A 72089-nucleotide genomic window follows, 5' to 3' on the forward strand; every position below is an offset into this window, starting at 1 on the left:
TTTTGGGGGGTTTCGTGGCTAGAGAGAGGTTCTAAAGAGCGAGTAAAGAGAAGAAAGAATGGAAAGGTGTGAAGAAAATGAGGGTGTGAGAGGTTCTATTTATAGGGTGAAATATGGATGAACTTGGTGCCACATGTCACCATCTGGTGGCTAGACTTGAGGAGAAAGCAATGGCCAAAATTGTGTCACGTCACCCATTTTTGCACAACACACTTCCGACTACTAAAATTCGTAACTTTCACATACGAGCTCCGTTTTTGACGTTCTTTATATCCATGCGTAGGTAAAAATAAGATCCACAACTTTCATTTTGACTCTGTCGGCTAATTTGTGACAACCCGATATTTTCCAAACCAATGTAACATTCAAAAAGTCAAATATATTGAACTATTTAGAATCAAAGAAATCAGCGTCAAAAATGAAGTGTTCTAAAATCTAAATCGGGACGCATAAAGTGTTAGATATCATGCCAAGGTTTCCAAAAATATAAAGAACACTCAAATCCGAGTTATAACGAAGAAGTTATGACCAATCGAAAATCCACGACACACCTAATAAAACACTGATAAACGTAAAAAGTGAAACTTCAATAAAATACCTTTTAGCCCTAGACACCTAAACGGAAGTCGTAGATTACGTTAAACCGTGAGCATGCATAAAAAGAACGCCCAAATCTGACTTCGTATGAAGAAGTTACGATCTTTCTAAGTTTCGGAACAGCGGTAGACAGCTAAAAACTCGGGATAAAGATCGAGCGATTTTTAGCCGATGCAACCTAAACGAGAGTTGAAGGTCTCTACAATAGTAGTACATTTGTAAAAAGACAGACGAAAACGGACATAAGATAAAGAAGTTATGGATTTTTAACGAAATTATCCTGTCCCGGCCTATTTAAAATAAAATATTAAAAATTAAAGTCAAAATTATCCGACGAAGTCTAAATGAAAGTTGTAGAGTATATTCTCACCTACGTGTGGATATAAAGAACGTTAAAAACGTAGCTCGTATGCGAAAGTTACGCATTTTTAAAGTTTTTAGCACACACTTCGAGGCTTATCCGAAGGAGTACGCCCAACGTACGTGGTGCACGGACTCGGATCGACCACGTCTCCCCTACCACTCTATGGCCATCCCATCTGAAGACCGGGGACTTTGACGTCATCGTTGACGTACGCCCCACGTACGAGGATACGCCTAGTGTACAAGGTACGCCCCACGTATTTCGGTGTACGCCCAGCGTACGACGACAGTTTTCCCCACCTATAAATACCTTGCGAGACCTCTGACTTTCCTTGCTCATTTTTCTCTTCTCTCTCACTTTTACTCCCCGTTTAGCATCCCGAGATGACCCCGACACCCCGGTTTCATACCTCAGCCACGACGAAGGTCCGAAGCCCCGAGATTCCCGAGAATCTCGCCACTTTCAGGTCGAAGTGCCGCCCGAGAAAAAGCTCGCTTTCTTTGAATCGCCACACTTTCCAGGTGAGTTCATACCCCTACTTTCTTTTCACGTGTTTTCATATTTTAGGGGGGGGGGGGGGGGGAAATACAAGTGCAATACGAGAAAAACTTATCGTTTTATACAGATCCAAATACACCACCTACATTTTTATAAATGTTAAATAACTTCAATATCAACATATAATCGATATACAAAGTTAGTATTACATCGAGTTTTTATCACCAAATGGTACACACTTTAACTATAATAGGTATAGTTTACAAGTTATTCATTACATCTTTATGTAAACATTATGAAAATGAAATACTTTCATCTACACGAAACATAGACTTTTCTTGTGAGACATTCAGCTTCAACGTACTCTCAAGCACGCATTTCAAGCCCTGTATTATAAACTATAATCTCTTGGAGGGAGAGCGTGATACTTGTGTATAGATCTATACGGGACTGAATCACGCACCTAAACAATTAGCTACAGTTAGACCGACAGGTCTAGGGTGACAAACGTCATAACACTACAACGCCTGAAGAACGTTGTTACATGCAGTATGGGTCAATAGCATGGTTATAAAACTCACACGGAAGTATTAAATAAGTTTGAGTTATGAGACTCTTGAATGCATTCAGTAAATACATTATTTTGAGTATAAATTCACTTTCATCATTTGAGCATGAAAGACACTATTGCACTCCAGCCTTTGGAACTTTTTCAAACTATGGGAAGAAAATATTAGATTTTCTGGAAAAACACGTTCAGTTATTTTTACTAAAAGACATACAAATTTCAGTACAAAAACGCTTATGAACTCACCAACTTAATTGTTGACACTTTTTCAAAACTACTTGCATTTCTCAAGGAATCAGTAATATAGGTAACCATCAGCTTTTGGAGAAGGAACGCTAAGGCGTCTATTATCGAAACATTTTAAATCATCATATTTGTAATATTCTTTTGAAACATGTATTACACGCAACAATGTAAGTTTTTGTTATATATATGATGGTTGTGTTTACTTTCTTTACAATATTCAACTGTTATGATACTACGTGAAGTCACCCACCCCCGAATGTTTCCGCCATTCTGGTTTGGGGGTGTGACATAATTCTCGATCGATCTTAAATTTAACAGTACGAGGAGATTATATTGTTAAATATCCGTGTAAAATTCATAACTTCTACATACGGACTTTGTTTTCGTCTGTCTTTTTACCGTTGAGTGCGTATTAATGAGATATTCAATTCTCATTTAGGTCGCGTAGGCCAAAAACAGCTCGATCTAAAATTCGAGTTTCGGGTTGTGCACTACTAAGTCAAATCTTAAAAAATTCATAACTTCCTCATACGAAGCCAGATTTGGGCGTTCTTTTTTTGTATGTTCTCGGTTTAACGTATACTACAACTTTTATTTAGATTTATAAGGCTAAAAAAGTCCTCCATCGTAAATTCACTATTTACGTCTCCTGGTGTCGTGTCGGTTTTGCCATAAAACTTCGACGGACCATAACTTCTTCGTTATAACTCGGATTTCGGTGTTCTTTATATGTACAAAACTCTTGAGACGTAGTCTACAACTTGGTTAAGATTATTTATTCTAAATATATTTTGTCGAAAAGTCGAGATCCCTATTATCTCTAAATTGACTAGCCTGGATCTATAGGCGTTACACAAGTGAGGGAAGCTACACAAGTAACCTCCCACATGCCTACACACTTTTAGCCATGAGGCCAAATAGAAGACAAAAATGTATTCTAGTTTCTTTAATCAAATAAACCTAACCAATTATTTAAGTCATGGTTAACCAAAGTGTCAAAAACATTTGAACATGACTTGTTAATTATACCATATGATATAATAACTAGTTTTTTTTCTTTTATTATTATTTTCATAAAACGATAATTTTCTCTAACTAAATACAATAGTTGAATTTATTTATTAATAGTAAAATACATAGTAAATATTCAATAGGTACCAACTTGATTAAGATGTGACCCTATAGGATCATATGTTATTAGTAATGTCACTCAATAATGATTCTTAAGCATATATATCCAACACAAGAATCCTAAGATTATGAATCATGACTTTATAGTGAAATCATCCCTTATACATAACTCATACTCAGAACGAAGATAGTCGAGTGTGGATCTTAGAAGGTACACCACATACATAACTTCATCTATGTCGTTAAAGATGGTATAAATAACAGTGTTTTCAATCTACAAGGTATGACTTGTATATGTCGGAAATCACAATGTTCTGGTATATCATGTGGTCATGCGATAGCAGTTGTGAAATCAACTGGGTTTATAGACTTTCATAATTTCGTTAAACTTTGTTTACATCAGCAGTTTATCGATCTACGTATCGGTTAGGTAAAATGCACCACTTTTTCATATTTATTTAATCTCTATTTATTGTATTTTAGGCTTAGTTCTAGCATATAACTCATTTTTAGGACATTTAGTGGACGCTTTTACTCGCACATTTTTGGTGGTTTTTAGAGACACATGAAGGTTGGATCTGGGTTGGAATGACATTAAAAGGCTCTGGGTCAAATTTCAGAATTTTTGGACAAGAAACGAAGGAGTTATGAAGTCGATGAGATTTGCATATAGAAGACTACACTGCCATGTAAATTAACATAGGGATTTTACATGACCGAGTAAAAGTTGGAGGTTGGCATGGAGTAAGTTGTTTACACGACCTTGCTTATTAAATACAAAATTACATGGTTGTGTAATCAAAGAAAATGCATATTTTAGCAACGTACTTTAAAGGCTTTTCTCTATTTCGAAGACCTACTTTAAAGGCTTACACGACCATGTAAATTACAATGTGAATTTACATAGTCATGTACATACATAATGAAGTTTTGGACAACTTCTCTCACTCTGTAAAAGGCAAAACCAACTTCATTTTTGAGACACCATGATTAAATAGAAGAAAAGACGATTTTGTGGAGGAGTTCTTTATTATTTTAAGACTTGGAAACATCGTGATTTTCATTTTTTAAGTTGAATTCGTAATTATCTTTACACTTAGACTTTGATTCCAATTTAGTCACGTGTAGCTAAACTCTTTCACTTACGGTTCTATAGTTGCTTTTGAATTATGTTTCCAATCATATGATATGATGTTGAATTCAACTTCTATCTAGAAAATTTTAGTTTTGCTTTAATTAAATGTGTGGTTTTTTTACTCGATTTGATGTTTAATTCAAATTCTATCTAGCAAATTTTAGTTTTTTACTCGGTTTAGTTTTTCCACTTGAATTAGGGTTAGATCATTCATGTTATTCAATTTATGAAATTCATAAATGTTTTCTGAATTGATAATAAGTAACAAACATTGAACTGATTTTGTAATGGGATCAATGTCAATGTATCTGTATGTTTTAACGCTTCCGAGGTTGTGAGAAGTATTGGGCATTATTAGGAATATTTGCATAACACTTGCTGCTATATGGCAATCTAAAATCTCAAAGCTTGTTTAGGGTGGGTTAGTAAGATTAAATTTATTTCAAAGATCTTCGTTTGGTAAAACATTTTGGCGAATCAAAGATATTAGAGCTTGTTAGTATCTTTAATACCAATTTAGATATAATTGAATTTAATGTCACTTTAAGGTTGATTGCATAATTCGGTAAGTAAAACTTGCACCGAGATCTTTCTTAATTATGATTTTCATTTCGATTTACTTGCATGCTATTTATTTTTCAAGTTCTTTTAGACAAACAACTCCCCCCCCCCCCCCCCTTTCCCATTATGTTATTACAATGTTTTATGCAAAAGGCATAACATTTAAAGTTGCGTCTCTATTATATTGTACTTGAAACATCCCAAAAATACAAGTCAAAAATTTCGTTTTTAAAATCATTTAACAAACATAATATTATCACCATAAAATAAAATCATCAAACATGTATCTCAAAATTTCATAAAATCTGTCAACATATAACAGTCTCATATAAAATATCAGAGTAAGCTCCAAGACTAATAAGAACTATGGTGTGTGCCATGTCATCAACTCGAGCCCTTCCCTTTACTAGCTGAAGTACCCGAAACCAAAATTGAAACTGTAAGCATGAAGCTTAGTGAGCTCCCCCAAACTACCACATACCATACACATATAATATGCAACTAGGAGATACGGGCCCCGCCCACACTCCGCTAACTCTGAGATACGGGCCCCGCCCACACTCAGCTACTTCGAGATATGGGCCCCACCCACACTCAGCTACTTCGAGATATGGGCCCCGCCCACACTCAGCTACTAGGCAGACATACAAGTATCACACAGACAACAAGTATAACTAGATCTATCATCCATTCTTATATCATAATCAAACTCAGCTGTCATGAAATACAAGGCCCGCCCACACTCAGCTACTGATCATAACACGCTGCGGGCCGGCCTTGGTGCCTTAGACCCGTTCTTACTGAAGGGAAACTCACCTCGTGTGACTGGCTTCTAAAACTTTGAGTGAGAAATCCATGTATGTTGCTCTGGCGACTCTCCAGCTATAAATTTCCATAAAGATACTTAGTCAAAAGCTGATAACTACTTTTAGGGTAAAATGACTATTTTACCCTTGGCTAAAGTCAACATCCTGGTCAAAGTCAACATCTAGTTGACTTGACTCGCAGAGTTGGTCCACCAACTCGCCGAGTCCCTATTCTTTCATCTATCCCCAATCCCGACTCTACTCGTCGAGTCTAGCAAGAACTCGACGAGTTCCCCTTCAACCATAACATCGGGACAATATTTAACTGACTCGCCGAGTTCGTCCTTGTACTCGTCGAGTTCATCTTCATCATATGAGTGTGTCTAGTATGTGACTCGCCGAGTTATATGAACAACTCGTCGAGTCCGTCTTCATGGGTTGGGAGATTGCCTTGGACTCGTCAAGTTTGTTCATACACTCGCCGAGTCCCATGGTTTCCAGTTCCATTACTACGTCTATTTTGCCGAGTCCCCCTTCAGTACTCAACTAGATCCCTTCTAGTCAGAAAAGGTTGGGGAAACAAACCCCCGACTCACCGAGTCCCATGAACGACTCGTCGAGTCAACTAATGTCCATGTCCATAACTCGATTTATGTTGTGCTAATCTCATGCAACGGGTAGATCTGGGCTCCTAAGGTCGATATAACACGTAAAGTCATGAACTTTACGTTCATGCATGGGACTTTTAAGCTCAAAAGACCAAAAATAAGGTCTACTACATGCATGGGGCTCTCATGGCCATAGAGTTGGCGTCTTTATGCCATGAGAACCCTCCAAGGTTCCAGATCTGAAGCTTTTACCCTATATTACACTCTACAATCCGAAAAGGTTTGGAAATGCCCCCAAAGATGTCAAGATTCAAGCCCCAAAGTAGATCTAACAAATAAGAAGTCAAGGGAGGAGCTCTTTACCTCAAATAACTGGAAATGCAATCAAAACTCTAGATCCACTGACTTGATTCTTGATTCACCAAGCTTTCCCTTCCTCCTTCTAACTTCTTATCACAAGGAAAGGAAATAGCTCAAGGACACTCACAGCTTGGTTAGGGTTTCGAGAACAGAGCTTGAAGGTGATGGAGGTTGGGGTGGAAGCCCCATAAGGCGTTTAAATAGGGTGCAAATCCTCCAATTTAGGGTTTCACTCAGACAGCTCCTACTCGCCGAGTCGGTCTTCCAACTCGTCGAGTAGGTCACTTAGTCCCCCGACCCGGAGTCGATCCTACTCGACGAGTTGGGCCACCAACTCGCTGAGTCCAAAGGTAAAATATGAAGTTTGCTTGAGTTAAATGCGTACCTGAGACCGGGTGTTACAATACTATTGTGTTATGTTTTGGTGCAAAATAACAAAAAATTAAGAGATCTTATTTGTACCCGTTTTATTTATTGGGCTTGACACCCTAATATATACATAATGAAAATAATGCATCATATTTGTTGAAATGCCCTATGAAGATATGGTCCTTAAACTCCCCTAATGCTTAATGGACTAACATTAAGTCAAGAATTTGCAATTTTGGTTTATGTAATAAAAATAATTAGTTATTCGTCAAGACTACAATGCTATTTACTTATTATGTGGTCAACTTTTATTTTTATAACTGATATTCTTCGTTTAAAAAGATATAATATAACAAAAATAAGTATGGAAAACAAACTAATTTCAATTACATATATATATATATATATATAATGAAATACAATACACTCTAACACAATACACTTTCAAACATAAATGTAAACCCCGACCCTGACGAAATAGAATACACTCTAAAACGTAAACATAAACCCCATAAATCTTGAACCCAAACAAAATAGAATACACTCTAAAACATATACATAAACCCCGTAAAGCCTAATAATTAAGTGATTGATCGTAAGTATGTTATATGTGCCTTTATAGTACACATTTACGTTATTCCGTAGTAGCTCCCATACGTCTAAAGTACAAGGAATTGAAAAAAGTACCATTTGACATGACACATTTTTAGATTTTTTCCTGGTAAGCAACTGACTTCTTTTTTATTCTTTCTTCGACTATTACTTGTTTGTGTCCCCACAACGGAACATATATATATGATGTTAACTGAAGTACAAACGCTTAAAAGATGCATTTCTACCCTAGTTTTGTAGGTCAATTAATTCAAAGAAAGGTTTCTTTGATAAGATTTGAGATTTCAAGTCACAAAAATCCCATTGCTGAGCATGCTGTCATGCACATTCCAAACTTGCACATATGTAAATCCTCCCAATCTTAATTTGTTTCATCAAAAAAAGAAAAATAATTAAAGTTGAAACCACTAATATCTTCTTTTTTGTCTTCATCTTGAACATCAAAACCAAAAATCTAAACAAAAAGCAAGTAAAAGAATATGATAAGACAAGAAGAAGAACATTAAAACTATATAAGATTTTTCAGGAGGGTAACTAATTATCCCAAATGATTTACATCAATACCACAAATCCCGGTATAATTCCATTTAACAAAAAATAAAAACTCAAAAGGGAAAAAGATTATTATACCTACTTCTCTCTTCAGCAAAAAAAATTTAATAAATTAGAAATTAGAATATCCCTTTATCACTAAAGAACAAAATATTCAAAAACCACCTCCAATCTCCAATCCCCAACTTCCAAAACCCCTACAACTCCATCTTCACCACCGATCTCGGAGAAGAATATTCCGGCGAATACTCCGGCGAACATTCCGGCGACCCATACTTCAACCAATCCTTAGCACAAATAAGCGCCTCAACTGTCGAAGGTCTTAACGAACTTCTATATCTATCCATCTTCCTACATCTCATATCAAACACCGATTCCTTTCCAACCGTAGACACCGGAATACACAAAATATCCGATGCCATTTTCGACAATGTCGGGTACTTTTTCCGGTTCAATTTCCACCACCCCAACACATCGAATTCCTGCATCCGGGGTAACACCGATTCCTCCAAGTACTGATCCAATTCCGGTTTCATATTTCCATGACTCGTGATTCCGGAGATGTAAACTTCGAAATCCGAAAGCTCATCACTTGTCGATAAAAAAATCTCGTTTTCATCGACTTCGGTTTTCAATATCTCGCAATGAAGTCTCGTTTCTTCTTCGAATCCTTCGTTTCCATTAACAACAAAAGTTGGAGGTGGAAGCATTTGAACAACATAATCAAGGAAAAGCTCGTAGACTCCATCATTCACTGTTTTGATCCAATCAGCAGCTGCGTATTCTCCATAGATTCTTGAGAAACTGAACTCCACAAGCTTCATTTTAAATCGAGGATCCATGACAACAGCAATTGAGAACACGAGAAACGAATCTTTCCAGTATCTATTGAATCTTTCATACATTGGTGTGATTAAATTTCTTACAAATAAATCATCACTCAATGTTCCATTTTTAAGCTCGAGTTGTAGCTTCCATACTTCATGGAAGAAAGCGTTTGAAGTCGGATACGTGGGACCCGTTAAGATATTAGCAGCATCGATCAAAAGTTTCAAGAATGTACAGAGGATTTCGAGTTCTTTCCATTCGTTCATTGTGAGGGTAATTTGGTAATTTGGGTCGTAGGCGTCTAAACAAGAGAACACTTCTTTTAATTCACACGCAGCGATTAGCATATGATAAGTTGTGTTCCATTGATTTTGGTCATCAAGAACGAGAGATTTTGTGCTTGGGACTTGAAGTTTTAGTTTAAGACCATTAAATGTTTCTTGGGTACCCTCGAGTAAGACAACATACTTTACACTCTCGCGAACTTTTTTAACAGTTTCCGATAATGCCCCTAGGGAATCTTGAGCGAGTTGACACAACACACGCGCGTAACAGCTCCCAATCAAGAGTTTTCCATTAAGAATCAAAGGGTTTTTTTCGGAAAGTAAACGTTTCATATTCTTTCTCACCTCTTTATTTGCAAAAGATTCATCAAGAGTTATAGCAAATAACTTGTTTTCAAGATTCCAATCTGAAATACACGAAAGAATCGCATGGTTAAAAGCCGATTCTGATTCTGGAAATGGCAACAACACGATTCCAAGGATCCTTCGATGGAGTTTCCAATCATCATCAATGAATTGACCTGTTATGAAAGCATACCCTACACTTTGATCTGTTGACCACATATCTAACGAAAGGTTGACTCTTCCATTGACACTGTTTACAAGATTCAAAAGGGTTTCTTTTTCTCTCTTGTATAACTCTACACATTCTTTTTCGATACCATCCAGGGGTATTTTTGGGAATTGAGGTTGAAGGGCTCTTACAGAGTTTAAAAAGGCAGGGCATTCCACTATGGTAAGAGGGTATTCATGCATTATAATCATCTTGGCTATATCATGTCTGCATCGATTATGGTAAAAAGAGATGCTATTTGATGTGGTTTTATGGCGTTTTCTTGGAAGATCGTTGACTACTTGACTTTCAGTAAGGGTGAGAGGGGTCAATGACAAGAGTTGACCATCTTGCCGATTAGTGCGGCCCACAGGGCAGATTCCCAATGCAATGTGGCGTTTGAGGTGGCTTGTGCCAGCTAACTTTGAGCCTGTGATATAAGAGAATACCTTTTTGCATTGCATACAACGGGCTTTTGTACATTCAGCATTAATGGTTTCTATTGTGAAGTGTTCCCAAACTATGGATTTCTTTCTTCTTCTTTTACTATTCATTTCTGCATCCGCATTTGGGGGTTCAGCATTGTTTGTAGGGTTAGCCATGTATATATAGTAAGTTCTGCAATATACGAAAAGTATATATAATATATTATACGCATTCATGGGATTTATTAATGGGGAGACATGGAAAAGCGGAAATAATCTGAAAATAGAACAGGAAAGATAACATGATGAATGTTTAGATTGTTATGTTTTTTACTTGTGATTCTTTCTTTGTTTGCAAGATTGGTTTTTTATTGTTTATTAATTAGAATATGTGTGTGATATGGCATATGAGTTATGCATAAATAATCACTACAGTTGATCCTACTGAACAATCGTAAATGATCAGATAATCACTTAATTGACTGAATATAATCTTGAACCTAAAGCTTATCAGTTATCACTTAGAAGTAATAAGTAAATGCTTAAGTAGAGTTCAATTTGAAGTCTGGAAAAATCAACATTGACAAACCCCTAAAACATCAGAAGGATGATTTTTCATTATGTCAATAGTAAGGGCACAATGGTTAGAGATGAATTCAGAACGATAGGCAAGGGCAAATTAAACAAAACCCTGCATAGACAAGAACTGAAAAGAAAGGTTTCTTCATGAAAGCATCAATCATGGAGGCAAAACAAGACAATGGGAACAACAACAGCAGCACGATAACAAATATGCACATTCTGCAATCTGCGTAGATCAACAACCAACAAACGAATAGGGAGAAAATCACACAACAAATCCTCCAGATACATGACATGATCAATGAAAATGAAAGAAAAAAAAATCTAATTCACTTGTTATGTATGTAAAATTAAGCGCTTTATGACGACTATACAACGAAAAGAAATATAAAATCAAGGAAGGCAACCAACATGTCGATCATGATCAAAACATGTCTCGATAACAAAACAATCCGTACACAGAAGCAATCATCCAAAAGGGTTTAAGTTTTGACATTAGCATGCACGATTTTAGTCGAATAAAACTAACCGTTGAGGCGGCAGCGATCGATAAAAAGAGGTTAAACAGTCGCGCTTGAGAAATCTTCCAAAAATTTTGAAGCTAGGGTTTAAGGTCTTCGATTTATATAGTATTTTCCTGAAAGAATTAATAATAATCAGAAATAAAAAACAAAAAAACTCCGGAGGTTTTTGGAGGTTGAAGAAGATCGAAAGGATGATGGGCTTACAGTTTTTGGGGGCTGCGCTTAAACCCTAGTAGTCCAAAGGCCTTATTTCATAGGTCCATTTATATTACTTGGCGCCGATAGATCTCAGCCCACCGCCCTTGATTTCATTCAATCTCAGCCGTTCAAAAACTTTGACCTTACACCTTTGAATTATTAGTATTATTTTTTGGGTTAGGGTGTGTTTGGAATTATTTTTAAACATCAAAAGTTCTTTTTGGAGAATGACTTTTTGCAAATGAGCTCTTTAAAATGTGTTTGCATTAGTAAAAGTATTTTTGTGTTAACTTTTACATGTAAAGTCACAAAAAATCAGATTTTTGTGACTTTTTGAAACTCCTTATTTTCCTCTATACAAAAGTCATTTTCAAAAGATTTTTTCTATTATTCAAACATCTTTTGTAATTTTTTTTACTTTTTGAAAAAATTAGAAGGCAAAAATCATTCTAAAAGTAACACCAGACATCCCCTTAGACCAGAGGGAGTGGATGCGGTCTAGGCTGCACATCATCACGCACATCACCCCCTGGGTGCGGTCTAGGCCGCACTGCGCCCTTCCAGGGTGCACTCCCCTTTCTCTCTCTCCTCTTTTACTTGCTCTCTCTCTCCTCTCTCAACCAATCATTTTTTTCTCTTTTGTAACCGTTTTCCCACTCTCACCTTGTGGTTTCAAATTGATAAAATGGGAAAAAAAAAAATATGAGTTGGCATCTACGTGGCATAGGAGGGAGTGCGGTTTCAGTGACACCACTCCCTCCAGCCTTAGTATATGTCAATGACTTTATTGTTAAAAAAAAAGTGTTAGCTAAATAAGTTAGACTTGTATTTTTTTAAGTTTTAATCATTTAAAAAGAATCTTGAATTATAAAGTGAAAGAGTTCGAAGGTCTAACCATATGAAGGATTTGTTTATAAATTACTAATTAGCATACTCATAGGAATCTAATTATTGTTTTGATTCATTCACTTGAAAATAAAATGTTTTTAATTTATATATCTTTAATCTTAATTGAAAAAAGAATCATAATAAATGTATAAAAGTCAAAAGCACGTTGTTAAGTGCGTTGATCAAAAACACAAGTAAAAATATCAAATCCCATAAACAATTTGCCTCAATGAAATAACTTCTTGTATTATAAGGTTTTGTTTGTAACATAAGATCATATTTGACTTGACTAGGCATGAAGATACTATACTGGTTTGTAACGGGTTAAAGGGGCATAACTAGATCTAAATCTATTTACGATGACGAAGATAAAGAAAACATTCAATTCTTTTAAGCGGAGATCGAGAATGAATCAATGGCATGTATTACTATACATCTTTCTAATAACACAAAAAGTCAGAATATGTATCATAAATATTGATTTTTGTTTCGGTCCAATTCTTGTTAATCACAATACATGTTATTTTTTGTTTTAGTCATGTGTGACAGATCAAGCCAAGGGTTTATAGGCCTAACCATGAGAAATACTAGGTATGATGTATATGTTTATGGTTATGGATTGATGGTGATATTAATATTAGATCGTTGAGATGTAAGGTTGTTTAAGGAAAGTAAATACATTATCATGCAATTAATGTGTTACTTTATTCGACAAAAACATTATATTGTTGCTATAATGGATTGATAGCTTGCTCGTGTGTTTAGGTGCATGTTTATCTTATGTGGCATGATCAATTTATATGTGTTTTCGGATTCTCATATGTCAACAACGATGATTATATTTTTAAATTGCAATCAAATAACATTAACATATATTTGACATATTAAGTATGTATTATCGTTGCGTTGGATTTTTTTGTGAAACAATACCTAATTCTGCAATCAAGAAATTAAGGAGTCTAAATGCATTCTCTTAACCTAAGGAGAAAACTCTTTCTATTGGGGGTCGGTTGACTTTGTTGAAGTTCTTTGCTCTTTACCGATTTATTATGTGTCTTTGTTAAATGCAATGTTGCAATTGGTGTTTTGAATAAGTTAGAGTTCTTTAAAAGCAAGTTATTCTTAGGTGCTGAGATGGAAGAAAATAAAATGTATTGGGTGAGTTGGGAGAAAGTGATGACTTTTAAAAAGAAGGGTGGTCTTGGAGTTAGTAGTTTTTTTGCGCTTAATGGATCACTTGTGTTTAAATGGATCCGGGGATTTCGGGCTAATCAGGATGCTCTGTGGGTTCGGGTGGTAAAGTCGATTCTTGATGTGCATGGGTTTCTTAGTCGTGTTCCTCCGGGTTATAAAACTTCTACATGTATTCACATTATCGATGCTATTACTTATCTTCGGGAGAATGGAGTTGACCTTATGTCTTTTGTAAAAAGAAAGTCGATAACGATGTTTCTACTCTTTGAATAACAGGTATGGCTTGGTGATGAGACTTTTAGATATAAGTTCCCAAGATTGTTTCGATTTATAGTAAGCAAGTTTTCAATGTGTTGTGAGATGAGAGGGTTAGAAACAAGAAGAGACAGAAATTTTGATGTAACAATGATGTTACAAGTGGGTTGGGAGGGATTGACTCCACCAGTAGGTGTGAACGGAGTCGCATAATTTTCTCAACGAGTTAAGGGTTGCATATCCGGCTACACCGCCCTGTTGTTGGGCTGTACAACCAAATTCTTAAATGTTTATTTTTAAAAAGAAAATAGATAAATAAATTGAATGGGTTAAAAAAATATTAAAATGAGTTTCCACGTGTTGTAGTTAGGACGGATGAAAAAAGAGAGAAAAATTATTGTTACAGTTATGTGAATTGAGAATAATGAAAGAAGCATATTCACCTTAAGAGATATCCAACCATGAAGACATGAATACAAACAAACCATGAAGACATGAATACAAACACAAAAGATTACAATTACTTGAAGATACAAAAGAAACATTTGGTGTTGAAAGTACAAATTAACATAAAGGAATTATTGTTATAACTTGGTATATTTGGTCTACAAAAGACATTCACGTCTTGTCAATGTTGACAATAATGTATTATAAACATTGTATGCACCTTCCTTTTCATTTAATATTTGCATGTCTTTCCTCAAGCATATTTAGAGCATCCACAACGGCGAGTTCAATAAAGGAGTTGAATGAGGTGGCACGTCTAGTTATCATTCCATAGAGTAAACTCTATCATAGTTAGATGTCATCTTGGCATTCAATGGATTTGGAGTTCAACGGTCATCGAACTATTCAATGAGAAAAATGAAAGTTTTTTATTGTTAAAACTATACTATAAATTAGCTTTTGTAGTTTTCTAATGAATTTTGTAGAGATTGAGGGTAAGAAAGGTATCAAAGGCATAATGTCCTTTAAATATGGTCCAAACCCTAAAAATTAGGGTTTGGGACCTTCATGAGTACGTCATGTGTACCACTAGAGTACACCCAACGTACTCAAAGGAACCTCGTCATCCACTTAATGAGTTACATATGGCATACCTACTAGGGGTGCGCTTGCGTAAGGACCAAATTGCAACTTTTTTAAACTTTAAGTTAAAATGGAAAATTACCTGGAACATGGATGTTACACCTACGGATGCCCTTACAACAACAAATGATTAATTTTGTTTGTTATGGCTTCTTGGTTCCATAAATAAATGTAACACTATAAAATTTGGACATGAAATGGAGAGCAAATAAATGTAACACTATAACATTTGGACATGCAATGGTGAACGGTGACTATGATGAGTTAGTCCATGTGTGCCACTTCAAAGGTGACAACACACTCATTAAGTAATCAAACTAGTGACTATATGAAGAGTGTTGAAACATGGGAAATGAGAAAAAAAAAAACATAATTAGCCAAAACCAACTCCTATATTCTTTTGCAAAGTTTGTCGTTTTAACAAGTAAATATTTTGCACATTTAAATGTATTTTGTTGCTTTTTTAGAAAGTGTTACATATTATAAACATGTCATGCCATGTGTGAATGCATTATAAGGAGAATAAGAAAATGATTATTTGTCGCTAAACATTGATATTAAGTGTTGGTTTTAGTTTCCAAATGAATTTGTATTTGACTTGTTAGTTTTTTAGTATTAACAGTGTAGTCTCTTATGTATTAGTAACAAAGTTAAACCTTTGTTAGTATTTTAGAGTTTTAGACTATTTCCAACCTTACCAAGTTCCCATCATTGTTTGCACAAAATATATATAAAAACATGGCAAATGGTTATGTATCTTCAAAATGGTTTAAAATTATATTAGATTTCAGGTTAAAAAAAATAAATTATAGCTATACAATTAAATTAACTTGAAATACATAGATTTATAATGTTTTGGCAACAGGCTTAGATAGCTTTAACTTTTAGTTTCTAAAAAAAAAAACTCGATTTAAACAAAAATTTTGCTTGAAAATACAAACTTTTAGCTTTTTGTTTAAATTTTAAATAAATAACTTCAAATCTAAAAACTAGTTTATGTAACGTTTAAAAAGAACTATTTAGTTTTTTCATCAATTTATAGAATTGTCCTTAGTAGTTTTTTCATCAATTTACAGGAATTGTCCTTAATAAAATTAATACATTCTATTTTAATCGTCATTTTATATATTTTAAAAACTTATATAATAAATAAAAACTATACTTTTCACAACTCTTACTATTAACTTTCATTTAGTTTTGATAAAAAAAAAAAAGAAAAAAAAAATTCTTAAACTCCAAACGATCACAAATGGCACACGAAAGTAAAAACTGATAAATTATATATAAGTAGAACAATTATATAACTTGGTTTTATTACATCTACTAAACAAAATCAATATGGTGTTGCGATAGAAAATAACATCACTATCCAAACGAAGAGACAGCTGCGATTTTTTAAATTTAAATTTTTTATTTTTATTTTTAAAAAGGAGTCCAAGAACACGATGAGTGATGTATCTTTCTACGATTACGGTTCTTCTGATCCGGCGATCTCCGGTTCCCTCTATGGAGATTCACTTTCTCGGTTGGCAGCCGCAGTTGAGCATGATGATGGGCTTTATTGCATCAGGCCGCCGGAGCACCGCCATGACGGCACTTCTCCTCTTCCTCTAGGCATGGACTGGAGTTTCGCCCCTCTTATTTGGGTACTTCGATGCCTCTGTGCATTTCAACAAGTTTATCATGTTTTCGATGATTCCAATTCCAATTCTAAACCTAAAAATTTCATTCATAGAACTAGAAATAAGAAATCTCTATGCAGGAAGGCAGAAACTCTGTTTGGCCACATGATTTACACAAAGGATGGAGTTACTGTGTCACAATTCCTTCCTTGATCAGTGGCATACCGACTGCTGGCTCTTCGGACGCTGTGGTATGTCTTTTTGATTATCAGTTAATGAAATACGAATCCAAGTAATTTAACATGTAATTAGCTAGTTTCTTACTGTATCTATGTGATAATTTCATGAATTTATGACGTGATACATGTTGATTTTTTATGTTCTTCATGCAGTTTTATGGTGTTAAAGTTGGTATACAATCACCAGAAGGAATCACCACAACTCGAACAGTTCCAAGAAGATTTAACGAGTTCTTAAACCTATATTCTGAGGTTCTTCAAGAATTTATTATCTTTTTGGTTTCCAAAAATTATCATTTTTCTAATATTTCATTTCTTTTTACAGCTGAGAAAGGGATATCCTAAGAAAAATTTGCCCCGACCTCCCCCAAAGAGGTTTGTGAAAGCAAAAAGCAAGAAAGTTTTGGTAGATGTAAGCTCTTTTTTCACAAGTTTTTGCATCCTTTTTTTTATTTATATAAATAAACTCATAAGATTTGTTATATGATTCTTAATGTTTTATTAGAGAATTTGTGCTTTGGAGTGTTGGATGACAAAACTATTGTCAGATATTGATGTGTCCAGAAGTGCTCCTGTGGCAATCTTTTTGGAGTTAGAAGCAGCTGCAAGAGAAGGCATGTTTCTCTTTCTATTTCTTTTAACTATTAAATAATAAATTTAATATTTTATATAATTGTATAAACTATTCGATTGGTATTTCAGCATGCAATGAGTTGAATCAGAATGATCCTGCTGACATGGACAATAGTTCTTCCTATGAAACATCTGATCTTACTTCTTCAACTCTCGAAAAGGAAAATTCTGATGAACTTAATTCAATCAAGAAACATTTCACTGATGCTTCAAATGTAAATACAAATCATGATGATGATGATGAAAGAGATTCCAATTCGGGGTTAAAAAGTGAACAAAATGGTGTAAACATTGAAGATCTGATTAGAAGATTAAATGAAGAAACTGTTGCAAGACAATACTTCACAACAAAAGTCAAAGATTTGGAAATGGAACTTGAAACGAGAATTCAAAGCAACAAAAACATGGAAGAGCTTCGAAGAAAGTGTATGGAATTGGATTTGAGATTGACAATTGAACAGGTAAATTTACTTTTTAGACCTTTTTGTAAACATGGCAAATAATGTATTGGAAATAATATAATACATATTAGGAGGCTAGAGCATATGCAGAATCAATGAAAGAAACCATGATCCAAAAGAATGAAATGTTGATGAAAGAGATTGAGATTTTGAGGAAAGAGAAAGAAGAGATGGAATTGAAAGTTAAATCTTTTAGTAAAATTTCAGAAGATAAATTAATGGTGGATACTTGTGTATCACTATCAGATACCATTGATGTGTTGGAAACATCCGATACCCAAATTGGTCTTATACTTGCAGGAGAGGTAACTAAATTTACACTTTTGGCCTAAGTTTTAATTTTTGTTACGAATTTGGTACGCGTTTTAAATATTGTTATGGATACGGGTATTTAACAGGCAGGGGTTGTTGGTGAAGATGGTGACAACGGTAATGAAGATGATGATGATGATGAGTTGAGGAAGTTGTTAGGTGATATTTTAATTGAGAATGCAAAGTTGAGAGAACAAGTGAATTCTGTGATTAGTCATGCTCTTAGTAAACCTGTTAAATGAAATAACGATAATGTAATCTACACTTACTATTGAAAATACTTGTGGAGATATGTAAAGGAATGTAATAATATATTTAGTTGAGCAGCTTGTGGAAAATCTTAAAACGAAAATCATTTACATCTTTGGACCACTTTTGCATACACATGGTTATTGGCAAAACACAAGAATGTAGTTTATGATCTATCATTTTATCGATTTAATAACAACTTATTTTTCACGGCGTTGTTATCAATATAAAAGTTCAAGAAAAAAACGTAACATTGTTATTAATTTGTTCATTTTGCGTACGATCCTACATTTGATTGTAGGGAAAATTTAGGGTTTGTGGTGGAGATCTGGATACCAACTTGGATCGTGATATCACTTTCCGAATTGATATTTCTATCATATGCCTGGGTTACAAGAAATTCAGCCTAGGATAATCTAAGTGGACACTTACGTTTATAGGCACAGAAAACGTAAGACAATAAGCTAGAGGATTCTGTGAAAGTATGATGAAAAACGAGAGCTTAAGATCGTAACCCTCTTCTGTAGAGGAAGAGTTGTTTATATATTAAACAATATTAGAGTTTCATTAGGGTTGGGTCGTCATTAGTTGTTTTGGAAGCAAGTAATGTTATTCTGGATTTAATGAGGATTTAAGGTTACCAAAACTAACGAGTTTCATTAGTTTTACCATAATCATCGTCATTAGGGACCCCAGCCAGGGGCTCTGCCCCTTGGACTCTGCTAGGGGCGTTGCCCCTTTGGAAACCCCGGACCCGGGGCGCTGCCCTCGGACCCCCAACTAGTCGTCGAACCGGCTTCTAATTCGATCTTATACATGCGTGCACTCCGTACATATATTAAAGTACAAATTATGAAGCTCCTTAGCTCACATGTTAGTTCCAATTACTTAAAATGCCATGGTGGCACTAAAATCACCAACATTGATGACTCCGAGTTACATCAACTTGCTCCAAATGATCAACTGATCCTTAAGGGTTTACTAACTAGTCACATTGAGCAACATTCCTTTTTGTTACATTTCAACAAACATCATAGAAGTTGTATTTCGTGTTTCTTGCTTACAAAATTATTACTGCAATATTGTTCAAAATACGAATTATGAGCCAAACACTAGGTGTCCTATTTCAAGTGTTATTTCTTACTCACGTAGTTTATCACCTAAATATCAAGCTTATACTTCAGCATTATCCACACAATACGAGTGAAAATTTTATAATGAAACTTTCTAATCCTTAGAATGGAAAGAGGCTATGAATGAAGAATTAAAAGTAGCTTTAGAGTTAAATAATTAATACTTATAAAAATGGGTGTTAAGGGATTTAATCAACAAAAAACGTGTTAGAATTTTTGGATACTTTTTCACCGGTAGTTAAATTCGTCACAATTAAATTGTTTTTAGCATTATTAACACAAAATTCATGGCCTTTGTTGCATCTTGATGTGAATAATGCCTTCTAAATGTGGAGAGGGGGGAGAGGATAGTAAATCCATTTTTTTCTCCAAAGCAGTTGCCCATCGTCCTAAAGAAGTGAGACGTGGGAGAGAATATATATATATATATATATATATATATATATATATATATATATATATATATATATATATATATATAAACCATAATCATCGTGTAATTTAAATCGGCATCTTTTGATTCTCATGATTTAGGCCATGAAAATTGAGATGGAAAAATAAGAGTGAAGAAACCTAAATTCATTGGAAAGCGGTGTTGATGTCACCGATGAGACCAAAAAGGCTTTTGGTCTTTGGATAAAAAATAAGGTTGGGGTTCAATCATATTTCATTTTCACCTTTCAAAACCTAGGAAATGGTCACTCCTTACTTCACCAAACATTAAGATATTGTATTGAGAGAGAGAGAGAGAGAGAGAGAGAGAGAGAGAGAGAGAGAGAGAGAGATCTGCATGCTGAAACACTTCACTCTCACCGCACCCAGGGTGTGGTATTCCTACTTGTGGTGAAACGACCACCTCACCCCATCACACTGTACGATGGAATACACCTCGTAGCCTAAAGCAAAACGGATAAATGGTATCCAGCGGTGGGTCGTGGATGGAGGTTGTCATGCTTTCAATGAATTAGTTTAAAAAATATATTTATTCATAGATATGATTTTAGGTGTTGCTTCCCTATTTGAGGACAAGGGTTCAAATCCCTTCTAGGACATATGTGGAAATATAAGTAATTTATGAGTAAATTAAATTTTCTGTTTAAAAAAACTTACAAAACGAGAATAATGTTACCCTTTTAAAGGGATGTTTGATTTCGGTCCGGACGTTTTTGTCTGACTCTGGTCAACATGTTTGATAATTGATAGAGAAAATTCTACATTTGATTCGGTCTGAGAATGTCTGTACACTCTTCTTTTCCCTTCTTTGTCATTCTCCTCTCTTTCCAAATGCTTTCTTCCTTTAGCTCGCACCTCTTTCATGTTGTTTGGACCAAACATACACTTGAACCTCCACCATTATCACCACATACCCTTCACCGCTGCCGTTTCCATTCTCCAAAAAAAAACATATCCCTATTCATAACCTAACTCAAAGAGCCACACCTAACATCAGCATTTATACTACCACCGATCAACCTTCATCACAACTTCACAAACCCACATCTACAATTTGAAAAAAAGATAAAAAAGATTAAAAAAAAGGCCTGCAATTTGAAGGCGAGGGATAGAAAATCAAGTATATGTGATTGATTTAGAGAGAAAAGAGAGGCTACAATTTTATTTTTTCCTTGGTAGGTTGTGATCGTCGAGTTTGAAAATGAAAATAACGAGAGGCAACAAGGAAACAAATGGAGTTTTCTTCTTATTTTACTAGATGTACATTTGTTCAAGAAGTGATGCACTTTGTGGGTGGTTTTGACTTTAACCACATCGTCAATCGTCAACACCAAGGTTGTTAAAATCTCGATTTTGATCTTACGATTTTAAGATCATATAGGTGAAAAACGATCCTGATCACACTACGATTCTGATCTCACCTCTTATAGTTTTATTATATAGCCCGAGTATAAAAAAATCGACTATTTAACTTGAAATCAAACATCACAAGTGGCAAAAAGTCTTCCAGAGCATCACTGTTTTATCAATTCATCTCGAGTTAGATAGAACACACCCATAATAATCTTATGTCTTACTTGGACATGATCAAAATGATCTTATTTCTAAATAAAATGTTTTATTCTTAATGTTATAGTTTGTAGCAACCAAAAATATAGGTGATGCTTAAGAAGTTAAAGTTGATTACACTATCTTACGAACAAATTTGAATATGAGTTCATTTTGATATAATCTTTTGATACCGATCAAATCTTACGATCACGATTTTGCAAAATCTAAAACGATTTCAAATAAGATCTCGATTTTGACAACCTTAGTCAACATGTTAGGCGTGTCAAACCCAAAAAATAATAGGGGTACAATAGACTCCAAATACACTGCTTTAATGCACTAAAAAGTAGTACAAAGCAAGCAGGGTCGAACCACATAGACACGGGACAAAAGTCTATACCTTTTTGCACAAGGTACTTTGGTCACAAATGGGGGTTTGTTTGCAAAAGTAAATAACTAAATAACAATCTACTTTAAAAGCATGCACAAAATGAAATAGATTTGTAAAAAATTGATTGAATGGTTCTAGTTCTAGTTCTCAATGTTGTTGTTCAACTTGATTATGACTTGATGTAATTCAAGATTGCTATTCTATTGTTGGTACTGAAAGATATTAACACGCTCTAATAACTCTCGCTTGTCAAATTATCTAACCAAAACACGCTCTTTGATTAGACCTAGCTTTACTAATTCAATCTAAACACGCTCTTAGATTGTATTGAAAAACTGCATTAAGTTTTGTACAAGCTTCCCAACAATGTTCATTTCTTCTCATACGCTCGGAAGTGTGAAAACATGTGATATATGTTTTACAATAAGAAAACTTATTGCTTGTTACCAATTATTAACTCAATAGAACGATTAGGTGCCCTAAAAGTTAATTAACTGCACAAAAATTCAATTCATGAAAGTGGCCAATCAAACACAAATCAAATTCAAGGATTCTAGTTTAAACAAAAACATAATCACTAGAATAGAATCACAAATCAAACATCAAATCATATGCTTCAAGTCAAGCAATCAACATGTTTTGAACAAGAACTAGAAACTAGGGTTTCTTAGCCACACATGGCTAAGAACAAATCAAACAATAATAAGATGGAATTGGAATGTTTAATCCTTACAAAAGTGAAATCCAAATGTTTGCAATGATTAAGTCTTCTCAAAAGCTCCAAGAATTCTCCCAAAATTGCCCTGGATCGCCCGAAACTACTCCCAAAACCGTTTCTCCTTCAAGATGACGTCTCCTCCTCTTTTATTAAATTTCACGTGACTTGCCATAAGGCCATGCGTTTTTGGCATGGCCATGCCTTTTGCCCATGTGTTTTTGGCATGGCCATTTGTCTTGACCATGTGTTTTTGGCATGACCCATGTTTTTTGCTAAAATTCCAAAAAGTCTTCACTGTTGGCTCCATCTTCATGTTTTCTGCCATGGAATGACCGGTTCATCTTCTCTTCATGTTCCAAAGCTCTACGCTCCAAGCATCCAAGCATCCATGCATCCAAGCTCCACGTTCCATGCTCCATAATGCCTGCAAAATAAATCAAAAATAGTGAAGTACCAGGCATTCTTAATGAAATATGTAATTGCCCTAATAATCAACTAAATGCAAGAATTATGAAGTAGAATGCTATAAAAAGACGGAAATAAACATGCAAAATAGGTGCATAAAATGCACCTATCACAACACCATGTTAAATTCATTATCCAAAAAAAATTCTATTTATCAAAGTATTTTATTACTAGTTTATAACTCGTGGGAACCACGGTTATAAAATTAATTAAACTTTAATAGTTCAAATTTAAAATTATTAATAATTTATTTTAAATAAATTATTAATTAAGAGGTTTTTCTTAGCTATATAAAATTATAATCATTGATTTAAATAAATATATAAAGTTATATCACTTTGTAATTTGTAATAATTTTATTTTAATTTTTATTCTAATGTTGTTAATTTAATGTAATTAGAATAAGAAATTTAAATTTTGAAATTTGAAATGGAGAATCAATATGTTGATAAATGGTATGATTAATTATAAGACATAATAAGTTGAAACATGAAAAAAGAAAAATAAAATTTGCATTAATTATGAGGCTTAATATGATGACACATGTCAAAAAAAAATTAAAAACTACTTTTTTATTAGAATATATGGAGATGGAGATTATTATAAAAAACAAAATCACGTTAAGAAACCGTATTTCATATTTATTTATTAAATCTGAAAAACGAAATCAATGTGGTCTTTCAATCTAAACTAATCAACCCCCCCCCCCCTTCGGCGCATTCCAATAGACCAATACTATTTGACCATTCTTCAGTGAGAGAGCAGGAGGAAACAGTAAGCTTCTTACACCATTGCAGTCGGGCGTAATCGGCGAAACGAAGACGGCAGCTACGAAATTGTTAAAAAGGAGTCCAAGATCACCATGAGTATGTACGGATACGATGTATCTTTCTACGATTACGGTTTTTCTGATCCGGCGATCAACGGTTCAATCTATGGAAATTCGATTTCTCGGATGGCACCCGCAACTGATTATGATGATGATATCTATGTCAGAAGAAGGCCGCCGCCACGGCCGAGGCAGAGGTCCCCAAGCAAAACCCCTAGCAGCCCGCCGAAGCACCGCCATGACGGCACTTCTCCTCTTCCTTTAGGCATGGACTGGAGTCTACCTCCTCTGAATTGGGTATGATTATCATTTACCCCCTCTCTCAGATAGCTATGCTCATGTATTTATATGCGTCTCTGTAATTTTCTCATGCTTTGAAATCCATTGAGCTTCTGTTGAATTTTCGAAATTTCAATTCCAGTTAAAAACCTCTAAATTTCATTCATAGAACTAGAAATCTGTATGCAGGAAGGCAGAAACTCTGTTTGGCCTCATGATTTACACAAAGGATGGAGTTACTGTGTCACAATTCCTTCTTTGAGTAGCGAAGCGTCTGCTGGCTCTTCTGTGGTATGCCTTTCTGATTATTAATCAACGAAATACGAATCCAAGTGATTTAACAACATTGGAATCTTATCATAACATGTACTTAGCTAGTTTCTTAGTGTATCTATGTGATTGAATTTATGATGTGATACATGTTGATGTTTATGTTCTTCATGCAGTTTTATGGTGTTAAAGTTGGTATACAATCACCAGAAGGAATCACCACAACTCGAACAGTTCCAAGAAGATTTAACGACTTCTTGAACCTATATTCTGAGGTTCTTCAAGAATTTATTATCTTTTTGGTTTCCAAACATTATCATTTTCTAATATGTCATTTCTTTTTGCAGCTCAAAAAGGAATTTCCTAAGAAAAGTTTGCCCCCACATCCCCCAAAGAGTCTTTTGAAAACAAGAAGCAAGAAAGTTTTGGTAAATGTATGTTCTTTCTTCACAAGTTTTTCAATCCTGTTTTTTATAAATCTATGAGATTTGTTACATTATATCCTTAATTGGTTTAAATTGTTACAGCGAATGTGTGCTTTGGAGGGTTGGATGACAAAGCTATTGTCTGATATTGATGTTTCTAGAACTGCTCATGTGGCTATATTTTTGGAGTTAGAAGCAGCTGCAAGGGAAGGTATTTTTCTATTTCTTTTTAAGGGCAATTTCATTTAATAGTAATCAAGTTTTACATTTGTTCCACATAGCTACCTTAAACATTTTTTAAGAAGTATAATGACACTATAATCACTGTACCTTTCATTTTTGTTCCTTTCTTATGAAAATCTATACTCTTTTGTTTCATTTTTGTGAAAATTTCAATCGTGTTTTACCTTCCAGCAGTTATTTGTTAAATCTTTACTTAGATGTATTTATTCAATTTTCCTTAAAAATGGCAGGATAATAGTTGTCTTTAAGATTTATATCTTGTTGCTTGTAGAATATTTTATTATTATGTAAATCTAATATTATTTAGCTAGTATTGATATAAGTGTTTTTTTTTTTCATTAATACATATGATGAATTGAAAATATGTACAAGTGTAATATTCACTCTATTAAACATAATAAACATTTTAAAATGGATTAACTACAAACGATTATTGAATATTGATTATACACTTTCTCTTCTTTTAAGTATAAAATTAGCTATAAGTGCTACAAAACTCAAGTGATTTTACTTATTTGTATAATAAACTACTTTATTTGTATTTCAGCATGTTGTGAGTTGAATCAGAATGAATATGCTGACATGGACAATAATTGTGCCCATGAAACATCTGATCATAGTGCTCCTGAAGAGGAAAACTATGATGAAATTACCATAGAAAATGTATCTGAGAGAGGTATTAATAATTCAATTGGAGAAAATATCATCGATATGGAAGAGCTTCAAACAAAGTGTAGAGAATTGGAGTTGAGAGTGACAACTGAACAGGTATAAGTATTTATTTATTTTTGTCACATGAACCTTTTTTTTTCTGTAATTTTCATGGTGAATAATGTGTTGGAAATAATATACATATTAGGAGGCTAGAGCATATGCAGAATCAATGAAAGAAACCATGATCCAAAAGAATGAAATGTTGATGAAAGAGATTGAGATTTTGAGGAAAGAGAAAGATGAGGTGGAATTGAAGTCAAAATCAGATATTGAGGAAGTCAACTCTCTTATAACATCACATTCAGAACTAAAGGAGGAACTTAACAAATGTCTGGAAGAAAAAGTTGAATTAGAGGTAACTTTTAGTATATGGATTTTTTTCTTTCTTCTTTTATGCAAACAATGTTTTCATAACATAAAAGAATTGCAATTTTGTGTTTAACAAATGGTGTTTGAAGGAATTAATAATCATTATATGAATTTGTTATATAAAATTTCTTGTGCATTATATGGATGTAAACCAGAAGGAGAAGCAAAAATGGGAAGATGGAAATGCTTCTAAAGCGACATTTTTGAATGAATGTGAAATTCTTTGCAATCGGCTTCAAGAATGTAGTGCCAAATTTCTTGTTGAAGATGATAAATTGATAATGAATGCTTCTTCATCAAATGTCATTGATGTGTTGGAAATATCTGATACTCAAATCGATCTTTTACTTGAAGAGGTAAATGTTCAGGGTTCCATTAAGTCATTCTATCCAGATTAAGTAAAAAAAAAACAGCATGTATAGCTGTGTAGGTGAAGTACTTAATACATTAAGCCTGTTAAGTATTCTTGTATCTGATGATTTTAACAGGTACAAGTGGTTGGTGAAAATTGTGCAAATGAAGATGATGATTTAAGGAAGTTGTTTGGTAATATTTTAATTGAGAATGCAAAGTTGAGAAAACAAATCAACTCCATCACCCGTCATGCTATGAGTAAAAAGCATGGGAATACTCTCGAGGACAATGTTGAAGAATGACATAATGATGTAATAATGCATAAAGACTCTTGTGAGATATGTAAACGAATGTAATAATATTTACTATTTAGTTGAGCTCATGTTGATCCATGATCATTAAGGTAATGAAAAAGGTTATGTTAATACTACTACTTAATAGTATAAATAAGGCCATGAGTTATTTAAAGCATGGTTGTTAAGATCTTGATGTGGACCATTACATCTCATCCTACAAGTGAAAAATTATATCGCTGTTTATAAACATCTATCTGAAGCAAGTATACATGTACTGAGATCTTAAAATCCGGACTAGGATCTTAAGATCTTTAACTGATCAAATCCTGCCTTTTTAGTATTTGTTATATAGTCGAGTCTAAAAAATTCTCACATACAACTTGAAATCGAGCATTGTATGTTGCAAGCAACAAAAAGTTTCGTTAAGTGTCATCATTTTATCATTGAATTAGGTAGGACGTCATGATACTTATATTATTCTTTTTAGGATCTTATGTTATATTATTCTTTTTAGGATCTTATGTCTTTAGTTGTATATTTATATATGATCACACATTTTTTTTTCTCTTTTTATGTGTTTGATGTTTTTCCCCTAATTTTGTGGTTTATAGCAATAAGAATTATGATCCATGCTTAAAAAGGTAAAATTAATTCCAACAACAATATATTGATTTTTTTTCTTTGAAATGACAAATCTAATTTACTCATAAACTACTAAAATCCACCTATGTTCATAATGAAACTTCACTCTTAGCCTCAAAAAGTAAGGACATCATTGGATACCACTAGACTATCATAGAAACTTCACTCTTAGCCTCAAAAAGTAAGGACATCATTGGATACCACTAGACTATAAGTCCTTAGGTATCAAAAACCAAGACATTTATTATTATTATAGTAACTGTAATAACAAACTAAAATTTATAATAATCATAATAACTACTTTATAATCAATATTATGGTTTAACTATTTTATGAAATAAATAAATTGTTAAATAAACAAAATAGTAAAAGTGTTGTTTTCTGTATTTTATATTGATATCAAAACCAAATAATTGAAAGAAAAAAAAAACGGTTAAAAATATAACGATTTAACAACTAAAAAAACTAACTAATCTTGCTAACAAACTGCATAAATTCAAAAGGTGACAAATGATTAAAAAAAACATGTATATCATAAACACATTCATGGTACTTACAAAGGGTGAGCAACATGCTCTCTCAAAAGATTAAAAAAAAAAAAAAAAAAAAAAAAAAAAAACTCAAATTTCTTAACAATCAATTGCCTCCTATAGGACTTTAGCCTGAAATAACAATTACACTATAAAATAAAAGATTTAAGAGAATAATTAATTAATTAATTAAAAGATTTACTTATTATTTATCTCCAGCTCCTCCAAACATGCCCATCATATCCTTATTCGAACCCATTTGCTTCATCAAATTTTGCAATCCACCCATTCCTCCAATTTGCTTTAGCATTTGTGGAGGAAGAACTTTACTCATATGTTGTGCATTCATGTTTCTAGACAAAGCACTCATTTCCCCTTTTTTAGGAATCTTAAGTCCTTTCATTTTGCTCCAAATCTTTGCAAGTCTTTTATATTCTTCCAACATCTCCATCACTTCCCTCACTTGTCTACCCGATCCCCTCCCTATCCTCATCATTCTTGACTCGTTCATCAGCTTCGGATTCATGCTATCCAACTCTACAAAATCAAATCCCACAAATTAATTATTTAATTTTAATGTTTAAAAAATATTTATATTTCCACCTTCATCAGTCATTGAGTCCATCATTGTCATGTATCGTTTGATTTTTGCTTGACTTTCCTTCTCTTGACCCTTTGGCATTAACTCTGAACTAAACCCCGGAAGCATTGAGAAAACCTATGATTTTAAAAAATTATGTTTAATCAAAGGGTATTATAGTCTATTTACTAAATACAAAAGATGAACCTGGCCGATGGGACCCATTTTGAGAATATTATGAAACTGTTCATACATAATCCTTAATGTGAAATTTCCTTCTGAAAGCTTCTGTAGAAGCTCCGGTTGTTGATCCATTGGAACAATATCATGAATCTTGTCCATGAATCCAGACCAATCACCCATTCCTAATAATAAATTCAAATTTTGAAAATATAATTTAATTACATATTCACATGGAATGGAAATATAAATATAAGAAGAAAATATCAGAACCTAAAAGACGGCTGACAAATGGTTTAACATCAAAAACTTCAAATTCATCCATATGTTCTCCAGTTCCAATAAAAATTACTGGACTTTTTGTTGCTGCAACTCTGAGAAACAAGAAAAAATTTGTAAGATAATGGAATGGAATGGAATGTACGATTCCATTCCTTCCTTCAATTCCATCATATACCAAAATGACACTTACGCGCTAAGAGCTCCACCTCCCTTTGCATGTCCATCCATTTTAGTAACAATTACAGCTCCAACAGCAACACTTTGTTTAAAAGCTTGAGCTTGGTCAAATGCAGCTTGACCAATGCTACTATCCATCACAAATATAACAAGATCTGGTTTCTATAACATTTACAAATACCATTTTTTATCATTTTCTAATAGGAAATTAAATTTATAAAGTAATAATCAATTTGAGTAATAACATACTGTTGCTTCTGAAACTTGACGCATCTCTTCAAAAAGAGCCACTTCTTGTTTATGTCTACCACTGGTATCAACAATAATAAGATCACAGTTTTCTTTCTTGAATCTTTCTACACCTTCCACAGCAATTTTCACAGGGTCTGACTCCATATAGCTGTTGAAAAATGGTAATCAAGAATCTGATAGTAAGTAACTGGAAATATGTTTAGGATACTATGGATGCAAATGTACCTTCCATAGAAAGGAATTTTAGCTTTTGTTGCATTTTGCTTCAATTGATCAAAAGCACCAGCCCTGAATGTATCTGCACAAACTAAAGCTGGTTTCCAACCTTTCTTCTGGTGGTAATAAGCGTATTTTGTACAAGTTGTAGTTTTTCCAGAACCTAAAATCATTCCGAATTTGTAAGAATGTAATTTGAGAAGAATTAGTATAAGATTTACGATCATAATAATACCTTGTAGACCAACAAACATGACGACACTTGGTTTGCCTTTTTTGGGTGTGAAAGAAGGTTTTCCAGGATCCAACATCTTGCAAAGCTCATTGAATATAGCCTAAGGTAAGAAGAGAATGCTCAATTCTTCATCGGTAGACTAAAAATTCAGGCGTTACTTCTCAATTTTGAAACCAGGAAGACGAAGTCAAACACACGCTTACCTGTTGGATGATTTTGCGCTTGTTATGACCTGCCGCGAGATCATCGAGATTGACGATCTTCTTAATATTGGTTTGCATTTCACGAACGAGCTTGAACTGAACATCGGACTGAAGAAGAGCGCGAGTGATTTCATTTAAGCAATCATTAAGAACCTTCTCATCGATGATCGTGGCGTTGCTCATCTGCTGGAGAGCACGTGAAATGCTCCCCCCTAGCTCCGCCAACACCATCTTCGATTATGTTATTAACAACGAAAAATGTATGTTTTAGATTAGAGGGGATTCTGTCGGAAAACCTGACAATTATGCTACCAATTGAATGTACGAAATTTGGGGAAAGGGATAGGGTTTCAAATTTAGGGTTTGGAAGGACGTAAAGGGGGATAAGACGAAGAGAACCCGGCTTTCACCGGCGGGTTAACTGCGGCGGGAGGATGGGTAATTAGGAATCAAGATTCATGTTTTGTTTGCCACCGGAATCAAGATTTTTTATTTTTTTTTATTTATTTTTTTATTTTTATAGTCGAAGTTTTAATGTTTTAATTTAACATTATTTATATCATATTAAAATTCATGAAAACTACCGTTAAAAACAAAAACATTATTGATAATTTAGAATGATAATAAAAAATCAAATATTTATAAAAATTTATTAAATTACAAAGATAAAACTTTTGTCTATAAATTTATTATGATTAGTTAAAAATAGTATATACATTGTTTTGAATACCTAATCTATGTTTAGACATTGGATAAAATATGTTATAAACAAAGAATTTTCTAAGATATGACTAAGGACATATATAAGAAAACATTAATTATAAGAAAATTACAATAATTAAATGTGAAATACATTAATTATAAAGAATGTTTTCCATAATTAATGCATTTCATATTTCTCAATAATAATTAATGTATTTTTTTTTTTGAAACGACAAATCTAACCTACTCCTAAGGGTGCAAACGAGCCGAGCCGAGCCCGAGCCTGGTCAGGCTCGGCTCGGGCTCGTTTAAGTTATATGAGGCTCGAGCTCGAGCTCGGCTCGAATCGAGCTTTCTTTTACTGAGCTCGGCTCGAGCTCGTAAAGAGTTATACAAGCTCGGCTCGGGCTTGACTCGTTTTTATCGGGCGTGCCTAAATAAGCTTAAGCTCGGCTTGAGCTCGTTAAAAAGCTCGTTTACTAATACCCGAAATTCATAATTCCCCTGATATATTTTTATTTTAGTATATATAAATAATAATAAATAATATTATATAAAGGCTCGTTTAGGCTCGCGAGCCTAATCGAGCTTTGTGACATAGGCTTGAGTTCGAGCTCGTTTAATAAACAAGCTTAATATTAAGCTCGAGCTCCGCTCGAGCTCGTTTAAAATCAGTTTCGAGTCGAGCTTTTAACGATCCGATCTCGAGTAGCTCGCAAGTAGCTTGGCTCATTTGCACCCCTAACTACTCCTAAAGTACACCTTAATTTCATATATGTCCACGACGGGACTTGAACCCTCAACCTCAAGGAGGGAGGGCAACACCAGATACCGACATACCGCTGGGCTACAAGCCCTTTGGTATGTATTTAACATTTAAGTATGATAATATTCTTTATAATTAATACTTCTTATATACGTTTATTAGAAAATCCATTATATTATTTTTCCATAAATTTGTAAACATTTTATATATATATATATATATATATATATATATATATATATATATATATATATATATATATATATATATATATATATATATATATATAGGGTTAGGTTATTTTGTTTTCAGTAACTATTGTGTGACAGAATGCACAGATCTGGACCATCGGATGAAATATAATCAAAGGTAATGATCCGAGGGTCTATGATAGTAGAATAGGATAACATATACCATATAATCACACAAATTTCAGCATAAGGACATTTTAATCAATTAACCTATATTAAAAAAGGAAATTTTCGGATTTTTAGGGATAATTAATTCCTTTATTTTTAAAAATCTGAATATTTTAAATTAATTTAAAATTAGAAATTCGATTTTATTCTATCAGAATTGTAGAATGTTAACCATAAACTAGTAAATATATTCGTCGATTATATTCTGTCAGAATGACAGAATGTCAACCATAAACTAGAAAATACATTGTAAAAAGAATACACAAAATTAATTCTTGAACTAATAATATCCAGATAATTACAATGTATGATTATGATTCATTGAATAATAACAACATTCTGAAAGAAAAAAGAAAAAAAAAACATCACAATCTAACAAAAACACTAATCTATTCTAATAGAATATTATTTTTTAGCAACACTTTATATATTGTAGCATAACACATTCTGGTATAATACACTCTCGTTCTCTATGTTTTCTCTCTTCTCCACATCAATGTTAGCCTCTTCAAAACCTAAATCCACAAAGAAAACATAATCAAGTTTCAAAAATTAAAAAATTCAATGCATTATAAGAGAATAAAAACTATAAATTCTGACAGAATGTACTTGTTGTTGACAATTATTCTTAAACATTTTAACAGAATATATCTATATAAAATAAATTCTAATAGAATACATTACATAATTCAAGAGTTGTGATTGAATACAGAATTCAATAGCTGTGATTGAATCATCAACACGCATATGCATTCATTCCCAGTAAACACTAAAGTATGTCTTCATAATTCACAGCAAGATAAAGAAGAAGATGAAAATGAACAGAAAAGAAACGAATTTGGAATACCTGGCGAGAAGAAGGCTTGCGTTCACCATGTAAGACAACCACCCGTAAACACTCAGTAAACCCAAGATCATACACCCTCACCATTGAATCAAAAACAATCAGCCCCACCATGGCATTTTCCGGCAACTGTGCAACAATCAACAGCAACTCATTCTTAAGTGCTTGAAGTTCATCCTCACTTGAACTACCATCAACGACAAAAACAAACGTCGGCCCAATCTCCATCCCCCTCTCTGTTAACCCTCGTTGATCTAAACTTGACAAATAAGACGAAGAAAACGAGGAAGAATTCGATTTAGCCAACCCTAATCCGTTACTAGTTCCCTAACTGTGAACCGGATTGGAATTCATCTGGGTTGGATTCATCAAACCCTAGTGACCTAATTGGGTAAAGAAGGAACGAATATGACTTCTCAAACCCTGGTGACCTAATAGAAATTAGGGCTTTTTATGTCCTGTGTTTTTGTTTGATCGGGTAAAGAAGGAACGAATGAAAGTAGCGTCGACATGAAAGAATGAAGCACGAAGGCTCGTAGGCATTTTAAGAAATCCGATGTATTGTGGATCTATTGCAAGGAGAGAGAAAGCATCTCTGATTCTCGTCTTCATTTGATCGGGGACGAAAGGAACTCGATCGAAGCAGGGGAAGAACGAACGGAAGGCAGCAACAACATAACTAGGTTGATGGTGATGGTGTTGATGCCGATGATGAAGTGTTCAGCCACAAACATAACTAGGTCAAATATATTTAGTTTAATTCCTTAATTGAATGATTAGTTTATTTCCTTAATTGAATGATTTCAATTAAATAATTTCCTTAAATAAAAGTACAAAAGGTCTAAAATACCCTTTAATAATTTAGTTAATTATTTGTTATTCCTTGAATTATCATTGTTGCATTTAGGCACACAATAGTTGCTAAAAACATTTGAACCTAACTCTCTCTCTCTCTCTCTCTCTCTCTCTCTATATATATATATATATATATATATATATATATATATGTCTTCTAATGAATGAAACCTAAAAATGATATGTGTCAGTTTTTTAGAATATCTTTTTGACACATGACATTTTCCTATGTTTTTTATTATTTTTTTTTGTAACAAATGAAATTCAATTCAAATTTTGAAAAATGAATCTAAAGTAAAATGTGATTCCGCACCATCTAAATATGCATTAAGCCATGAATTCAATCAACTCGCCAATTGTAGATACTAAAGGCATATTGATTCCGCACCATCTAAATATGTCATACGGTTTTTGCGAATGTGATAATAGTAAAATGTGATCAGATTCCTCCTCTTCTGTTGCACGCTGAATGCACACCACATATCTAATATGCAGTCCTCTCCCTCTTAAGCGCACATAGCGAAGGGATACGTTTTTGAATTGTTCTCCATGTGAAGCATAGAACTTTTAAGGGTACCTCACGAATAATAATTTTATAATATAATGTTAATGTTTAGGATAAAAATAGAGAATTTTATATTATAGAAGAGAGATGTACGTCTTGTTACTAATTGCATCTTACAAGTTACAACATTTTTACTCTTCAGTTTTTCATTTTACATCCTTATAAACTCTATTATTTTGTCTTTTTTTTCAAGGAAATACCGATCCTGATTTTATGAAGGAATAAACATACCTATTTTTATAGAATAAAAAAACCTTCCAAAGGCTTGTGGCCGCCGTCAATAGGGAGACCAGGAATCTAAAGTAAAAACAACATTTTGATTTTCTTTAATATTACAACTGTTTCTAATTTAACTTTGTGCCAATTTAATGGGAAATTACAATTGTTTCTAATTTAAATTCCAAGTGTCAACAGAATTTGAAATCGTATTCGAAGTAAAAACAGAATTTTGAATTCCTTTAAATTGCTTATTTTTAGATATTTCGAATTTAATGATATATGTGGATATTAGGTTGTGTAGGAATTTAAAACAAAAGAAGGGCAACAAGTTCAAATCATTTTGAAGAATTATAGGATGTGGAGATGCTTAGTGCAAAATAATGACTCTTTATTAGAATAGAGATCACAAGTGTCGATATCAAATGTAGAATAGAGATCACAAGTGTCGATATCAAATGTAGAAAGATGGTGGTATGAGAAAAAAATATGAGGACAAGATTATTAAGATCAAAATTTTATATAGAAATATTTTCCATTTTGCATATCTTGATCATAAGATTGAATCGGATCGTAAGATCCAACCAAAAATATTTTAAAACATAAAAACTACATATTCATCCATCAGTTAACAATAAATATTTTAAAACATAAAAAATACGTTTACAATACATTACTTTACGATCTTACGATCTAAAATGGTATTTTACGTAGTTAGTCCAAAAAAAATATTATATTTAAAACATATATATATATATATATATATATATATATATATATATATATATATATATATATATATATATTATCGATATTACGCTCCTACAATCATCCCACCGAAAAATAATTCAAATAAGATCGGAATAAATTTACCTACATAGGATCACATGATTGTAATTAACTAATTTTAACAACTTTGGATCCTACCTTTTGCGAAACTCTATACTTCTACTCTAATAAATTAAAGTTTTTTTTGCTACTTGTCACAAATAAACATTCAATTTGTCAAATGTCATTTTGTGGTTATTTTGAATTAAATTTTTTTTTTCCAAATGTCATTTTATGAGTTTTTTTTTATTTTATTAAATTATATATAATATTTTAATGTAATAATTAGACAAAACTACACAAATAGTCCTTGTGGTTAGCTGAAAATTGTCACTTTGGTCCAAAAAAGTTTGGACTAGCACCAGAAGTCTAAACTTTTCATTTTGTTGCGAGTTTAGTCCAATTTTTTTGAAAATTTTTATAATGACGAAATTACCCCTTATTATTTTATTTTATTTTATTCTTTTATTACAACATTTAAAAAAACAATTAAAAATAAACACAAAAATAACTCTCTCTCTCTCTCTCTCTCTCTCTCCCCCAACAAAACCCATCTTGATCATTATGATTTTCAGAAAAATGTAACATCACCACAACCATATGATGAAGATTTGAACTAGATTCATATTCTCTATGTCTCTCTCTTCCTGATTCATACACATACAAACAAGGCTGGACAAGATGCATATTTAGGAACCAGATGAAGATGAAGAAATCAAGAGAAATATGAAGATGAAGATCTTGTGTTCATCTCATAGCTAATACACAAATGCAAGAATTTAGGGGAAAGAAATCGATTTCTTTCCTTGAAACACAAACAGACATATACATTCCAGAAATCGATATTGTGCCTTCAAATCTGGTTTCAGCTTTAGATTTCAATTGTAGAGAAGAATTTTGATTAGGGTTAGAGATAAATCCGACGACACCACCGTTTGAAACCCTAGCGTTCGTCAGAATGGAGGCGGCTGTTGATTGCTAGGGTTTTCGGAAATTGATTGCTAGGCGGTGATAATTGTTTACTAATCCAGATCTTGAACAAAAACCCTAATCGACAGCTTGAAGCAAAAAACGAAAACGGGGAAGGAAGCGACATCAGGTTTTGAATGAGGATCTAGATATCTTTTTGTCGATTATGTGTCATTTTCAGATCAGAGGATTTCTTTGTCTTGGCCTGAAAATCAAGGGTATTCAGATCAGAAGTTTCTAGGAGACTGGTGTCTAATGGTGGTGCTGGTGGTGTTCTTATATTTTGGTGGTTGTCTTTTCTGGTGAAGACAAACACACTTTCATTCCATTCCTTTCTCCCCTCTACTGAAATCGAAGACCTAAGTTTACACCCTTTTATTATGCTTAAATCGAAGTCCATTTTTGAGAAGTTCATTCAAATCATTAATTATCTTCAAAAATCAACAACCCTTTCATCCATCCACTCATACGAGAGAGAGAGAGAGAGAGAGAGATTTTCTATTATAAAAAATTATAAAGATAAAATATAAAGGAAAAATTTTGTTTTTTATTTTTCTTTTAATTAGAAAAGCATTTAAATAAATTAAAAATAATGAAAAGGAAAAAAGTAAGGGTAAAATCGTCATTATAAAAAAGTTCAAAGCAAAATGGACCAAACTCGCAACAAAATGAAAAGTTTGGACTTCTGGTGCTAGTCCAAACTTTTTTGGACCAAAGTGACAATTTTTAGCTATCCACATGGACCATTTGTGCAGTTTTGTCTAATAATTATAATAAATGTAGTAATAAATACTAGATATCAATTTCATTAATAAACTTACATTTTAATTTTAAAATTCTCAAAATTAAGGCTTATTAATTTTTTTTGTTTATTTATTTAAATTATTTGTTTAAATTTAAAAGATAAGAAACATTTTTATTATAATAATTCATTATTTTTCTTATTTTCTTATAAATTCAAAGTTCTCAAATATTTAGACCTTTATATTTAACTTTTTTTTTTAAATTAACCCATATAATATATGGGTCTCACAACTAGTTATAACAATAAAACGCATAGAAATGATGAAACCAATATTGAATTTTTAAGTAAATTACTCAAGTTTTTTATTTTTTAAAATGACCATCATTCATAACAATTGCATTTTGATTAAATCGATTTTGTTTATGATTGTTAGAAAACATATTTAAAATCAGAAATCTGATATTTCAAAATTTCCATATTGTTCTTAAAGTTTGGAATCTCTTTTTCTGACATGTATAGGACCGAGCTAATATTTAAAAGAGAAAATGACAAAAATAGCCATTTACACTAATTGTATTATAAAAATAGCCAAAAAAAATCAAAATTACAAAATTAGCCTACGATTTCGCAGATGGAGATGTCCCATCTGCGAAATGAGCATCTCATCTGCGAATGTACAAGCACCTAAAGCATAGCTGTGCTTTAGGTGTTTGTACATTCGCAGATGAGATGCTGATTTCGCAGATGGGGCATCTCCATCTGCGAAATTGTAGGCTAATTTTGTAATTTTGATTTTTTTTTGGCTATTTTTGTAATCCCATTAGTGTAAATGGTTATTTTTGTCATTTTCTCTATTTAAAATCTAAAAAAAGATAATGGAACTTACCAAACCTAAGTAGACACTAATACAAAAGAATGTTATTTAACTGAAAACGCACAGAATAATAAATAATTCAAATTTTAGGAGTGGGAGAAATTTTAACAAACAAACTAGAAATATATACATTCAAATACTAACAGATAGAAACACCAAATCATGATACAAATAAGAAGTGAAGTGAGGTCGTGTCATCTAAATTAACCTTTCAATCAATGTTTTTAAACATAATATAATCTTACAATCTACACGCCTTTACATGGCATACATATATTAATCACCTAATAACAATAACAATAACAATAACAATAACATATTTATATATCTTAATTAGATCATTTTCCTAAATATCATTATTCTAATTAGAACACATCAGGATGAAACCTTCCAGGCATACAATTGCTTTCTTGAGCTTGTTTTAGATGCATAGTCAACGCATAGTTATTCACCTACATTACATACCACAAAATTTACTATTATGATTATTATTATATGTTTTTACTTTTTTTCCCCATAAATAAAATCAAAGTCAAAGTTAGAAGTTTGACCTCAAGTGTCCTCAATTGTTCTTGATACATTGACAACAACTGTTTCAAATGTTGCACTTCTTGAGTGCTCTCTTCATAAACTTTCTGTCTTTCATGCTGAATGGATACAGCACGTTTCAGTATTGTATTTTCCCTTAAAAGAACTTCAATTTGCTCCTTCACAACCATGTTTTCCTAAGGTCAAACAGCTGGTCAACACAATTTAGAAACAAGTTGAAAACACACAAACACACACTAACCTTATGAAGGGTTTGTGCATGATCACCAGAATTTTGAGTTATAGATTTTTCCAAACTCTCGAGCATTCTCATGGCGCGACACCTGGCATCATCAACACTGGTGGCATTCTTCATTTCTGTGACAAAAAGCTCAACCCATTCTGCACCATTTCTAGGATTCTTCTCATGAGCTGATTGGTTTTCTAAAGTTATATATTCTTCATTGGTAGCTGTTATAAAAGATACAAGTTTTTTTGCATCAATCAAAAAATCATGTTTATGGGATAGTTGTAACTTACAAACTTTACACTAAGAACATCATGTTTATGTCATACCTGTATTTGATAATGATAATGCAACAGAAGATGAGTTTGCATCTACATATCCAAGATAAAGTTCATTAAGACTCTTGATGGCAGAATCTAAATCATTTCCACTATCTTCAAGCGCTTTTTCCAGAAGCTGGAAGTAAACATGAATAACGCCTTAGATTTTGATTAAGATATAGTTTATATTTTGAAATTTGATCAACATTTGATGCATCAAAGAGATGTGTGTACATTGTACGAGCAATTTTTAACATTACAAAATGCACTTTGTTATGCAATCACATAGCCTAATAATAGAGTTTTCCAGATTCTAGACAAATTGATTTGAATCATTGGATTCAAGCAACAAAATGAGTCGGTTTGAAATTTGATTGAACAACTAAACAAGCAAAAATATCTTGACAAACAAGTTTGAGACTTTTTTTTATACGTACAGATAGAAATAGTTGAATTTAATTAAAGATAGATATCAGTTTCTCCATGCCAAAAAAGAACAGAAATGATTAGCATACGCATTCCTGTCTAACAAAAAGTGAATCAGACGCAAGGCCGAAATTCACGCAATGATCAATATCACATATGAATTAAAAGTGTAAATCTAAATACAAATACAGCATTACAGCTACAGAAGAAGAATTTTCTCGGGGCTTCTAATTGACAATCAAATCTAAGAGACTAGATTAAGCAGTAATTGAACGGTTTTGAAGTTGTACGTAGACGCATATGTGAGATAACTGTAGAAATGAAACCTGCTTATCCATGTTAGGGAAAACCGCCCGGAGCTGATCGATGAGTGCGGAGGATGGCGGTGAGTTAGTAAAAGGCGACAGGCGAACGGGAGAAGTCGAAGTCGAATTCGAAGAAGAACAACGAAGCTTCTTGGCAACAGGAGGCGCCGTAGAAGTCGATGACGTTGGTAATTCTTCGAAGAAAGATCTCTTCCCACACACAATCGCAGACATTGTGTCACAAAATCGAAGGCAGATCAAGTTCTGCTCCTCCTAGAAACCAACAATCAAATCAATGGGATCGTATACAACAGAAGAATCTGAACGAATTAGGTGGGTAATTTAGGGTTAGGGTTTTGATTTTGGAAAATATAGTGAAATAGTTGTTGAGGGATTGGGATTGGGATTGGATTGACGAAAGCGGTGGATTATGAGGAAAGCGAGCGTATGATATGGATATGGATGGCGCGTGTTTCCTTGAAGTTGGGGAAACTTTCAAATGGGTGACAACATTACTTGTTCCTTTTTCGCACTACTTCTTTTCTAAATATATATATTAAAAAACTTTGACAAATTAAATATTTTTATATCCATATTAATAGAGATCTTAAATTTTTTTTAGCCGATTTCACATATTATTTTATATGAATAAGATAATAAATAAAAAAAAGATAATAAGATATTTAATTTTTCAAAAACATTATTACAAAAAATCGCAAAGAAGAGGGATGCAAGTAAAGATTTGCATGTGCATCGTTTCCGAGGGGGGCGGAGGAGCTGTTTTTTATAGATGTAACACCATTCGTTATACATTAAACGGGTCACGAACCACATCTACCCCCACCTACAAACAAACTCCGATATACATATCACAACCACACACACACACACACACACAGAGACCATATCTCTCATTGGTCGTTGTCTTTTGTCTTCCCCATCACGAAAACGCCCGACCACAATAGGTCGGGGTGGTGTGCATGGACAACGCTCGTGGCCACGTAGAGTCGTAGACAACAAGCCTCTTCGTCATTGGTATATCAGAAGGCCTAACAACTTTATAATTTTTTTAAACATATATATCGTTTCTATAAACAAAATGCATAATGACCTTTTTTGTTAATTACATGAACAATTTTGTTATTTTTTGGATATAGAGGTCAAAGCTGTCAACATATAAAAATCTTAAACATAAAAACTATTTCTCTTAAAAAAAAAATTTACAATGAAATTATAAGAACTAAATGTGCCAATTGAAAAGACATGTGACAAAAATCTAAAATTTATAAAGTTCACTATTCATAAGTTCATTTATATTTAATATATATTATAATTTATGTCTTTCATTTTGGAAGAATGGCACAAAAGTCGTTAAATTTATTATTTTTTAACAGTTTTATTGTAATATTGTTTCTCTCTTTAGCTATAGAATCACATCAACGTGTTGCTTTCGATCAAAAAATCGAGGAAAAGGAGAACAATGGAGGTCGACTCGATTTGAACTCTTCACCTTCGATAAACAAATTCAAAGTCTCTGTCATCAAGGTGCATCTATCCCCAATTTGTGTAATACGTGTGTTATTTGTAGGAGGGTGCACTACAAACAAATTTACATTTAGTGACACAAACTGGCATATTCTTTTTTGTGCCACTATATTCGGTTTTTAGTGACATATTTTTTTGTGTCACTGTATCACCACCGTTTTCATTTTACTGCTTCTAGTTCTCCAAAAATTTGAACCTCCCGCTGCAACCAAAGTTTATTTTCATTTTCAGCTTTTAATTTCCCTCTAGTCTCCAAAATTTTGACTTAGAGGGTGTTTGGGAAAACTTTTTAAATGACTTCTGTCTTTTAACTTTTCTAAAAAGATATAAAGATGTTTGGATGATGCAAAAGTTCTTTTCAAAATAACTTTTTGTAAAGAAGAAAATGGTGAGTTTTCAAAAGTCAATAAAGTGTGATTTTTTGTAACTTTTGGACTTTTAAAGTTAAATCACACTCAAAAGTCAAAAAATACTACACAAACACTTTTTAAAACCCATTTTTGGCTTTTATTTCCTTAAAAAAAACTTTTACAAAAAGAAATTTTACAAAAAATGATCTTTCAGGCTTAAAAAACACCCCCTTAATTCCCCCGTCCCAAAAATAGAACTTAAATCAAGTTTTCTCCAGAGTCGATCATATCGTTGCCACTGTATCATCTGATCGAGAATTCTAAACCACTCCTAATTTACAACGAGATTAAAAATACATCCAACCCTTTCGGATTCCGTATAAGCAAAAATCCCTCCCAATTCCTAATTCTCAAACTCTCATGTCCCCTTCATCTTTCTCTTTTTTTTTGTTCAGTAGAAGCCAAACTCAAGGAAAAGGTTCAAGAGTTCAAGAATAAGAACAAGCCCACAGAGATCTAAACTAGACTCATTTACTCGTAAGTTTTTCTAATTTTGATTGTTATTGAAGCTCAAAAATTCAGTTATAGATGTTAGATAGGTGTATCTTTCTGTTAAAGCTCTGATTTTGAGTGCGATTTTGTTTGACTTCTCAATGTTTTTTGTAACACCGTAAATTTCAAAACAAATTTTCGTTTAAGATAATCATTTTATTCTTAAATATACTTGTTTAAAAATCTCATTCATAATCGAATTACAAAACGGAATTCCATTTTCACTTATATAGAAAACCAGGATCCTCCAAATCATGACTCCTTCTCGGGTGTGTACAATCAAGCCGGTGCCGTCCCGTGATACTGAAAGAAACCTGCAACAACATAACACAAACACTGTAAGCACGAAGCTTAGTGAGTTCCCCAAAATACCACATAAAACATATTAGCCACTCGAGGCTATAACTCTATGGGTCCGTGCACCCAACTCTGTGAACCCTCAGGTTCTAACTCTAGGAACCCTTCGGTTCCAACTCTGCAAACAGGCACAACATAAATCACATAGAAATAATGCAGTACAACACATATCATACATAGCATACAAATACTCTGTCACATAACTCTGGTTACATACTCAAGGTAAAGTATAGTGAGAAGACTCACCTCGCGTGTCTCGATATCTCACAACCCTGGGAATCCCTCGTGCCCGATTCTCCGAGCTCTAATCCTCCTATAACATCATATGTCCCTAGTTAACACTTTATATCTCTAATGTTGACTATCCCTAAGAAGTCAACACAGGTCCACTCTGGTCAACGGTCAACTTTGACCGGACTCGGCGAGCGCTAGGGCGACTCGGCGAGTCTAGACGTTCTCACCAACTCTCTAAGATTCCCTTTCTACACGTCGAGTATCCCCCCTGACTCGACGAGTTCCTCCTGGAAGAATCGCGGGGCCACCCCGACTCAACTCGCCGAGTCTGAAGAACAACTCGGCGAGTCCCAGTTCGACTCAGACCAGCTATTAACCCTCTCCAACTCACCCTGACTCACCGATCCAACCCATAACCTGGACAGGACCATTCTAAGGCAATCTTCAAGCTACTCGCCGAGTCTGTTCATCGGACTCGGCGAGTCCATGCCATGCAACCGCTCAAACTGCTTTCTAAGGTCAGATCTGCTCCGGCAATTCATAGGTCTGGCCTTCCTAGACTGGTTCATCACGTAAAGTCCTTATTTCGGTGCTCATAATACACCCCATGACTCATAATTGACGTTTTGACCTAAGGCATAAGGATTCCAATCCAAAACCTCCATTGATTCCCGAAAAGCTCAGGCATGGGACACTCTGGACTTCCAAGGGTCCCGATATAGGGTTCCAATCGCTTGGGGGACTAAGGAAGCACTCGATTTAGCCACAAAAGGGTTCAATAAACCCTAAATCCATATACACATCAACATAGAAGGGAACAACTCGAAAATATTACCTGAATAACGTTGCTCTGTGTCCCCAACCCTCAGAATATGGCTTCTCCTGTTGTTCCCTTAACCAAGCCTCCTCCTCCTTGCAAGATAACACTTCCAAGATCAATAATGGTCTTCTACCTTGCTCCAGATGCTCACAATCGAATTAGGGTTTCACTCAAAGGACTAGGGTGAACAATGACGGCCATAAGGCCCCTTTATATATGTCCCAAACCTGGAAAGTTAGGGTTTCGCTAAACAGCGCGGACTCGCCGAGTCCATATCCGGACTCGCCGAGTCCAGTCGCGAACCCGCGACCAGATCCACGATCCTACTCGGAGAGTCTGAGCTCCAACTCGCCGAGTCCCCTCTTAAAACACCCAAAATCATAAATATAACGATACCTGGAATTCCGGGCTGTTACATTTTTCCTCCATTTTCGTGTGGGCAGTGCTTAATCATTTAGAGACAGACCACCGTCTCCCAGTCTTTTTACAGAAGTTGAGTACCGTGTTATTGCGAATGCGATAGCCGAGACGTCTTGGATTCATAATCTTCTTCATGAGCTGCATCGTCCTCCAGACAAAGCCACAACTTTTTATTGCAACAATGTTAGTGCGGCTTATATGATAGGCAATCCAACTGCACCAAACACATTGAGATTGATATTCATTTTGTTCGTGATCGCGTGGCTACAGGTCAAATCTAGCTTCATTTTCCTTTGTCCTCTTAGGATGTTGATATATATTCATAAAGGGTCTTCCATTCCTTTGTTCCTTGACTACAGATCCAATTTGAACATTCGGTCTTGCGACCCGTTCAAACTGCAGGGGGATGTTAGCGTATAGTTGTAATTCTATATATGTATTGTATTCAACATATTAGACCCATTGTATTTTCGGTATAGCCCATTCTGTATTTGTACTCTATTTATACGGTTTACTGAGAGAGAGATGCTTGTTTCATGGAAAATTATACCAATAACATTATGATGTAGGTAAGATGAGGTTTTTCTCGGTATTGAAGTATTACAACCCACTCAGGGCATACATATTTTCCCAACATGTTATTGAGTTAGTTAAAAGATTCAAGATGGTGGATTTCAATGTTGCGATTAACCCAATAATTCTAGGGGGCAAATTGAAATTTGATGAAGGAGAAAGAATGGTTGAGACTCTTTTTAAGCAAATCTTGTGTACATCGCCACTACTAAGTTGAATATACAATTTTTAGTGAACTTAATAAGTAGTTCATGGCTAAACCCACTGAAGTGCATTATATAGCAACAAAGAGAGTGTTGAGGTATGTAATTGCCACACTTGACTTTGAGATTTTGTAATAAAATAACAAAATAATGATCACTGGAAGAGTTCAAGGACAACGATTTTACAGGATATATCGATATAGGAAACATGTGATTATGTGTTCCTATGCTATGTAATAAGCAATATATTGTTACTTTATCTTCCACTAAAGCATAATATGTGCCAGATGCAGCATGTGCCTATCAAGCAATTTAGGTTAGAAGAGTACTTGAAGAATTGGGTTTGGAGATCAATAAGAGCATTGTCATAAAAGTGACAACACTTCCACCATCAAGTTATCTAAGAACCCAGTGTTACATGAAAAGCTCAAGAATATAAGAGTTCGTTTCCACTTCTTTTGTGACTTGGTTTAAGGATAAAGTGATTCTATTAAAGTATTGTGGATCAAGTAAACATGTAGCATATATATTTTTACAAGGCCTGTGAACCATGAAGTTTTTCTAAAGCTAAGGGGGAAGCTTTAAATATGCTAAATGCTAAATCGATTCAGAAATTACCTTTTAATAAAACTGTTAAGAAGCCTATCATACAACCCCAAACAAAACCTACAATTTTTCAAACACTCGACAACTACGAAAATATTCCATAACCCTATCATATCATACCTACTGATACAATTTATGTTACCGGAATATGATAAATTCACTTTAAACGATTTTTTTCTAGAAACCGTATGTATGGTTACTTTACTTTTTACAATATCACAGTAAATAATCCAACATAAACATTGCATCTTGTACTTTTTCTTTCTCAGGTTGTATGGGCCAATTCCTGTTGGTCTTTTTTGTTTTAATAAAGCGTTCAAACAAAATCTGATTGTTATGATTATGATATTATTTCCCAATTATTTTGACTTGTTGATAAATTATTTTATATGGAGAAATACAGAAATAATGTTACTATAACCATAGTAAACACTGCTAAACAACATAGTAAAGAATTGCAACAAAAAGTAGTTTCTATTTTTATCATATGAAATGGTCACGTTAAATTGGCCCAACTACACCGTTTTATGCATATTTTTTGAATAAAGGAACAATAAATTTTTCGTACTTTGTGGTTTTCTAATTCTATCATGACACGAGAAAGATTGTATTCAAAATTTATATCGATGGTCATCTCTACAGTCTAGAGAGGCATAAATATCAGGCCAATATTAAAAAGTACAAACTTACAACCGGTACAGAACCCTAAAACCAAATCCAAAACTGGGCACTATTATAACTGGACTTGGGCCTTTACCGGGCTTTCGTAATATGTTGTAGGCAACATTTGTATTTAACTGGTATTTTTTTATTATTATTTCTTTGTTTTACAAAAATAATCAATTCACAATTTAATAAACAATTGACAAAACTGTTTATAATCATTTTACTCTGATCAAACAATAATTATTTAGTTAAGATAAGATACTAGACCAACAGAGATTAATTGCTTTGTGTTTAAGTAAATACAAACATTAAAGTAAAATAGTTGAAATAGTTAAAAATACCCACGCTTATAAACCAAATAAAGTAAAAGTTATTCACTAAAAGGTAAAGCAAAATGATCATAAGGTTCACGGAACAAAACCCTATGGACCGCAAAGGTAAAACAAAAGGTCTCAAAGATTGTACCATATTTCTAAATTAATCATTGACTTGTGTTGTTTAACAACTCAAGGTTTTATGACATTTATGACGAGGGTGCTATTTGCGTATTTCTTATTTGTGGAGCATGATTTTATTGTGTATCAAGGCAATTTTTGGGTTAAGCCATAGACCCTTTTGGTTACGGCCGATTTTGATGCATGAAGCAATGTTAATAAAATAGTTTATTTTGATGCATGAAACATGTATAATGTGTTCATAAAATAGTTTTTTTTCAATGTTTATATATATATATATATATATATATATATATATATATATATATATATATATATATATATATATATATATATATATATATATATATATATATATATATAGGATAAGGTTCTAGCCCTAAACTCATAATGATGAGAAATAGATTATTTTCAATTCAATAATTTTCTATTGAATTAGACATTATTTTACATCGATAAACAATAAGTAACGGAAGAAAGAAATTATTTAGCACCTCCTTCCTTCCAATACTCATTGAAAGTGCGTTGTTGTGTCAGAAGAAGGATAGCTATACTGATTTGGTATTCCTTAAAGACGCCCTGGGTACAATATTGACAATCTCACAAAGATTTTTTTCAATGAATTTCCATTTACTGATCCAATCTTTTACGAAATCGATCCCTTTTTGACTGTACAAGAATATGTGGAGCCCAGCATGTCTGGAAGCACAAGAGGACGTTCTTTTGTTGATATTATTACCACTATTCACTACTAGGTCATTCATAGCATTACTATACCTTCGCTATTCATTACGGGTTGGTTATTCGTCAGCACTAGTTTAGCTTACGATGTGTTTGGAAACCCTCGGCCAAACAAGTATTTCACAGAAAACCAACAAGGAATTCCATTAATCACCGGCCGTTTTGATTCTTTGGAACAACTCGATGAATTTAGTAGATCTTTTTAGGAGGCTTCAATGACGAGAGAGAGAGAGAGAGAGAGAGAGAGAGAGAGAGAGAGAGAGAGAGAGAGAGAGAGAGAGAGAGAGAGAGAGAGAGAGAGAGAGAGAGAGAGAGAGAAATAAAACCAAAGCGGAGCAAATCAAAAGAAAAACATATGACAAGAAAAAACAGGCGCAAATGTTGAAGAGGGTGTAGAAGAAATAAAGAAAGAACCCGTCTAGAGACATTGAACCATGTGAAGCGGTGTAAACGTGACAAATGGTCAGGAGAAAATTTACTCTCGCTATAGATCCTAATTGGTAATGGTCCACTAGGGTAATATTTCATTTGGCATGTTAATTAGGCTATTTAATTTCTCTTTGATTTGGCATGTACTCTTCTTTTTTTTTTTTTTTTTTTTTTTTTTTTTTTTTTTTTTATAATATAAACCTTAAATTATTTGTAATTTAGAATCTTTTAATATAATGTTCATATTATTATACATGTTTTGCTTCTCATTAACTACAACAATAGTCATTGGGCGACCGTTGTAGTGGACTTTAACACATGAATTTGGAATATTAATGATAGCATGTTTTCAATACGTCGTAACGAGAAAATCGTGGAAGACTTACAACCTTTCAAAGATTATTTCAACGAGTATTATTATTGGGTAAAAAATGGGGCCAACACACCAACGTGCAACTTAAGGTTAATTTTTCCCACAAGGTAGCAATCGCAGTATCATTCCCCATGTGTACAATCATTGTTAGTAGTTAAAACAATAGTACAACAAAAATTGCGAAGCGATTTATACTCAGGAGGTTTGATTATCAGGTAAAATGCATATCTTGCTAATTCACAATCATTATCAGTCTTTTGTGGTATTTTTTATGATGGAAGAAAAAGTTGTGAATTCAATTAAAAGTTAAAACCAATGATGATTCATGAAGAAATCACTAAACCATATATTCATAATCCAACTTCTGAATCCAATTAAAGTAATGTATCCACCTACAAAATGCACCCATAAAGCTAATCTTCCAACGGGTAAAATCCCTAATAACCCCAAAAAAAACCCTAACAATTACACCAATGCCACCATCTCCCCACAAAACCAATACTTCTGAAAAGCTCAAGTGATGTTTTAAGACCTCAAGAGTCCCCAACAAATACACAAATTCCATCTCTCCCCACAACTCCAAAACCCCAAACGCTTTCCCAATAATATTTTCTTCAACATCTCTCACAAGCTACATTCCTGTTTAAATAACATTCAAGCATAAAAAAAAACTACTCAAGGGTAATTCGGTCATTACTAAAAAAAAAAGTACCAAGTCGGTTAGGCGAGGCTCCACGAGAACATACAGTGGTACTCCATTTAGCCTCCAATTACCCTGTTGACACGTAACTTTAAATTCAAGTAGAACAAAAGAATATAAAAAAAATAGTGAACAATAAATTTTATTACCTTGACTTGTGGCAATCCAATTACACATGCACATTCAACAACCTCGGCTCCAACACGTTCTAGAAAAAAAAAAAATGTTGAAAATGTGTTTTTATTATTGGGATAAAAGTAAAAGTAAGATGCTATTTTGAATATAAAAAATGTACCTAAAAGCCTTATGGCTGCCGAGAGGGTCCCGCCTGTGGCCACTAGATCGTCTACAATCAACACGCTTTCCCCGGGTTGCACCGCCCCAACATGCATCTCTAGACAATCCGTACCGTACTCGAGCACATATGACTCACATATAACTTCACCTAAAATTCGAAGCAGGTTAGAGTTATATCAGACAGATGTAAATCAGGTACACAGAAGAATAAAATAAGAAACAACTTGTTTTATGTTTGATAAAATAATAATACTAATAATAATAAATAAATGGGTCCCACCAATACTAGAGTACTAGGTTTACATATAAGATTGTTTTAAATTTACATTTATATAGGAAGTACAATTTACAACTTTTTATTATAATTTATAATCAAATACATACAAAATTATTTGTAATGAAATACTCATTTAAAACTAAAATAGATGTCTTCTTCCAAATGAGATCAATATTGATTTATTGAATATGATTTGTTAAAAAAAATTAATTTTTAGTTTTATAAAAAAGGGAAAAAGTTAAATTATGGGGACCACAAATTTCCATACATTTTTGGCAAAAATATCACCCTTGAACCAAGGGGCAAAAGGCAAGATTTTCCCTAAAGTTAACAACTTTATAATAATATATATATAAGAAGCCGATCTTGTATAAGAATAGTAGATGAATTATTGGTGTCAAGTTATTATATTTTTAAAAAAAAAATTTTAAAAATCTAAAAGATTAAATGCATACCTGGCAATTTTTTTGGTTTGCGTAATGGAACGAATTTAGCACCAATAGCCAATGCAATTGGAGGGCCAAATATAAATCCTCTAGCTTCCACTCCTATATTTTATGTATTATTATTGAATTTTCTTTAATCGCTATTCAAGATAATAATTGCAAATAACATCCATAAAAATATGATTATACGAAAGAGTAAATATATAAACAGAGCTTTCATTTGTAAGGCCATATTTTAATAAATTCAGCTTATGTTTTGTCATCAATCAATAATGAATCAATAGATTAGTCGTGATTGATGTAATTGATATTGCAAATTTTTTGTCTCTAAAAAATCTTAGCTAACTAACAAGGTTAGTTGTCACATTAAAAAAAACGTCGTTAATATTTAATCCACGCATAATGACAGCATTGATATGTTAATTTCATATTAGATATGAACAATCCATGTGATATGTTCTGGGGCCCACATATTACATCATTCATTCTTAAAAAATCTAGGGGGGGGGGGGGGGGGGGAATGAATAGGAACAATAGATAATAAAAAGAGCTACCAAATGTACTTCATATAATGTTAATGATATTTTGTCTCTATAATATCAAGCCAAAATAGGTTAAATTTTTATTAGAACAAAGTGTTTGTATTTTATTGTTGAGAAATTTTTACATAAAAGACCCCTTTTAAAGTTTAAACCCTCAAATAACAAAACTTTACATTACTTAATCCACAAAATACACAAGGGAAAAAAAAAGTTAGGATCTTGGGGCAGATTGGATAAGTTTAAATTGATTTAATTGATTTGACCACAAAGGTCAAAGATCAAACATGAAATATTCTATTATTTTTATTTTATTATCCAGAAAAGGTTAAATCGTTGCCACAATGTTGGATTTAACAGTGTTCTTGAAAAGATGAACATCTTCTAAGATATCGACCTGAGAAACAACAAATTGGTCCACCAAATTCCTAAATGTTAAGAACCCTAATTTCAGCAATTGGAGCATGTATTTTTCCTCTTTCACAGAACATTTTATCGAAAGGAAAAATGTTTTGGGATAATAGTCATTGACAGAAACCAAATCATCGAAAAAGAATTCAAAAATCATGAAATAAACTACTCACAAACTGACACACTGATCTACTCATGCAAATAGAATAAGATGAACTGGTGGAGTATCATATTCCTTTCCCTAAATTTTGCAGAGAAACCAAACAAGGAAGAAGCACATGTTTAACAGAGAATCTATGCATGAAAGCTTATAAGAGGAGTGAACAGAAATAATACCAGCAACTACTGAAATTTTCTTATCTCTGTAACGATCGACAAAGATATCAACGGTGTATTTGAACGCCTTTTGATCTAACAACAGCGTTGTTATATCTTGAAACATTATCCCTGAAGAAAAGATGGAGTTGACGAATCAGAACACAACCTGTTCGACGAAAAGCCAGAGTGAAAAAACAAGGCAAAATACCTGGTTTAGGGAAGTGAGGAACGACTCTTATGGCATCTGAAATGGCCTTTATCCTTGGGTCTCCATGTAAGCCATTTTCTTCTGCAAACATCTCTCTGTAAATAGAGAATTTTCCGGCGAAAATGGAAGGAAGGGGGCGAGTGAAAAATGGAACAGTTGGTCACTTCCTTATCTAAGCATGTCCTGTGTGCGCTTATTTATAACCGAATTAAACATGTACTTTCTTCTCGATCAAATTATTATAAAATAATTATTAATTGCAATGGATTTTGTGAAAATGTGTTTGTACTTGAAGTTAAAGATTCAAAAGAAAAAAAAATCATTAAATAAAACTGTATGTAAAAAAAATTGATTTGAATAGAGCCTCTTTGGTAAAAATATTTTATAGCTAAAAGTTATAACTTTTATACGTATATAAATGTTTGATAAAAATAATTAAAAATTTTTAAAATATATAAAATTATATAAAAAACTTATCTAAAAAATATCATTGATTTTAAAAATGAAAATTAAGTCGGTTTGTAAAATTATAAAAGAGTTTTCTTTTTGTTAAATGTTATTTGAAATGATTTTGGATTTTTTTTTTGTATAACTAAAAACTATAAGCTTGGTGAACGAAATTTTTTTTTTTTTTTGAGTTTTTTCAAAAAGTTAAAATTAAAGGTTCTTAAAAACTACATACAAACACAATCTTAGTTTACTTCTTTTGTGAGAATGTTGCATTCTCTGAAAATGTAGGTATATTTGAATTCTATAAACCTAATAAGCTAAATTATTGAATTTAACATGTAACAAAAAAACATCTATCTCCTAATATAAGTTAAAAGATATTTTATCACAGACATATAAATGACAAAATAAATGCTGTATTCCCACTTGGCTTTTATAAGGATTATCATGAAAATTTTCTTTTATATTTGTTTAACTTATTAGACTTTATAAATGATGTAAGAACATGAAGTATCGCTTGTAAAATTTTATTTTATTTTAATTTTCAATTATTGGATTTTTAGAAATCAATTGTTTTTAACACATGCATGCGTGTATGTATGTTTTTATAATCAAGATATTGTATTGTAATTTTGTATTATTAATAATAGATTAATAATATTGGATAATAGATAAAGTACAAAACTTTATAAATAAAATAATGGGTAGGTTCAAATTGAATACTAATAATTAAACAATTAAATTGTAAAAAAAAAAAAAGAATACATATTTTTATTAAACGTCAAGTCTAACCACTAAAAATAGGGAACGAAAAGGATATATGAGAACACCATAAATTCTAGCAAAAAAGAAATCTATAAGATATAAGATATAAACTGTGTTATTAATTTAATTATATGAATATATTTATACTTTTACTGATATGAAGTTCTTGGCAAATAGTACTTTATAATAACCACGTAGAGTTTTATAATGTAAGTAGGAGATAATATTTTACTTATTTAAATAATCTTTTTATTTTAATATGATAATATTTTCTAATATAGTATCAAAAGACAATTGAACCATTGACTTTTATGTTTCCACTCTCGCAGTTCATAAAAGTGACCTAGTCCTTTTCGAGTGTTGATGGCTTAGATTTGAACAGAAGTTAGGACTACCTATTTTTTGAATAAACAATTTTATTTAACTTTTAACTAATAATATAAAACCAAACCGTACGTACATGCAAAATTTGATTTGAACCTACAAATTCTGAATCAATTTTGTTTATGCATCTAGTACCGATGTTTTTATAAAACTGTAAATATTGTTTATATTATTTTAATGAAGTCCAAAAGTAATTTTTTACTATGATTTTGTTGGGGTTTGATTTTTAAAGTTGAAAACTTTTCGTTTTTCTTTATGTTAAATCCATATAAAATAACAATTTACTTGTAACAGCCGACGTTTTAATTTGTACTATCATTTTATAATATTTTCTGGCATTATGCACATCTATCAAAATATGGTCCCAACGAACAAACACAAAACGTTTTTTATTGTTTCCAAAAGACATATATGGGATGCTATGATGTAGGCAAAAATCATAGTAAAACCGTGGATATATAAACTATGTCCGGGCTCTTAAAAACCTCGTTACTGATCTTTTCGGTTTTTAGTTTTTTGCATACGATCCAGAGTCATATAGGTTTAGACCTAAAACATTTTAAACATTTGATAAATCCAAATAATTTTGAAAATTTAAGGATAAAAACGAACAATTTTGAAAACTCAAGGGTTTTACTAATATCAGGTAACCGGTATGACCAATTACCTGGAAACCGGCTAAAAAGGTATATAAATGAGCAAATTAAACAAAATATCCGGTTTTACTGGACCTAAAACACGTCCAATGGTAAAACCGATATTTTTGTGAAAACTTAAGGGCTTTTATGTCATTTGCCCAAAAAAATTCAATAACTTTAAAATGATTTCTAACTATGCAAGCATGTTTTCACACAATGCAAACTTACAGGTTTCGTTCCGTTTCATTAGTCATTTCCATTTTCGTTTTATATCCTTGGGTCCGATAAGGACCAAAAAGTCACCTTGTGCTAATGTAGTTGTTGACTACCACATGAAAACAAATCATCATATTATGGCCTCATCGTTCAAAGAATCCTGCTTCGTGATGAAAGGTACTCTCCCAACAGAGTCTCATTAGTCACCTTGTGGGACATCATAGGCTAGCCGACTTTTACATTTCTTTTACATTATTATGGAGTTCACTCGATGATGCATGATCACATTTTTCTTTCCAAGATTCAATCACATACAATGTCATGCTTTACAATTTAATCATAACAATATTAAGTAATTTCAAGTCAACCATGTATAACACGAGTCATTTACCAAAATTTATAACATAGGCTTATTTATTTCAAAATCCCATAAACATAAACATGTATATTACTTAACTTTATAAATAGTATCTTTAAAAGAAGTTCTTAATTCATTAAGTTATATACTCCTAGTTAAAAAGCTTCATAAAACTCATCTCATTTAGTTAGTGAAGATTGTCTATTACTTTGACTTTTATCCTTCACTTGGTGCAGTTTAATTAATCTCCTTGCCAAAACTTATTCAAATAGCACATTAAGCTCTTAACAACATGTCTTAATCCATAAAGAGATTAATTCCAACTCATATTTAAAATGATCATACACTTGATCATATGAATTTCTCATTCCAAACTTCTGTGAACAAAATCAATTAAGCTCTACGAGTATCTCATAATTATGTCTTGATTCATTAAGAAATAATTTCATTTATCTAACAACTTACCCAATTAGGGTTTGAGTTCATATTCTTCAAATTTAAGAATTCAACCATATATTTATCAAAATAAGCTTAGAATCATGATCATGATACTCATAACAATATCAAACTTGGAAATTCGAAGCACTTGAAAAAGTTCTAGTAAATTTCTTCGACCTCCACCATTGTTGAACATTGAGGCTTAACTAGAGGTGAAAGAAGGTACCTTGATTCACTTAGATGGCTTGATTATTTTCTTCCCTTGCATCCCCTTTTGATTTGCTTCAAGTTCTAAACTTCAGAACTTTAAAATCGCCTTAAGGAGAGCATTGGAAATCATACATGTGATAAATGGACTGATGATGTGTTTTTTATACAAATTTTTTATCAAGTTTTATTAATCCTAATCTATCACAACTCAACTAGCACACACATGTGGTGAACCCGATCGTCTAAAAGTTTAGTGATGGTAAATAAATGTATCGAGCTCTCGGGGAACAAGAATGTTCAAATTTAGAATTTTTCTATTAATAAAATTAAAGAAAATAATACAAAAGGAGGGAGGAGGTTTCCGATATTAAAGTTAGAAACTTCTAAACTCAATTACTAATGTCTAAATTGGTAAAACTATAACATCCCAAATTTCAAACATAAAATTTTGATTTAAAAAAAATATTTATTCGAATTACAGCTTTAAATATCTAGATAAAACCATTTGATTCAAAACATTTATCAGGATATCATCAAGAAGTTATTATGTGCGGAAATCTCTAATGGATGTGATGCAATCGAGCCACGCTCTTTCTTTTATGTAAGAAAACCTAAAAACATTTAAACATGAAATCGTAAGCACAAAACTTAGTGATTCCCCCCAAAATACCACATATCATACATATGATAGTGAATGTTATGGGCCGAAACATTTTTTTTACAGTCACTTTCTGCCGTGGGCCAATCATGGTCTTTCATTGCAATGTCGAGGGCTAAATCTCGATCTTACATACAAGTGACAAGGGTCATATCTTGGTCTTCCATGTAAATATCATGAAGACAACTAGCATCCTACTTACAAATGCCAGGGGTCAGATACTGGTCTTACATATAATTGCCAGGGGCCAAATTCTATTCTTTCATATATATGCCATGGATCGGTTCCTGTTCTTTCATATATATTCCAGGGGCCATATCCTGGTCTTCCATGCAAGTATCACAAAGACAACTAACATCCTCAATAGTATAGTGAGAAGACTTACATCACTATCGCAGTCACGCAACCATAACTCGAAAAGTCCATAAACCGGTACTCCAACCCACCTATCGAAATAACCAAAGTCAAACCTTGGTCCACACTCTAAGACTAGAATTTAAACCAAAACTCAACCATGTTAAAATTTCAACGGTCAAAGTCAACGCCAGTTGACCTTCACGGCGTGGCCATCCCTTGGCCACATCGTGGCACCTTTTCGGCAAAACAATTGTGATTCCCATCTTTTCCATGTCGTGACACCCAATACGTCACTCGTGGCGATAAGTTGTAACCAAATTATTTACTCAAGCTCTTAATCAGTTAAGCCCTTAAACCATACTTTCCAAGAGGCTTATAGGGACCATAATGGTCAATAAAAATCCAATATTTATATACATGCATGACCCATTCATGTCTTCCACTTTTCTAGGTCAGAAGCAAGAATATGACCTAAAACTCATGCAAGACTCTTAATTTGCATACAACTTTCTAGATCCATAAGATATAATAATCAAGGGACTAAGGAAAACCATAAAGTTGCAAACTTTATCACTTTAATCCATCCATAACTCAAATATGGACCAAAACGTACCAAATAACCTAGATCTAACAAGAGGACATCACCAAGAAGGGAACTTGAGAACTCACAGATGGTCCAGAAGATGCACATAAGAATGAAGATGGTTTGCATGTTCGATCTATGCACCAAACTTAATTCTTCTTCCTTTAAGATCACCAAAACATGCAAAATGAACTCTAAAAGCTTCAAGGAGGCCAGGGTTTGATCAAAGGTGTATTTAGGAGGCGATGAAGGTTGAGGGTGGAGGAAACCCTAGCCATCACTTCCTTTAAATAAGCCTAAGCCAGGAAACGTAGGGGTTTGTGCCAAGCCAACTATCACATAGTGACCACCATAGTTTCACGTCGTGACGTCTTAAATTAGGTACGCATCTCATGTGGGCCATGCCACGTCATGGCCATTCATAGACTTATACTTTACTTAAAATTCATACCATTAATCCCCTATTTGATCCCATTAATTCCTTAGCTAATCCATTTATGGAAATAGGGTGTTACAAAAACTAAATAGATAATGAGAAGAAAATGATTGTAAACAAGATTTTAAAGGTACTTCTGTTTAGATTCAATTGTCATCTCGACTATTGTTCATTTCTTAGATAGTGCAATTGATTAAACTTTGTTATTCACTGATTCCTAAATTGACTAGTTTTTTCTTATTAGATTACCAATCCTTTAGTTTTATTAGATTCTTAAGTACGGTGATCAATTGAATTATTTATCCTAAAAAATGGTGTTTAGTACGGAATATGAAAAACTTGCTTAATTATTGAATTTTAGATAATAAAATTTGTTTTATATATGCGATTAATCATCATGTGTGTGTGTGTATATATATATATATATATATATATATATATATATATATATAAGTTATTGCTTTTAGTACTTAACCCTAGGTTTTGATTAAACATTAGTCATACAATATTACGGTTCATAAAATTTATGTGATTCAAGCATACAAATAAATGATGTTCGTCAACCTAAGTAATAATCAACAATAAAAAGTAAAATTAGTAGCTTTAACACATAAGGATTTTTATCAAACAAACATATATTATAAACAATTGATTAATTCGGAATCATTGAGTTCAATATATAGTTTAGAGGTTCATCTATTCTAAATGAAAGTAAATGGGGTTTAGCCTGTCATCAAGTTAGAAATACAACTGAAAATCATAAAAACTATGCTAGACGTGATTAGAATAACAAAATCGAATGATTCCACCGTATATCTTTGCTTGATTCCTTCGGATCTTGCTCCGATGATGATCTCTCTTCTTCATATTAGTTTTGGGATTTATTTTGATGCAATTCTTTGTATTCAAATTCTAGTCCCCTAAAAGTGAAAGTTTATCCGTATTTATAAGGTTTCCATCTTTTAAGGGTTCGCGCCACTAATGCTAATTTATCGCGTCGCTAAACCTTATCTTATTGGGTGTTCTCCAAGTTTAAGTTGACAAAGGTTATCAGTTCGTCATCGTTTTGGTGTCACTAAGAACATATTATCACACCATTAAGTTTAGAATTTCCACTTTTTTTCTTCAATTATTTTGTTCCATCTTCTTCTAAAACATAGAAATTTGGTTCATTTTTATATAAAAGCATCTTGAAAGCTACAAAACAAATTATAAGCTATATAAGTATCATTTCAATCTTTTTAATACTTAAATGTCGCTAATACTAAGATGTCACTTAAAATATATGAATAAATTTGACAATATCAACTAATAACCACATTTTTATAGCTTATACGCTATATATAATTGCATCATGTAACTTAGATTTTACACGACACGTTCTTGGTAAATGGTGTCATGTTATTTAATCTTTATGTGTCGCGTTTATACCATCTTATTATTTCAACATTGTACATCCAGATGTGTTGTGCGATTCCTATATAATTAATGCATTACGTCTTTGTTGTTTCTTAATATAGGAACATACTTTAATGTTTATGTCAAACCCAATTAGGATTTTTTTTGATGTCTTGGTTGAGTATTTACACGTCGCATAAATCCACAATTACATATAACGTAATTGTGTCTACAATTTAGTACTTAGTTAAATTTCCAGTGTCAACCTTATCAACAATAATGTATTAAATCAATATATTATTTGAGATTTTATATTGTTTTGCCACTTTTGACTAAAATACCCTTTTTGGCATCATAAGAGTTTGAGGTATCTTATGGATCAGCCAAATCTGAACATGAGACAACGTCGATGGCTAGATGTGGTGAAGGATTATGATTGTGAGATCCTTTACCACCCAGGGAAGGCCAACGTTGTGGCCGACGCGCTTAGTCACAAGGTAGCACCGATTAGAGATGTTTGCCTAAGGATGATGGTAGTGAATCCACTGTTGGAGCAAATCTGTGAGGCACAGGTCGAGGGCCTGAAGGAGGAGCGTCGGAAGTGCGAGCGGATCATAGGCCAGGTGGCCTCGTTTGACTATTATTCTCGCGGATTGTTGACCCTGCATGGGAGGATATGGGTACCGAACTGGGGCGAGGTACGACAGATCTTGATGGAGGAGGCCCACAAGTCTAGGTTCTCCATCCATCCAGGAGCGACGAAGATGTATAAAGATCTTCGACCCGACTACTGGTGGCCCCGCATGAAGCGAGACGTCGCCTAGTACATTGAGAGGTGTTTGACCTACAGAAAGGTCAAGGCCGAGCACCAGAGGCCTCACGACATGACGCAACCGTTGGACATCCCCATGTGGAAATAGGAAGATATTACTATGGATTCCATCACAAAGCTTCCCAAGACAACACGTGGAGTGGATTCGATTTGGGTCATCGTGGAAAGGTTGACCAAGAGTTCCCATTTCATACCGATCCAGGAGAGCATCTCGGCCAAGAATTTGGTCGATATCTACATCCGAGAGGTAGTAGCTCGGAACAGAGTGCCTGTCTCAGTGATTTCGGACCGAGACGTGCGGTTTACTTCCACATTCTGGAAGAAGTTTCACGACGATTTGGGTACTCGTCTGCACTTCAACATTGCTTTTCACCCGCAGAGTGGACCATCTAGGCTCTGGAGGATATGCTGCGGGCGTGTGTTTTAAACTTCAGAGGTAGTTGGGATACTTATCTTCCTTTGGCTGAGTTTCCCTATTATAACAGCTATCATGCGAGTATTGATCATCCTCCCTTTGAGATGTTGTATGGGAGGAAGTGTAGGACCTCGATATGCTGGGGTAAGGTTGGACAGAGGGTCATGGGTAGTACCAAAGTGGTACTCAAGACTACGGAGAGGATCCAGTAGGTGCGGAGCAGGCTTCAGACTGCTCAAAGTCGGCAGAAAAGTTATGCCGACAAGCGTCGTTCGGACATGGAATTCCAGGTCGTGGATATGGTGCTCCTGAAGGCGTCACCTTGGAAAGGTGTCATCTGGTTTAGGAAGCGGGGCAAGTTGGGCCCCAGATACGTTGGACCTTTCAGGGTTGCAGCCCGGATGGGCAAGGTGGCGTATAGGCTGGACCTGCCAGCCGAACTCAACCAGATTCACAGTACTTTTCACGTCTCCCAATTACGGAAGTGCCTGGTGGAGGACTTGGCAGTGGTTCCTTTGGAGGATATTCATGTGGATGACAACCTGAACTATATCCAGCGGCCAATAGCTATCCTCGACAGGAAGTCGAAGGATCTGAGAAACAAGAGGGTGAAACTAGTGAAGGTACAATGACAGCACCGCAAGGGCTCGGAATGGACCTGGGAGCCGGAGGACGAGATGAGGGAGCACTACCCCGAGCTTTTTCCGGATTCAGCAGCAGGCTTCGAGGACGAAGTCTAAAATAAGTGGGGGGAGATTTGTAACACCTAGTTCCTGGTACATATTTAAATTCAAGTAATGTTATAATTTACACTGGGACTCAGCGAGTTGGAGGCCCAACTCATCGAGTAGAATCGACATTATGTGGGGGTTTTAGTGATCTACTTGACGAGTCGGGAGACCGACTCGACGAGTAGGAGCTGTTTGGACAAAACCCTAATGTTTAGGGTTTGCACCCTATTTGAACACTTTATGTCGTCCCAAACCAGCCTCCATCACCTTCCTAACTCAGAGAAACCCTAGATTGAAACCGTAAACCCTTATTAAGTGTTCTTGAGCCTTTTGGTGCCTTTTTGTGTGTGTTTGACGTTGGAGAAGAAGAAGGAAGCTTGGAAGTTCAAGTAGAAGCAAGGAGATCAAGAAGTTTTACTCCATTCTCAGCTCATTCAAGGTAAAAAGCTGGAACATTGACCTTCTATCTCTTAGATTTTGATTTTGGGCTATTTCTACCCTTTTTTATGAGTATAGAGAAGCAAAAATCAGATTTTGTAGGTATGCTTGAAGTTACACTTCGGATCTGGAACTATTGGGGGTTTTCATGGCATAAAGGTGCTAACTTTGTTGCCATAAACACCCCATGCATCTTGTAGACCTTCTTTTATGGCTTCTTAAGCCAAAGGCCCCATGCATGTACATCAAGTTTGTAGCTTTACGTATAAAATGGACCCTAGGAGGCCAGATCTATGGTTTTGATGCGTTAAGACCCATTTTATAATCGACTGTATAGTTTTGGTCAAAGATGGACTCGGCGAGTCGTTCATGGGACTAGGCGAGTCGTGGTGTATTCTCCACCAAATCCTTTCTGTTTATGGACCAAATGTTAAGATCGAAGGCTTTGCAGTTGTTTAGGTTCACTAGGGACCTGGAAATCATAGGACTTGACGAGTGGATGAACAGACTAGGCGAGTTCAAGGCAATGTCCCAACCACATGAAGACGGACTCAGCGAGTTCAACAGGAACTCATCAAGTCATAGACTGAACACCCTCTTATGGATGAAGACGAACTCGGCGAGTTCAAGGACGAACTCGGCGAGTTCAAGGACGAACTCGGTGAGTCGGTTGAAGATAGTCTGATGTGTTGTTGAAGGCGAACTCGTTGAGCTCTTGCTAGACTCGACGAGTAGGGACAAAATTATGGCATTCTGTGGATATGGGGACTCGATGAGTTGGCGGGCCAACTCGGCGAGTCGAGTCAACTAGATGTTGAATTTGACAAAAAGTTGACTTTGACCAAGGATTTGACTTGGATTTGAGTGACTCTTGTAAGGGTTATGAGTATGAATTGATAACTTGGAAAAGTTTTCGTGTAGGGATTGAGTAGTCGGGGAGAGTCGATTTTCACACTGAGGACAGTGCAGACATTACACGACATTGAGGTGAGTTACCCTTCAGTAGAAGTGGGTCTAAGGCACCAAGGCCGACCCACTAGTAGTTGATTACAGTTGAGATGATTTTATTTGTGATAATCGTCTGGTTGTTATTAATTGATGTGTTCCATGTGCAAGTATGATATGTTCTATGTGATAGTGGTAGCCAGAATGGCTTGACATGGGTAGGTCGGGCGCCCCATAATTGCCTGACAGTATATATGTTTGTATGGTATGTGGTATGATGAGGAAACTCACTAAGCTTTGTGCTTACAGTTTTTAGTTATGGTTTCAGGTACCTCTTCAGTTACGGGGAAAGAGCCGGCAGGGTAGCATCGCATCGCACACACATGTTTTCCGCTTTGAGAACCCTGGGATTGTACTATGATATTTTACTGTTTGATGATATGGTTTTTGAGACTTGTGATTGTGACTTGATGTTTGAGATAATAACAATGATGTTTTCTGTAAACTATTTTCATAAGTAATATAATCAAGCAAAAAATTTTGGGTCTCGATTTTGGGATGTTACAAAATTTAAGTAATTCATTTTGTTTTTGGAATTTTCGATAATGCAGAGCGTTAATTTTGTGTTTTCTTTAAAAGGAATTTTCTAGGGTTTGTAAGTAGTTGATCAACGAAGCATTGACAACTAGTTTCTAATTTTACTCTTAAGTTTTCAACATACAACCTTCAATTTTGGATTCGAGGCAAATATTTACAAGTCCACCATTGATGGAACTAAGGTTCCACGTGGATCCCTCATTAATTTTATATAGAAATGGATTCAATTTCTTGAAAATGGAAGCAAATTTGAACAATGTAATTATACATTAATCGACTAAATAAGGTTGTGGGTGAAGAATACAATTTGAAGCCAACTGATGCTTTAACCACATGGGTAATTCTTGAACAAAAGCTCTTACTAAATATTGATTGATAACAATCAGATTTTGATGTAATTTATGTCATTACAGGTAAGAAAAGACGCAACAATACATAAAATAGAGGAAAATTGAATACACCAAATTTCTTATGTAGGATTTCAAAAAATGTATCGTTTGGTTAACTTTTCTTTGAAAATTTAAAAAGTTTTTCTATAATGGAAACTTAGGCTGCTGTAAAAGCTGCACAACAGTGAAGAGATGTAGGGATTCCTAACCTTATTGCAGAACTTGAGGTAATACATGATATATTTTTACAAAAAAATCTAATGTTTTTTAGACTAACAAGTAACTTTCTTGCCACAAAAGTTGAGTTTCTAAGGCTTTATTATTTTTTTACTACTTCATGTATTTTAATTTAATCTCTGATATATATATATATATATATATATATATATATATATATATATATATATATATAATAATAATAATAATAATAATAAATTTATCATCTGTTATGGTTTCGAATAAATGACCCAACATTGTTGTTTCTTTTGGTTTTTTCTTCTTTTTTTTTTTTTTTCTGGCATCAGATGTTAGCGGCAATGAATATATTAAAACAAAAGGCTTTTGTTAAACTAAATGGGAAACTTACAAGACTGTTTATGAGGAATTTTTGCATGTTGTCTATGCCATTAGGGTTTTTGGAGTACAATATGTAAGCATATACATGCTATAACTGTTTGAAGTGTCACATTTTTCTCATGACTTTCACAGGCAAACCTAATAGCTCAAGGATTTATAGTAGAAATGTCTCGGTTTTATGTGGATTAAAAGATATATATAGTTTGACAATTCCATCAATATTTATCATATGAATAGTACGTTGCATATGTTTAATCCTCCTAATTACTACTTCTTTGGGTCTTAAGTATCCAATTTGTAATCTTTCCATAAAATGTCAATTTTGCCCCTTGGATCAACCATGATTTTCTGCGTTTTCTCAACACAAGAACTCAAATTCAATATCACCTAAAGTTGATGTACAAATTAAGAGTAAGGAAATATGGGATTTGGGTTCATAAAAGATACTTGATGGTAGGCATAATTGATTGTTGACCTTCTATTTTGATGTATGCTAGAAAGAATACATAAATTGCTACACTCTGATGCTCATTCAGATTAATGGTCATACTTTTTGTTGATATACCTATTTTATTTCATTACTCTCTAGTTCTATTTGATAGCTTTATAAGTCAATGAAAAGTTTGTTTCTTGACTATCACGGAGGATAAAAAAGAAATGGAGGGAGGGGTTTAATGTGACCTCTATGGGAGGCACAACTACACAACGAGATTAAACACAACTACACGGAAGGGGTAAAAGTCATACCATGTTATCCTTTTTTGTTGTTTAAACATCATTACTTTATAACATAATCTGTTTAAAGTTTCCATACCCATTTTCTTTTTTCGGTAAATGCAAGAGATAACAATAACTATATTATCTAAATACAAAGTAATTTTCACCAGTGTGACACTGAGTAATCACATATATATGTATTTTTGACTAGGATAAATTGCATGTAAAAATGTTCTACTTTCAATTTTGATCAATTTATATTAATTTAGATGTGAATGGAATTTATTTCTTTTTTACCACTACTAGAAAATTAAATAAGGATTATCGACATAAACATGCTTTTTTTACTTTTCGTTTTTAACTGTTTTTTGGATAGATTTTCCCTTAATGTTGAATAGTATGTTCCTAGTGAAGTTATGCATGAGCTTGAGTTTTCCTTAAAGTGGGCAATACAAATAAGTTAACTTGAGAAATTTCCATATTGATTTTTCTTGGTGGTTGTAAATGTGTAAGTATGTTTTGATATAGGTGTCCAGTACCATAGAAACCTTGAGGGAACCTCTCCTTTTTGAACTCCATTGATCTATTGTTTGTTAGTTGCATTTTTGTAAAGATTCTTTTGAGGGATTTGTCTATTTTTTTAGCGCATCCAACCCTGAGATTTTTCTTTAGTTTTCATATAATTTTAAATTAATGAAGTGGTTTTATTTTTAAGTAATTTTTATGTTTATTACTATATATATATATATATATATATATATATATATATATATATATATATATATATATATATATCATCAAATTCAATTATTTTTATTTAAAAATAAAAAGTGGAGTTGGCTTTTGACGAAGGAAAGAAAAATGGAAGAAATTATAACGTGACAGACAAAAAAATCAGGAAAAGAGCTCTAACTATGTTATCATTTTGATTAGTCTTGGTTTAATAGGTAGAAAGATGTCAAAAATACCATATAAATTTTATGTTATTATTTTGACATGTCAATCATGCCTTAAAAGTCATTTATGGCATTACAATGTTTAAGCCACATAAAACCACGTAAATATGCCTTTCGTGGAACCATAGGTAAAGAATATACCATATTCAGTCATATGATTATTTGAGGAAAATAAACATTCAATATTCAAACACTTTTGAATAAATGATAAACTATACATAACATAAATATATTTTCATTTAATTCATATTTAGATATAAGTACGATTTGTAATTCTTTTAAAAACAAAAAATATTCTGCTGCTTCTAGCTTGTCTTAAAAATAAAAATTACAGTATATATTATATTTTAACTAATACAAAAAATGAAAAATCCAAAACTCAAAATAAGTATTATTCAGTTGTTATAAAATATTCCCAAACATTAAGCTAGAAAACGTAATTTAACGAAAAGGAACATATTTAAATGTTTAAGTTTTATTGAAAGAGATTTAATATATTAAATGTGAAATTATATTTATTTATTATTTATTTTTGCTTTTTAGCATGGAATAATGAATATGGATGGTGTTTAAATTTACGGCTGGCACTAGGAGATCCGGGATCTTGGTGGTGGTCCCGGGTGCACTAAACTCCAACCGACGTGGCAACGTCTCATCAAATAGAGGGTAAATCAGTGAGGTTTTCCTTTTAGATGAAAAGGGACCAACATAGAAATGTAGGGTCAAGATCTCGCCTGCTCAGAGCATTTACCATCTCTGATGGAGTCCTGTCGCTTGTAAAAGGGAGACTACAGTGGAGTCTGGTACGCTACAACACACACAATTAAATGCTCCACACAGCCACAGGCCAGGCCTCCACCCCATTCAAAACATACAAGTGGCCTCCCACCCCTTTGATACCTTGTTCCTCTCAAACAAAATAAAATAAAAACACCACCATCCTTTAAAATAAGACTTTTATATATATATATATATATATATATATATATATATATATATATATATATATATATATATATATATATATATATATATATATATATATATACTAAAAGTGTTAAATAGTTCTGATAACAAATCTTTAATGAGAAATAAAATAGATTTCTATCTTTTATTTTTATTTATTTATATGAAATAATAACTTAAAATTTATAAATGATCTGTCATACTCATCTCTTTTGATTTTAACATGTCTTGGTTTAATAGATAGAAAGATGGATAAAAATATAATATATAAGATATTTGATTTATGTTCAATTTTTTTCATATACGTATATAAATCTTTTATTGACTAGTGTAACATGTAAGTTCTGATTTTATTCAAAATTTACATGACATGTGTTACATGCTATCATTATTTTCTTATGGTGTCTAGATATCAAATTTTTTTTATATCAAATCAACAAATCTCCCCGTTTATTAAAATTACATAAATTTATATACATTTTATTGATGGAATAAATTAAAACAATATCATACATTGTCATATTTATATTTAAATATGAGATAGAGATCATGGATCCAATTAGACGTTATTCGATCATATTATAGAATCAGTTTATAGAGCGAAAATAAAATCAAATTTTTTACAATCTCAAACCATAGATCCAGCTAGACACTATTTTATCAATATTAATCAATCATCAAGTGTTAAAAGTATATATATATATATATATATATATATATATATATATATATATATATATATATATATATATATATATATGATCACAATCAATATAGATTGTACTTTTTTTGTATCAAATCAACAAATCTCCTCGTTTATTAAAATTATACAAATTTATATAGATTTTATTGATGAAATAAAGTAAAGCGACATCATACATTGTCATTTAAATATGGGATAGAGGTCATGGATCCAATTAGATGTTATTCGATCATATTATAGAAAGAGTTTATGGAGTGAAAATGAAATCAATTTTTTTACAATCTCAAACCATAGATCCAATTAGACGCTATTTTATCAATATTAATCAATAATAAAGTGTTGAAAGTATATATCATTGTAACGTATATGATCACAATCAATAATAATAAATTTTTTCAAATAATATTTGTTATGGGTTGAATTTTTATCTTCATTTTATCATCAATATCCTAAACTTACACTAACATCTTGAGAACCCCAAGATCTTAGACTATTCAATATATTGAGAATGCCTTTGTATTTATTGTAATACCTTTTGCAGGTACAAAAGACTTAAATAAAAACGATAGATCAGGTCAAAGGGCATGTGGTTAAAGTATATTAATGTTGAAGTCATTCCTAAATATCAGGTCAAGATAAGATCAAGGAAGATCCTAAGATTTCCGGATAGCTCGCTATGTATATGTATAAAAGCCTAATCAATCCATTTACACACATACATTCACTTCTACTCTCTCTTCTTCTCTAAACACTCTTAAGCACATATTCACTACATATTTAATCAGCTAACACTTTTAATCACTTGTATTTAATAATAATTCTAAAGGCGATGTGATTTTCGTCACCTCCTGATGTTTTATGCCGAAGATTCTAAAGATTTTCCTCATACATTTAGGTGTTCTTACATTTAATTTATTTGCATATTACTGATTGTTCTTATTACAACATTCGAACACTTTGTTTCAATCATTTATTGACATACATATAAGGATTTCACAATAAACCCCAATATATCCAATGATTTCTTGGATCATTTTTTTTGATAATCTTAAGATTAATCGCTTTATTCAACAATTTAACAACCTTACTATTATTTTTTGTCCTAACTCCTACAAATAGACATATCGACATATCTAAGTAGATCAATATTTTTCAATTAACTTTCTGAAATACTACTGTTTTATTCCTAGGATCTTGGTCTCGACCAAGAACTTAAGCATATTTCAAGATCTTAAGCATTTCACAGTTTAACATTTTATTATAAATATAATACCACCCTTACTAAATTGTTTACAAAATTATATTATCAAATTTTGACTAACCGTGAGACAAGTGGTATTATTAAATTTTCTTTAAATTATTCAAAAAAGTTTTCTGTTATTCTTAGTCACTTACTCTTTCTTACACTAAAAATATATACTTTACCAAAACCCAGTTCTATCATCGCTCCATCTATTTTTGCTGGTGAAAACCTTCCTGCATTTCTTGTTATTAACCCACAGAGAAAGAGTGTCAAAGTTCGTAGAAGATATATCTTCACATCTTCACCAATCCAACATATAAGAAGAGTAATTTAAGAAAATTTGGTCATGGTCTCCAACACCAAAGTCATTTATATGTTGACCAGAACTGAACCACGTATCACCGAATATAGTGAAACCAACAAGATGTTTCTCGAAAGAATAGAGAAGCTAAGTTCGTACTCGAAAAGGCCTATGGAAACTACACCAACTTCGCCTTCATTCTTGCAGCCAGAGACCTTGAACTTCAAAACCGGTACATCTTCATAATGCCAAGCCGAAGACTTCATCTTAAGGGAGACACCAATCTTCATAGATGATGAAACTCCAAGCACAAGATGTCCTACTTCCTAATATCTTAGAGGGATATTCAACATCCCAACAAATACCCAAGACACAAGAATAAGTCCAGTTATAGAAAAAGAACTCAGGCAATTGAGAGACATGATCTCAAGTGTCACAAGCATGATTCAACCTAGACGTGATGTGTCACTTGCCAACCAAAGGGTATCAAGATTTGTAACCCCTATTTGTGACATTGAATTTCTAGACGCCCATCATAAAGATGTATGATGGGATAATGGATCCTAAGAGCATGCCCCCCAATATAGAGAACACATGGAGATTGTTCTAATTCCCCAAAATCTTAAGGATGCTTGTCTATGCAAGGGTTTTGGTTTAACCCTTATAGGATCTACATTAATGTGGCTTCTAAACATTCCTTGTTACTACATCAATTCTTTATACCATCTTATTAACTTGTTTAATAATAAATCTTCTTATAGTATAACTTTTGAGAAACTAACATGTAACCTTTACAAAGTAACCCAAGGCAATGATGAGCCCTTGAGAGATTATGTTAGCTAGTTCAGGAATGAAGTCCTAGATATTCCACATCTATATGTTGCAACAACCGTAGAAGACTTCAAAATGGGGCTAATGAAAGATTCTGCTTTTTATGAGGATATTTTCATGAACCCATGCAAAAAGTTGGACGAAATAAAAAATAGAGCCCTAAGATTATTAGCAGATCTTACAATAATACTAACAGGAAGAACGAATCTTCCTCCCAAAATTATTACAAAGATAAACCCTACTTAAGTCCTGGGAATCATCGGGTTAATGCTCTGGAGGATAAAGAATATCCTAATATATTTGACTAATTTCTGTTAATATTTTAGGTTTGCTCTATAAGTACAGGATCTTAAGGACAAGGTAAGATGACCCAAGAAAAAAGACAAAGTATCAGGATGGATGGATAAGTGTTATGTTTACCATAGAGATTTTGGACATCTTACCGAAGATTGATTTTACCTTAGAAAGGAAATCAACTACCTATTGAGCAAAGGACACTTAAAGGATCTCTTGGGTAAGAAAGAGAAGATCAACCAGAAATCCTAAGATTTAGAAATTCTTTCCCAAAGAATAACATCTCCACCCTCATAAGCTAAGGATATTAACTTTATTTCTAATGGCTCTAACATCCGTGAAACTTCTTATTCTACAACCAAAAGACATGCAAAGAGTGTTGGATTAATGTCTAAGTCCATAACTATATTTGGTATGTACTTGACCCGACCCGGCATGGTCCATTTGGGTTGCACTTCACCGACACAATTTATATGGATAGTCTTTTGAGAATAGTATATTTATGATTTATATTAATATATTATAAGTTCTAATATATTAATATGGAATCATATTATTTAATTAGTATTGATCAAGAATTAATTTATAATTAATTAAGTGATCAAAATGAACTAATTAAATATGGACTCTTATATATATGGAATGGACCAAGTTCATTTAGGTTGGGCTAAGCTTTCATGGATAGTCCATGGAGTGTTCAATCCATGGATCATATGAAATGAAAGGTCATGGGTTTAACCCTAGTCTCCATACTATATAAAGATGTCCTTGGTTGGTGAAATTGGCACTAGTGTGGGTACACTAAGAAGGGCTAGCCGATTTCACTAGAGAGAACCAAGTATTCATATTCTCTAAAGTCTTTCAAGGTGTTGTGGTGATTTGTGATTCCACTTGAGGCTTCCACACTATTGGGGCTAAGCTCTTAAAGCTTGAAGACACCAAGCTACATCAAAAAGGTATGTCATCTAACTAGTACTTCGTCGTATAGGTGCTTCATAAAATGCTAGTTAGGATTAAAGCCTTGAAAAGTTCTTATTTGCATGTATAATAGAGAAAACATAGATCCAAGGTTTATAGGGTTGCATGTACACCATAGGAGTGTTAGAATGCTCGAAACCCAACAGTGGTATCAGAGCCAGGTTTGTTTTCAATTATACTTGATGCAAATTGCTGAAAAAATCGAATTTCGGGCATTCTGGGCACTGGGCTCGCTGAGTCCACTGATGAACTCGCCGAGTCCAAGGAAAAATGCGTCCAACTCACCGAGTTTGTTCGTGCACTCGACGAGTTGGACCCCCAGACAACATATATTCGACTGTTTTGGCTGGAATTGGACTAGAAACATTACCCTAAGCTGTTTTTGGACTTATAAACTTATTTTTGATGTGGTAATGTTCATACTAATCCAATTTCAAAGATAATTGTCAATAGATTCATGTTTTGTATTAGTTTAGTGATTAGGTTAATTACATGAAAAAGTTTGATGTGAATTATCTTTGTTCATATGAGTTGCTTAGATTAATAGAAAAGTTAATTGAATAGTTGTTTTCAATCTATTTTAATCTAAAAGTTGATTCTAAAATGTGCTTGTGTAACTTGTCCTCAAGTTACATGAAAAGTCATATTTAAGTTTCTTAAAAATCATAAAAAATTGTCATAGGTTACAAAAATGAAGAGTCTTGTTCTCATTAAATGATTTTATGACTTCATAACTTGTCCTCAAGTTGTGGAGGTTCAATAGTCTCTTCATTAAATAAAATATGTGTAACCTTAGTTAACTCATAAAACTTCCATAAGTTATGAATTATGAAGAGTCACTTTCTTAATTAGTTTAAAGTCTTCATAACTTGTCCTCAAGTTATGGAACTTGAAGAGTTTTTAATTAAAACTACTTTAAACACATAAGTTATGGAATAGATTAGTTTTAAATAGTTTCAAAACTTGCCCTCAAGTTTTGGAATTTGAAAAAGTTTTCTCTTATGAATACTTTAATTCCAAGTTAAGCCCTTAGAATTTTAAAGAGTTAAAATTCAACCCTTATACTTTATAATATTATAAGTTAATAATATTTATATATGTATAAGAGGAAGTCAGTCTTACCGTTAGTAGGCCTCATTCACGATGCCGATCTATAAGGGGGGTATAAGGTTACTGCCTATAAAATGGCAGTTTAATGGGTGTCCACTCTCACCCACCGCTTCCTTGACCGGTGGAGGGTCGTTAGCCGAACGGGTAGGACAAGGACTAGAATTCTCCCTTCATTAAAAGTATTAATGATAAATACTAAGTAACTAAACCATTTATAAATACCCAATCTTAGTTACTTAGGAAAATGTGAATAAGGTGCTAATCCATGAAATTACACTTTGCACTTTGTTTAAGTCGGTTAGTGGAGCGTGTGTAGTTAACCGACTTACTAACTCGTATTTAACAAGGTAGGCAAAGGGTAACTTAATGTTTATCATAGTATCAATGGAGCGTGTGTGGTTAACCGGCACATCGATTGAGGGGTAAACACTTAAGGGTACCAAGTAATTTGCATGGTTACTTCACACCTTGTTTTGTGATCCTCGGCATCCCAGTCACAAAACCTGAAGGGCACACT

General features: G+C 33.2%; 6 protein-coding genes across 10 annotated transcripts; 2 read left to right on the forward strand and 4 right to left on the reverse strand.

Annotated features, from left to right (window-relative positions):
• Positions 1–8338: 8338 nt before the first annotated feature.
• On the reverse strand, positions 8339–11828 carry LOC145102754 (zinc finger BED domain-containing protein DAYSLEEPER-like). Its single transcript, XM_079040222.1, has 3 exons — positions 11808–11828; positions 11609–11716; positions 8339–10690 (listed from the first exon to the last, which is right to left on the reverse strand). Exon 3 carries the CDS (start codon positions 10672–10674, stop codon positions 8605–8607), a length of 2070 nt encoding a protein of 689 aa, XP_078896348.1. The 5' UTR covers positions 10675–10690; positions 11609–11716; positions 11808–11828; the 3' UTR covers positions 8339–8604.
• A 4731-nt stretch (positions 11829–16559) lies between these two features.
• On the forward strand, positions 16560–18823 carry LOC145102755 (PX domain-containing protein EREX-like). 3 transcript variants are annotated; one of them, XM_079040223.1, is made up of 8 exons: positions 16560–16873; positions 16990–17100; positions 17242–17340; positions 17414–17500; positions 17594–17702; positions 17791–18182; positions 18254–18487; positions 18581–18823. In XM_079040223.1, exons 1-8 carry the CDS (start codon positions 16673–16675, stop codon positions 18734–18736), a joined length of 1389 nt encoding a protein of 462 aa, XP_078896349.1. In that variant the 5' UTR covers positions 16560–16672; the 3' UTR covers positions 18737–18823. The 3 variants fall into 3 exon arrangements, with proteins under 3 accessions (XP_078896349.1, XP_078896352.1, XP_078896351.1); XM_079040226.1 differs by having other exon boundaries at positions 18429–18487; XM_079040225.1 differs by having other exon boundaries at positions 16735–16873; positions 16963–17100.
• Positions 18824–24158: 5335 nt separating this feature from the next.
• On the forward strand, positions 24159–27367 carry LOC145102756 (PX domain-containing protein EREX-like). The gene is made up of 9 exons (XM_079040227.1): positions 24159–24580; positions 24752–24853; positions 25009–25107; positions 25180–25266; positions 25360–25468; positions 26048–26268; positions 26360–26569; positions 26739–26939; positions 27072–27367. The coding sequence occupies exons 1-9, from the start codon at positions 24317–24319 to the stop codon at positions 27237–27239; spliced, it is 1461 nt and encodes a 486-aa protein (XP_078896353.1). The 5' UTR covers positions 24159–24316; the 3' UTR covers positions 27240–27367.
• Positions 27368–28386: 1019 nt separating this feature from the next.
• On the reverse strand, positions 28387–31006 carry LOC145102757 (signal recognition particle subunit SRP54 2). Of its 2 annotated transcripts, none has more exons than XM_079040228.1 (9): positions 30531–31006; positions 30328–30427; positions 30102–30255; positions 29874–30024; positions 29638–29786; positions 29439–29539; positions 29193–29350; positions 29009–29123; positions 28387–28942 (listed from the first exon to the last, which is right to left on the reverse strand). In XM_079040228.1, exons 1-9 carry the CDS (start codon positions 30759–30761, stop codon positions 28611–28613), a joined length of 1491 nt encoding a protein of 496 aa, XP_078896354.1. In that variant the 5' UTR covers positions 30762–31006; the 3' UTR covers positions 28387–28610. The 2 variants fall into 2 exon arrangements, with proteins under 2 accessions (XP_078896354.1, XP_078896355.1); XM_079040229.1 differs by having other exon boundaries at positions 30328–30466; positions 30531–30663.
• A 7486-nt stretch (positions 31007–38492) lies between these two features.
• Positions 38493–40650, reverse strand: LOC145102758 (uncharacterized). Of its 2 annotated transcripts, none has more exons than XM_079040231.1 (5): positions 40161–40650; positions 39418–39544; positions 39104–39312; positions 38865–39020; positions 38493–38765 (listed from the first exon to the last, which is right to left on the reverse strand). In XM_079040231.1, exons 1-5 carry the CDS (start codon positions 40371–40373, stop codon positions 38679–38681), a joined length of 792 nt encoding a protein of 263 aa, XP_078896357.1. In that variant the 5' UTR covers positions 40374–40650; the 3' UTR covers positions 38493–38678. The 2 variants fall into 2 exon arrangements, with proteins under 2 accessions (XP_078896357.1, XP_078896356.1); XM_079040230.1 differs by having other exon boundaries at positions 38865–39038; positions 40161–40648.
• An 8135-nt stretch (positions 40651–48785) lies between these two features.
• LOC145102759 (adenine phosphoribosyltransferase 5-like) lies at positions 48786–51839 on the reverse strand. The gene is made up of 7 exons (XM_079040232.1): positions 51660–51839; positions 51470–51580; positions 50193–50285; positions 49459–49608; positions 49313–49371; positions 49176–49238; positions 48786–49102 (listed from the first exon to the last, which is right to left on the reverse strand). Exons 1-7 carry the CDS (start codon positions 51748–51750, stop codon positions 49088–49090), a joined length of 582 nt encoding a protein of 193 aa, XP_078896358.1. The 5' UTR covers positions 51751–51839; the 3' UTR covers positions 48786–49087.
• Positions 51840–72089: the final 20250 nt, after the last annotated feature.

This window comes from Lactuca serriola, chromosome 4 (genome assembly GCF_051521515.1).
Source record: "Lactuca serriola cultivar US96UC23 chromosome 4, Lser_US96UC23_V15, whole genome shotgun sequence".
Classification (NCBI taxonomy): domain Eukaryota; kingdom Viridiplantae; phylum Streptophyta; class Magnoliopsida; order Asterales; family Asteraceae; genus Lactuca; species Lactuca serriola.

Bases quoted from the DNA above. Each gene is read 5' to 3' on its own strand.
- LOC145102755 (XM_079040223.1), top strand. From the start codon at position 16,673: ATGAGTGATGTATCTTTCTACGATTACGGTTCTTCTGATCCGGCGATC. The intron at 16,874-16,989 runs GTACTTCGATGC...ATCTCTATGCAG, and splicing joins GTTTCGCCCCTCTTATTTGG to GAAGGCAGAAACTCTGTTTG. The intron at 17,703-17,790 runs GCATGTTTCTCT...TTGGTATTTCAG, and splicing joins AGAAGCAGCTGCAAGAGAAG to CATGCAATGAGTTGAATCAG.
- LOC145102759 (XM_079040232.1), bottom strand. From the start codon at position 51,750: ATGTTTGCAGAAGAAAATGGCTTACATGGAGACCCAAGGATAAAGGCC. The intron at 49,609-50,192 runs GTATGCATTTAA...TTCGAATTTTAG, and splicing joins CAAACCAAAAAAATTGCCAG to GTGAAGTTATATGTGAGTCA. The intron at 49,239-49,312 runs GTAATAAAATTT...ACGTGTCAACAG, and splicing joins TTGGATTGCCACAAGTCAAG to GGTAATTGGAGGCTAAATGG.
- LOC145102757 (XM_079040228.1), bottom strand. From the start codon at position 30,761: ATGGTGTTGGCGGAGCTAGGGGGGAGCATTTCACGTGCTCTCCAGCAG. The intron at 30,428-30,530 runs GTAAGCGTGTGT...TTCTTACCTTAG, and splicing joins AGCGCAAAATCATCCAACAG to GCTATATTCAATGAGCTTTG. The intron at 29,540-29,637 runs GTAAGTGTCATT...CTTGTTTCTCAG, and splicing joins GGAGGTGGAGCTCTTAGCGC to AGTTGCAGCAACAAAAAGTC.
- LOC145102754 (XM_079040222.1), bottom strand. From the start codon at position 10,674: ATGGCTAACCCTACAAACAATGCTGAACCCCCAAATGCGGATGCAGAA.
- LOC145102758 (XM_079040230.1), bottom strand. From the start codon at position 40,373: ATGTCTGCGATTGTGTGTGGGAAGAGATCTTTCTTCGAAGAATTACCA. The intron at 39,313-39,417 runs GTATGACATAAA...CTTTTATAACAG, and splicing joins ATTATCATTATCAAATACAG to CTACCAATGAAGAATATATA. The intron at 39,039-39,103 runs GTTAGTGTGTGT...GTTTGACCTTAG, and splicing joins ATGCACAAACCCTTCATAAG to GAAAACATGGTTGTGAAGGA.
- LOC145102756 (XM_079040227.1), top strand. From the start codon at position 24,317: ATGAGTATGTACGGATACGATGTATCTTTCTACGATTACGGTTTTTCT. The intron at 25,469-26,047 runs GTATTTTTCTAT...TTTGTATTTCAG, and splicing joins AGAAGCAGCTGCAAGGGAAG to CATGTTGTGAGTTGAATCAG. The intron at 26,940-27,071 runs GTAAATGTTCAG...TGATTTTAACAG, and splicing joins TCGATCTTTTACTTGAAGAG to GTACAAGTGGTTGGTGAAAA.